At 30.8% G+C, this 72,089-nt stretch overlaps 5 protein-coding genes across 5 annotated transcripts; 2 read left to right on the top strand and 3 right to left on the bottom strand.

Annotated features, from left to right (window-relative positions):
* Window positions 1-465: 465 nt before the first annotated feature.
* LOC118204073 (uncharacterized) lies at window positions 466-6,017 on the top strand. Its single transcript, XM_035376394.2, has 4 exons — window positions 466-589; window positions 1,332-1,436; window positions 1,971-2,565; window positions 5,002-6,017. The coding sequence occupies exons 1-4, from the start codon at window positions 575-577 to the stop codon at window positions 5,166-5,168; spliced, it is 882 nt and encodes a 293-aa protein (XP_035232285.1). The 5' UTR covers window positions 466-574; the 3' UTR covers window positions 5,169-6,017.
* A 19,887-nt stretch (window positions 6,018-25,904) lies between these two features.
* LOC118204079 (uncharacterized) lies at window positions 25,905-30,035 on the bottom strand. The gene is made up of 2 exons (XM_035376402.2): window positions 29,885-30,035; window positions 25,905-26,308 (listed from the first exon to the last, which is right to left on the bottom strand). Exons 1-2 carry the CDS (start codon window positions 29,888-29,890, stop codon window positions 26,012-26,014), a joined length of 303 nt encoding a protein of 100 aa, XP_035232293.1. The 5' UTR covers window positions 29,891-30,035; the 3' UTR covers window positions 25,905-26,011.
* A 7,736-nt stretch (window positions 30,036-37,771) lies between these two features.
* Window positions 37,772-45,658, top strand: LOC118204074 (uncharacterized). The gene is made up of 3 exons (XM_035376395.2): window positions 37,772-37,927; window positions 41,039-41,155; window positions 44,042-45,658. Exons 1-3 carry the CDS (start codon window positions 37,922-37,924, stop codon window positions 44,492-44,494), a joined length of 576 nt encoding a protein of 191 aa, XP_035232286.1. The 5' UTR covers window positions 37,772-37,921; the 3' UTR covers window positions 44,495-45,658.
* Window positions 45,659-54,551: 8,893 nt separating this feature from the next.
* On the bottom strand, window positions 54,552-59,633 carry LOC118204077 (uncharacterized). Its single transcript, XM_035376400.2, has 3 exons — window positions 59,476-59,633; window positions 57,693-57,815; window positions 54,552-55,102 (listed from the first exon to the last, which is right to left on the bottom strand). Exons 1-3 carry the CDS (start codon window positions 59,479-59,481, stop codon window positions 54,614-54,616), a joined length of 618 nt encoding a protein of 205 aa, XP_035232291.2. The 5' UTR covers window positions 59,482-59,633; the 3' UTR covers window positions 54,552-54,613.
* Window positions 59,634-63,834: 4,201 nt separating this feature from the next.
* Window positions 63,835-68,974, bottom strand: LOC146998245 (cuticle protein 14-like). Its single transcript, XM_085812481.1, has 3 exons — window positions 68,914-68,974; window positions 66,872-66,975; window positions 63,835-65,318 (listed from the first exon to the last, which is right to left on the bottom strand). Exons 1-3 carry the CDS (start codon window positions 68,972-68,974, stop codon window positions 64,938-64,940), a joined length of 546 nt encoding a protein of 181 aa, XP_085668607.1. The 3' UTR covers window positions 63,835-64,937.
* Between the last annotated feature and the right edge of the window lie 3,115 nt (window positions 68,975-72,089).

The following is a 72,089-nucleotide window of genomic DNA, read 5'->3' as shown; positions in this document are numbered from 1 at the left end:
AGCTAATGTTTTGACTCAGTTTTTTAACTAGGACGTTGCATCATATGAATAATTTATTAGTAAAATATCTCTAAACACAAAGCCTAATTATGAAGAGTTTTCATTAAATACACTTCCGAAAAAGTTGTAAAATTCGAATACTTTTCCGTTCTGAACTCTTTCCCTGCTTTTCATTAAGAGTTTAAATTTAAAATTCAGCTTTCCTTGAAAAATGAATCTATTCCTTATCTTTTGGTTTGCGTTATACGTTAAAGAATCTCTCAAATGTCCTTCAGTATATCGATAATTTACCACTGTTCTATAATTCGGAAAAAGAAATCTAAACTTCTCTTAAGGTGTGGTCTTATAATGCTAGTTCAAGGTTCATTATCATATGTCTGTCTTGGGAAAGATGGATCTGGTAACTGTGCTTTTCGCTACTGGAAAACAGGATAGGATAACTGTTAATAACAGGATAGGATAACTGAATTTCAGATATTCATGAAAAGGTTCATATTCTTTTAGGATTTTGTATAAAAGCGCAGAATTAACAGATTTTCGGCACAGCAGCTGTTTCCCCTTCGGAAATCCAAAGATGAATATTTCTGTGGTGAGTAACAGCAAATCAAAGTCTTTACATCTACAATACATTCGGTTATTAATTTAAACGTTTAGCGACATTTTCTGTGATAGGATAAAATTCTCCACCTTGCATTATACCGATTCTTGGATAGAATGTTTTAAATATCAAAATTTTTTTCTAATTTTAAGCTAAAAGTTAATCTTAATTAAAAGCTAGTATTTTGATTTAAAATCATTAGCACATTTTTTCATATGAAATGTTCCTAGATTTCTGTTTGTAACTGTGCTTTTAGCTTATGATGAAATAATGAAAGTTTTGTGTTTGTATTTTCATATTAATTTTTAGACTAAACAATTATTTTAATTGTTTAATTTTTAAAGTCTAAAGACTTCTTAAATTACAAATGTATTTACAATATAAGTATTTGTACTATTGTAGCATTCGTATGTAAGCATACATGACGTACACAATAAATATGTTAAACTATTTTTAATATTAATTCGGTTTTCCTTGTAAATTATTTTAAAACAATATCTTTTAATTAATGCCATAAAATTTTGATTGCTATTATTAAGAAAATTAAATAAAATGTCGTAGTATTCGCTTAAGAATTCTTAACTGTAGGGGATTTAATGTTTTTAAAATTTTTAAAAATCTTGTTTTAAAATAAGCGGATATATAATTTTTTAGGAATTTTTAAACAAATTTTAGGCTGAAAATGAAATTTTTATGTAACATCTTAAATATTTTTAATATTTTTATACTGCAGGTATTCTTTATCGTTTCGAGCTTTGTTTTGGCTCATGGAACAGGCGTCAGGTATGAATCGAACCTCCTTGATTCTAAGAAAACCCACGGTTCTGTAGAATTCCAGGTGAGTCATTTTTCTCCTCTCCTTTATCTAACAGTTTACCTTAAAATTATTTTTTTAGCTTTAATGAATTTAATTACATATTTTTCTTTTTTTATTACCACTCTTTTCAAGTGCAGATTTATAAATTCCTTCAAAAAGTTCATTTTCTAGCACTTTTATTCAGCTTAAATTTTTATTTGTGAAGGGGATCAATTGCAACTTAAAGCTTCCTTTTAGAAAAAAATACTTATACCTTCCTTTTTTAAAATAATATTCCTACATTTGAAATTTTAATTTAAATTTATTTTCCTTTACTTATTTATGTACAGATATTTGCTCGTTTATTTTCTGCTTGTTTAGGTACGGTTTAGTATGATCTACTGTCTTAAAACCGGCTTAATACTTAAGATAATAATTTTTTATTTCGTAAACCTTATTGTGAAAAATTTCAGTCTTAAATTATAATAATAATACTTTTCAATCTTAATATTATGTGTTTTCTCTTTGCATCAAATCTATGATTTGAGGTAAACAGTTAAAAATTGATTCTTGCAGGCTACAAGTCCTACCGATCTGGAAGTCTCTACAGGCCGTTCAGTGCAAGAAGATTTGCAGAGAAACCAACATAAATTCCAAGCAACTCGTATGGATAACATCGCTTCTCGTGATGAAAGTCAAATAATGCAGCATAGTCAGGCCCAGTCTCCAATGTATCAGCCCCAAGATCACTTTGCAACTGTCTCTCCAGCTCCGCAGGATCAAGATTTTAGCAGAGATCAGGGTTTTCTTCATTCACAGAGCAGAATACCACAGGGCACAGCATCACAAATGGGCATCCAAGCAAAAGAGCATTTTGACGAATTTATACCCGAACAGCAGTTCTATACCAATGGCCAACAGCAAAGCGAGCAGCAGCAGTTTTACCGGGATAATCTTGGTGTGGGTATTGAACAACGTATGAACAGTGAAAGAGCTTTCCAAGCTATTGCCAGTCAGAAAGGACAACAAAAGAGTGAGAAGCATGTTGTTGGAGTTCAAACAAGATTCGTCCCAGCCCAGCCTCTACAGCTTTCTGCATTCAATAACAGGGAACATCCCATAGTGCTTCCGCAAGTTAATCATGCCCATTCATCATCTGTTGTCGTTTCTGGTAAGTGACAATTTTAAAATAAAATACCTAATATATTTCCAAGATTATAAGACTCTTACCATTCTACACCAACTGTTGGAGAAAACATTTGCTTATTAGATTTTAAAGAACCATCTGTTTTCTGCTGGGAAGAATTCGATAAAAGTTGAAAAAGTAATTTATGAAATTTAAAATCATGATGTGAAAATAAAAATATGATGCCAAATAATGCAAATGATTGCTAATTATACGATTTAAAATACTTTAGTAAAATTGGGACTGAAAAAATTTTCAATGATTGGTAATCGATTTTTCATTTATATAATAAAGCATTTTTCCGAGCCACGAGTCAAAGAAATCTTTGGTTAATTAAAAGATATTTAGAACAATTGTAATATTTTTTTTACCAAATTATGCAATTAATTATGTTACTGGGTGGCATTTATTTATATTTTCATATTAAAAAATGAGGTAATACTATTTTGAGCGGCTTTACAAAAAAGTCTTACTTTCATACGCTGTTTGCTGCAGAGCTGAGATACAGCAAAAGTGTGGTTCATGAACACAAAATTTATAGAGTTAGTATGATGAAGAAACTAATACCACAACTTTAAATTTTCACAGAATAATGTGGGGGGAAAAGCATGCATTTCCATTTAAAAATTCTTATGCCATGAAATAAAGATTTCCATTCAAGTTTTATTTTTATTTTATTTTATTTATTTATTTTTTTTTGCAAGTTTTAGGTTATTACTATATGCAATTTTCGATTTCTTATATTTAGTTTTCTCAAATGAACTTGATTAAAATAGGGAAATTTAATAATTAGTCACTGCAACACTATTTCCATTTCTTACATTTTCTGAGCGTAGAATATGTCCTGTGTCTGATATTATTATTTAAATTAGGCTGTGGAGAATTTAAACTGTTATGTAATTATTTATGAATTAATTAGTTTTTATTAAAACTCCAATATTTTTAATTACCATATATTTCATATTCCTGAAATATAATACGTAAGAGCAATGCAGGAAGCATTAGTAACTTAAGAGATGTTAACGGAATTTTAACGTTATGAACTCAAATAAAATAATTTTTATAACACTGAAATTAATCGCCGAGACTTTAAAATCATCATAAGTATAGTTTAAGTCTTGAAAATAACTGTTGTAAGAATCCCTGTGTTCAGAAACGATCCACAGGAGATATATCCTGAATGAGCATAAAGCGTCTTAACCGCCACTAGTGTTAGGGGAAAAAAGTAGTTATAATTTTCAAAAAAATTAAAGGTAGAATTTTAAAGCTATTATCAGGATAAGTTAATGATATCAATGGTTATATCGTCAAATTTTGTAATCCTTGACGAGTTTACAAAAATACTGATTGTCAAGGGACATTACAATCATTACTGACTTTCAAATGAATAAAGGTAGGAGAAGTATTGTTTTCCCAGAAGAAAGCCTGTTTAAAATGTAATTACACTTTTATGTACGAAGAACAATGGGCCGACATAGTGCGCCAAACAAATAATTCATCACATTTTAAAAGAATAATTTAAGAGTACCTTTGTCATTAATTTAGTTTGTTATGGCAAAGCTCACGAGGGCTATTTGCCTAAGAGAAGGTATGCCTTCGTGGAGGACTTTCTAAAGGAAACTGGCTCGTATGCATGTTGCACACGGGGAAAACCCCGAAAACTCCCATGCAGCCAAGCTGTTTGCCTGGATTCGAACCCAGGTCGGAACTATCAATGTTTAGCGATTTTACCGCTCGGTCGCTGGTGGGTTCCTTTGTTATAAGGGATCATTTTATTCTTGATTTGAAATAAATGTAGAGAGGATGGAAATGAAGAAAGTAATTTTAATTTTTTTGCTCTATTTAGTTACGTCTAATACATGGAATAAAATTAGGAGAAATATTTTCCCTAGTTAATCTAATTTTTGACCTCTTTTATTAAAATAGTTCATGAAAATGGACTTGAATATTAAATGAGAGGCTTATTTCTGCCGTGAATAAAAAGTAGAGTAAAGATACTAAAAAATATCCCTATAAAATAATGCTGCACTCAGTCTACAGTAAACTTGATTTTATACGATTTTAAAATTAGTTTGTTTTGTACATTAATACTACCTCAAACATATGCATATTGAAGCACATAGAATTAATAATTAGCTTGCTTCTCATACAAGGAATCAGAATACGAGCTACGAAAAATCATGTCTACCTGTTCTGAATAATTACATTTTAAAAAACTAAACAAGGAAAAAAAATTCAATTTATATCAGATGTAATAAAAGGAATCGGAAATTGAATTTGGAATCATAAATATTAAATTTTGAAATATTTTCTGTACCTCTTCTTTACAATAGCAATTTCTCTCCTTTTTTTCCCTATGAATTATAACAGACATAAACTGTAGTAATATTTATTTTATTTTATTTATCTTGTTATTTTTAGGTGTGAAGAATCTTCCTGTTCTTCCCGCTATGGTTTACAACGCTGTCCCTGCTCCTTCCACACACGCTATTACGTACGGTCGTGATTCCTGGTACCATGGCGGAGCCTCTGTAAGACACCATTTACAAACACCATACGTGAGATACGTGTACAGCCACATTTTGTAGTAAACTTCCTAAATTTTTAATCGAAAATACTCCAAAAAGAAACAATGTACTATCGCACTGTAATGTAAGGTTCAGGAATATTTGGTGTTTTTCGCTTTTATTTTGCTTTTGTTGCGTCAGCTAAAATGCATGAAACACAATTTAAAAAACGCTGGTTTCTCTAGCTTTAAAACGTTCAAATACAGCATGTGAAAGGACTTCATTTTAACTACGTTGCTTAGTTTAATCATTGCTATGTTTGTAACTTGTTGGTGCGTCCATTATTCAGGGAATTATGTGTGTGTTTTCTTTTTCAACTTGGGAACATTGGCATTCCAGTATTTGGTTACTTATTGGTCACTGTGTAATTTGAAATTTGTCAAAATATGCAGGTAATATACATTTCCATTTATTCATAAATTTCCTTAGTAAGAATAATAAAGATGTACTTTATTTACAATTTTTTTAAAGTTTTTAAAAATTAAAGCAATGTAATTTTATCTATAACTACACATATTTCTGTTTTACCTTTATTGTTAAAGAAAGATATATTAATGGAATATATCTGAATCTATACTAATGGAATATATCTGAAAAATGATGATATATTAATGGAATATATCTGAAATATCACCCATGAAAGATACATTAATGAAATATATTCATGTACTTAATATATATCATGATTCATGTACTTAATCTAAATTTTATATTTAACAGAACTGCATTTTTTTGTAATACTATTGCATATGATTCAAAAAATGGAATTATTTAATTTTAATGTAAGTATTATAACGTTTAAATTTAAATTTGCTTTTGTGTAAATTGTATTTTCGGTTTGTCAAATAAAAGTATTTGGAATACCAAAAATTCTGCTGTGGTGATTTGTGTTTAAATATTCTGAGATAAAAATACGTTTAAATATATTTGTATGTAAATAGATTAAATATATTATATCTCTTCAAAGAGACATGATATAGATTTTAGATGCATTTTAGTTGAGTATCATTGAAACCAAACTGTAAATAATTTAATTAAAATATTCTGAACAAAATTTCATACAAAAATATTAAAAAATTTCCTTCGAACGACTTCTTTAATAACTTTGAAATTGAAAAAAACATGCTGTAGGATCTACAGTCAAATGTGCGAATTTTGTTATTCACAGTGGTTCAAATACACTGACTACCAATAAGTATTTGGACACCTGTGATAGAAAAGAAAAACTAACTTTATTCAAAATCAATAGTTGGTAGAGCCTCCACGAGAGGTAATTACAGTGTAGACCCTCCGGGGCATACTTTCCACAAGTCTTTGTATGACAGCTAGTAGTATTTTCTTCCAATCGGCTTGGAGAAGACATAGAAGTTCCTTCACCGATTTTGCACGGGTAGTGCACCCCTGAATTCGGCGATGCAACTCGTCCAGAGGTTCTCGATAGGGTTCAGGTCTGGACTCTGGGCAGGCCAGTCCATTCGATGAACTCCATTGGCATCAAACCAAGCCTTGGTTAACGTCGAAACATGACAACTGGCATTGTCGTCCTGAAAGTAACAGGGGTCCCACCCGTAAAACTGCCACAGCGTAGGAAGCACATTGTCATCCGAAATAGTGCAGTAGGCATCGGAGTTGAGCTTGCCATGAATGGGGACCAAGGGTCCCAGCCCATACCAGGAGAAACACCCCAGACCATAATTCCACCTCCTCCGAACTTGACTGTTGGCACAATGCATTCTGGCAGGAGACGTTCTCCAGGTAGACCCTGCCATCCGAACAGTAAAGGGTGAACCTTGATTCGTCACTCCAAAGAACCCGTTTCCACTGATCTACGGTCCAATTTCGATGTGCTTTGCACCACATTAACCGAGCAGCGCGGTTGGACTTTGCGATCAAAGGCTTATGGGCAGCAGCACGACCATGAAATCCAAGCAGATGTGCTTCCTTACGGATGGTACTCATTGAAACAATACTCCCGAATGCCTGTTGAAACTCCTCGCGGATGAGGGCCATCGGTTGGGGGGCGGTTCTTCCGAATTTCTCTGGACAGAACTCGTCGGTCTCTATCTCCCAGTTTCGTTGGTCCGCCAACTTGGGGCACATTCCGACAATCACCGCTCACCTTCCACTTCTTAATCACATAGACCACTGTCGATTTTGGGTACTTCAGATCACTAGATATGTCCCTTAAGGATCGGCCACATTTGTGATACCCGATAATTATACCTTTCTCGAAATCATAGAGCTCCGAACTGCGAGGCATCTTGCATGCGACTAAAGCCGATGCTGTTTCCTACACGATATATACCGGCGGAGTCCGTGACGTACCTGAGGACCGCAGATATCGTCATTTGCATAGGTGTCCAAATACTTATTGGTAGTCAGTGTAGTTAAAAGCAAAATTTTACGTTAAAATTCCATCTGTCTCGTAATACATTTAGTTTAATTACCAAGACATAAATATCCAAATGTAGTAGAAAAGAAACAAAAGACACTAGAAAAATGATTTTCTTATACATTTGACTACTTACTTTGTTCTGAAGTGAAATTAAATACTATTTTCTTATTACATAATTTATTTTTATCAAAGTAAGAAACAGACATAAATCTTCCAAAGATATAATTCTTATGCCATGAGTTTAAAATATTGATGGAAGATTCTTCTTTAGTTCGTTGGTGATAATTTTGAAGTAAAGGGAAGCCATGTAACATTTTCATTAGTACCTTGTGCCAAAATGATAATATTAATAACAGTAAATCTCTTCGCTGTAGAAATAGTTAAAAAATAATACGCGGAGTTGAGATTCTAAATTACATTTACAAATTAAGAGGGATGATAGTACTCATCCAGATGAGCAATAATTACCATAGAACATAGGGTCGCATTCCACTCTGAGAGGCAGAAAAGAGGAATATTAGGATTCCAATCTGAAATTACAACAGTGTTGGGAAAGCGAATGAACGAAATCAAATGTTGCACAATCAGTTCAGTGACAAACTCACAGAGAGTGCACAAAATGGATAAAACCGAAAGCTTGGTGTTCGAGTGTTAATTCGAGCTCAGACGTTTTTCGAAAATACTCAAATGCACATATTTGGTTGGCAAGATCTCAGCCTTGCAAACGACTGCAACAAGTTAATTATGTAATTAAGGGCTGAATATTATCAACTAACTACAACGTCCGCTGCATGCCGAGATTAGCATAAAAAGCTCATGCTGCATTCCGGCTGTCAGAACTTCGTGTCCATATAAGGGCGCTTCAAGTAGAATGAGCGCAGCAGAGTTGGGTCCAGGAAGACAGGAGAGAAGATGGCTAAGAGAAAAACAATTGCTACCTCGATACTTGATATCAAGGTAGTTTTTCCTCCTAATAGATAATTTCCCCTAATAATCTAGATAATTAATTTGTTGCGATCATTTGCGAGGTTGAGACCTTGCCAACCAAAGATAAGCATTTGAGTGTTAGCCATCAAAGTCTCAGCTTTAATTAACACTCGAAAATTAAGTTTTCGGCTTTATCTGTTTTGTGCACTCTCTGTGAGTTTATCACTAAACTGATTGTACAACATTTGGTCTCGTTCATTCGCTCTCCCAACACTGTTGTAAGTTCAGATTGGAATCCTAATATTCCTCTTTTCTGCCTCTCAGAGTGGAATGCGACTCTATGTTCTATGGTAATTATTGCTCATCTGGATGAATACTGTCATCCCTCTTAATTTGTAAAGGTAATTTAGAATCACCCTGTACACAGTTTTTCCATTAACCTAATTACAGGTTTAGAACTACAAGATTTGAAAAAAGAATAACAAAATAGCTAGAAAAAAAAAAACTGCAAATTTTACCTATTTATTTATATTTAATTCATATGCATAAAATTGTTTAATTTTATTAGTCCAAAGAGGCTTTGTACCTGAAGGACTATTGTTTTCGTATTGCGATTTTGCATTGAATCACTATAAATGTCCGTTTCACTTTTCAAACTGTTGCCACCAAATGTTAGAGCCCTGCATTATATTTGAAGAAATTAAAAATGAAAAATCTGCATGTATATTTCTCGTATTATGATAAATCAACGGTACATAGAGCCATCGAATTTTGGATGACGTAATCCTCCTACGAATATGGGCATGTGGAATCGCAAATTTGAAATTTGGAATTTGTTTTATTATCGATTTCATATTTTGTAAAACTTTAACAAACTCAACGATTTGAAAGCGAGCAATGGCAACAATCTACGGGGGGGGGGGGTAAACAAACCTTTTTATTTCCAGCCTGCGGAAATTATACCGGAAATTCTAAAGATAGTCTCATTTTAAAATTATTTTGCGATGTTGTTCTTGAAGTGAATTTTATGGTTTAAGTGCGAAGAACATGATATTTAATAAATAAAGGTAACACACATAACGTTAAAAAACGCCCCTTTGGACGTAATTTAAAATCTGAAAGTTTTTTTTTTTTTTTTTTTTTTGTGTGTGTGTGTGTGTGTGTGTTTTGTTCTTTCTATTTTCAGCTGTATTAGGATTTTTTTATATAAATTACATTTTTTTATGTATTTTTAAAATTATTTATTAGAAAAAAGTCAAGAACTCTTCCATGATGTGAAGATGTCAAAATGATATGAGTTCTAATGTTTTCACATGAAACACTCGCAGAAAGAAAGTAAAAACTTGAGGTGGCACGATTTTCGTCGATTATTCCAGAAAGCCTGAAGTTGAAAAGGCTGAAATGGGGCATCTTTTTTCAGGCTTTCTGACTAATATTGCTTTATTGACCTTCATATCTTAATTTGTTCATTTCTAATTATGTTTAATTTCGCATTATTTTCAGTGTATTCTTTTTTTGTTTTGAATAAATTAAAATTTAATTAAATAAACGAATTTAATCACAACAGAAAAACCAATAGAAGAAACAAGTAATGATTAACTCTTATTTATATAAAAGCATTTTTCTGTTAACTATAATATGGGTTATTCACCTTATCAGGTTCCTTGTTCCGCCTTACTTTCTTTGGGAACATGCAAAGAGACTCGGAACAGGGAGCTTACTAAAGCTGTGTCCAATAAATGTGGGAAGTAGACAAGATACACAGGAAGGGTATATGAAACCCTTTATTTTTCACTCTTTACAATAATTTCCGTACTTCGGAATACAGAGACCAACTACTTGTGGTCTGAACGTAAGAATATAAAAATATTAACTAAACTCTAACTTAACTTTGGAATAATAAACAAGGGCCTACGTGGAAGATTGGCCGTATATTAACAGGAAGCCGTATGTAGTACAGAGAACTGTTAACACTGCAATACGTTTAAAATTATTAAGAGGATTAAACCTCTGGCCTGGAAGGCAACCAGCAACCGAGTAAAACTGCTAAGGCAAGCGGCCTGCTTCGACTAACTCTTCAGTACCACAGTACACTCCCCTAACCACTGAGAGGCTTTTTTTTATTATACCAGGTGTGACACAAAAAAACGAGACTAAGTGTGTAGCTTGAAAACAAAGTAGAGTTGGCAATAATTGTTTTGGTGACGTCATGCTACACACCTCTATCCATACGGCCAGTTTCGACTTAACCGACTACGTCAGTGGGGCATACCGCGTCACTGAGTGAACACGTGCATACCAAGTCACTGAGTTCTGCCAGAAAAAATATCCTCTCTCTTGCTTGGCAAAAAGCCACAACTTAAGTACTTGGCGTTCGCCAGACAAATTTGCATAAATAAGTTAAAGCTTTTAATTCTGGCCGGAAGTAGAAAATAAGAAGTGATAGTAAAGATTTAAAATAAAAATAAACGTTAGTAAAACTTAAGATCCTTACAACCTTTCCGGTGTTATTTTTAACTCTCGTAGGATTAACTGTAACTTTTTATCAACCATAGCTGTCGTCACCGATATTACCTGATTAATCGGGAATGGATTCTGCTTCAATATTTGTAAGAAAAAAAATCATACTCTGAGAATTATTTCAAAGTCATTATTTTAGTCAAACATTTTAAAAGTTTTTTTCCCCTAAATCAGTATCTCATGTAATGAAACTAGATTTTTCTAAAGATATTTAGTTAGTAAAATAAAGAAGGACTTCTGAAATTTTTATACAGAGCCTGCACCATACTTTCAATTTCTCATATTTTTTCTAGAAGTGACTAAAACTATAGTAAAAAGCGTTTGCTTTATTTTGTACATGCCTTCTCCTGGATTCAGGCTTGAGCTCTTCAGTACCACAGTACACTCCCCTAACCACTATACAGTCTGAGAGGCTTTTTTTTATTATACCAGGTGTGACACAAAAAAACGAGACTAAGTGTGTAGCTTGAAAACAAAGTAGAGTTGGCAATAATTGTTTTGGTGACGTCATGCTACACACCTCTATCCATACGGCCAGTTTCGACTTAACCGACTACGTCAGTGGGGCATACCGCGTCACTGAGTGAACACGTGCATACCAAGTCACTGAGTTCTGCCAGAAAAAATATCTAATGTAAAAACCGAACAGCGAATCAACATCAAGTTTTTTGTGAAAATTAAGAAATCAGCCACGGAGGAAACATTTCAAATGTTAACCGAGCAGTGCTTAAATTGCACCGGAGCCCACCGGAGCCCGGCTCCGGTGCTTCTCAATTTTGAAGATAAATTACAATTTTAGTCGGAGTGCACCGGAGCCCTAAATAAGATGAGCTCCGGTACTTCTTTTCATAAAACTGAACCAGAATTTAAAGGGGAAAAATTTAGAATTCCTAACGTTTTAGTTTAACAATAAGCAGACTTTGCAGTACTCTATTTCCCTTGAAATACGAACTCATGAGAACATGAGACATTCAAGTAAAGTCCCCTCACTCACATGCGGAAACCTTTCCCTTTAAGAAAAGCAATAAATTTGGGGGAGTTTGTTTAGGAACGTCTAAATTTCTCGCCATGCCATTGTATCTAGTGTATTGTTATCGATGCTTACAGTTAGTTATCCTCGCAGGAAGGAAAATTTGTGTTCTTAAATGTGGCGTTAAGTGACAGCGAGTACAATAACAGTGAAATACTGAAATAAACTGCTCTAGCACGTCCTATATACATCGTCTTCCCACAGTATCCACTCATGGAGGTAGGAAGTAAGGAACTCATGGAGGTAGGACTTTCTTACCTCCGTGTATCCACTAATGGGGGAGGGAAGCGTAACCAGCAACTTTACATTTAAGAGTCCGATTCAGGACTCATTTACCCCTGACACCCATCTGCTTGATGGCTATAATTATATCAACAGAGAGCCGCGGTCAAAGAGAACGTTCTCTCTCACCAAGATTCCCCTCATTTTTTGTTTCCACCCACTCATACCCTCATTCTGTTTCGCCCTGGAATTTTCATAAGTATATTTAATTTTTGTGATGATAAAAGAACTTTCCCCTACGATCAGAACTTAAATTGGGCCGGAACCCACCGGATCTCGGCTCCGGTGCTTCTTAGTTTTTGTAATAAATCATAATTCTAGCCGGAACGCTCCGGAGCCCTGAATAAGAAGGCTGGGGCATTTCTTTTATGTAATTGAATAATAATTTCAGTAGAAATTTTAACTCAAAAATTTTATTTTAACAATAAAATTATATTAAAAATCGCGTATTAAATTTCAAGTTATCTCTTTACATTTTATTTAATTTTAATTAGTTAATTACTTCAATCTTATATTATTCAATAGATAATAATTAATTATCTAATCATTATCAATTAAATTATAATTAATTAATTATGTAATAATTATTGATTAAATAACAATTTATAGACATAAATTAAATATCTATTAATTAATTATTTATTTACTCTTGTTCCTCTCAGCTGACGGTCTTCTATAGGGCTCCGGCACTTCTAATCTTAGAAATTAAGCCCTGTAACCGAGGCTTATGGAGATGAAACTTTGTCTCATGCACGTGTGTTTGAATGGCATAAACGGTTTTTAGAGGGAAGGAACAGTGTGGAAGATGATGAACGTATCTTCCCTTCGGCGCCCAGCACGTTCATCAAGATTGAATGGGTTTTCCAGTGGTCAAACTGTTAATCAACACTACTACATTGAAGTACTAAAAAGACTTCGCGAAAAAAATAGGAAAAAAGGCCACAGTTGTGGAATGATGGACTCGCTCACACGGCCCTAGCTATCAAACAGTTTCTGACCAGTAAAAATATTACTGTGATGGGGCATCCTCCTTATTCACCTGATTTGACTCCATGTGACTTTTTTAATTTTCTAAAGTTAAATTTTACTTAAAGGGAACCCATTTTACGTCTGCTGAAGAGGTTCAGGCAAAAACTGAAAATCTCCTGAACGGCCTTCCAAAAACTTTGAATGCCTGTAATGCTAAGTTTATTGATCACGGTAGAGATACCAGAGTTTTTGATCAAGACCTAGCGGAGAGATATTTCATCATTTTCATCACTGAACATATTTATTTACGTATTAACATTATAACAGTTATATAATAATAACAGTAACAATTACTGCTTTTATTACTAAAAATAATTGTAATAGTTCTCAAATTTATTACTATTAGAAGTTCACTCAATGATTTTCCCGTAAAAGAGATACCTGCTCTTGTTTTCGAAGCGACTGGTATTTTAAGAGAATCCTATTAACTGAAACAGGATGGATAACGTATCAGCACTACCATAAGCAAAAATTATGTATTGAAATGTAAATACCTTTCAATAAATGACCTATTTATATGGTAGTTCAAGACTTGCTTCTAAATGTCTGCCCAAGAAACCTGGATGTATCAAGTAACTTTGCTTCAGAATTGGACAATAAAACAAATCCATTGTTTTCAGGTTTCAATTTTTTTTATTATTTTAGAATAGATTTTGTTTCCTCCAAGTAGTTTCTTCACATATAAATTGAGAAATAATGGTGTATTTTATTCAATAACTATCGGGCGTTATTAAATGAATGAGGGGATGTGTTTTTGAATGATAAATTAAATATGCAAGTCTTATCTTAAAGAAAATTGTAATTTCGAATTTATATTCCTAAACTAAATACATTTTTAGATAATAAAAATATTTTGAAAATCTGGTGATTAAGCTATGAATTACCGAATTTAACATTATCGAATTTTGAACTAAAAGTGCTTTATTGAAATTTTTTGCCTTTACTTTTGAAATGTGCGATTTGCAAATAAAACTTTGTGGCTCGTTCGATTATAACGAAAAAATGACAACAGCTGGTACTGTGTTTTTAAAGAACAGCAGTATCAAAGATATTTAAATATTGTGGAACATTTTACAGCTAACGTTAGCAAGCGAACGAGATAGCAGAATATTTGGAAATCCGTATACTATTCTTTTAAACATTTCTTCAAAATTTGCGCAAGATGATAGTTGCATTAATCTACTGATTCAATCATAGTTCCGAAAAACTTTGCTTTTACAAAAGAAAACAGATAGTTTACAGTGACCTCTCTGCTTACTCTGTTGAAGAAATATTCTACTTACTCTAGTGGTTTCGTTGTCTATTCCGAAAGAATAAACCCTATTATGACGAAAACCAGCACTAACTTGCACAAAACTTCGACCAGATGTATAACGTCTTCTCCACACATGAGTACGTCCATTTACTCAAAACCATAGCTTGATTTATCTAATAAACATATATAACAGCACTGAACTACAGTCCAATAAGGAGGTTTTCTTGCCGAGCTGCGGCATATTATTCCATGCCGTGATGTAAGCAATTAAAGTTTTGATCGACATTTACCAGACAACATTGGAAATTAGTGTACGTTACACAGTACATTTATTGATTGTTTGAGAAATACAAGTACTGAATTAGGATGCTATTAAATGCATCGTTTACGAGCGCAAACAAAGTGTTTTGTCACCAAACACAACCAGACAATGTTACTACATTTGTCGTTCGGCTGTAAACGTCACCATAGCAAGTGGTGCAGTCATAAACAAAACGTAACACCGGTTTTGTTTATTGAATATTGTAAAACACACAAGGACTACCTGTTTAATGGAAGAGATGCCTTCGTGGATACCTCTTTGAGGCAAACTATCTCCTATTTATGTTACACGTGAGTAAAACTACAAAAATTAATCATACAACAAACTTACTAACTTGGGTTCAAACCTAAGTCGATCTACTAGCATTAAGCTATCTTAACCGCTTAGCATTGAAGAGGCTAAAGGTAAATTGTATTTAACGTTTTGACTTTCCAGCGTGCTGTCGGTCATCAGTTTCCATTATGCGATTAATGGTTTGACATTTTTTTCCCCTCAGAAGCTTTAAGCACAATGAGCTGACATCTTTATTTCAGCAGCAAGAAGTTGCTTTACACTGGGAGGTATGGTGGTTTACTGTTATTTAATTAACAGTGAACCACCATATCTCCATTATTGTTTAACGTGCTCCGCCGTTAGGCACTACACGGCAAGAGAGGAATGCTCCGTCGAGGACTTATTAAAAGGAAACTAATTCGTATCAACGTTATGCACGTGGAAAGCCGCGAAAATGTCCATGCAGCCAAGCCCATTCGCAGGGCACTTCCCGGATCGACCTACCAGTGTTCAGTGGCTTTTACCGCTCGACCGCTGGCGGACCGAAGTATGGTGGTTTTCTACCGTGTTTAGTTGTTTTACGCTAAAAGGTGCGCTCTTTGCAGCCGTGTTTTTTTGTTTCAAGCTGGAAGGTATGGTGGTTTCCAACCGTATTTGGTTGCTTTAAAGCTGCAAGATATTATGGTTTGCAATCGTATTGACTGCTTTGCGCTGGAAAGTATGGTAGTCTATGCATGTTGTAGTATCTGTGTACTCTGGAAATGCAAATTTTATTATTTCTTCTTGAAATATTTACTCAAAATAACTGGGAATTTGCGTTCTCAGTTATGTAACTTAAAATAATTAATTGCATTAATACTAGAAAAACTATAAATGTAAGGAAATAAACAGTACAGAGTACAGAATGGTATCTTTGCAACATTGGGACCAAATAACTCATTATTTCAACTCTTACTTTTTAAAACGCCTTCTAACATCCCATCCATAATGAAAAATTCTTTAAGAATTAAATTTACCTCGAGGAACTACTGTAATTAAAATGAAAATAATTATTAGAATGTAAATCAGAACCGCCAGGCTTTGTTTGGAATTAACTTTAAGAATATTAAAAAATCCCCTCACATTTGTTCAGTCTTTCCCGTCGTTTGATTACGAAAGCATTTGTAGAATAACAGATTTATGATATTTCGCAGACTAATTTTTTTTGTTATTGGCCGTTGAATTAAAGAAAGCATTTTATGTTAATTGGCACCCTGCATTAAAAGAGAGCTGTTTTGTGTATAATTTAGCTTTTCATGAATTAATATGATAATGCCGGTTGTTTAAAAAAAAATCAGGCATAAAGATCGGTATTTTGCATTTTAATGTTTGTTGAAAACTGAATAAAATTTGAAGAAGTTCTAGATCCTGTTGTATTTTTTTTCCTTGAAAAGAGCTTTATTTTAAATTAAAAGCATAGAAAAAACTTATAAAAAAATTATACTACTATTTTTGTAAAACTTGTCATCCAGAATACAATTTTGATTTCCTTCGTTTAGGACCATAAAAACCCACATTTACAGCAGTCTTAGCTAATTAGTCTCGACTAAATTATCAACAGAAAAAATAATCAAAATAAAATTGAAAGCGGTTTTTCTTTAAAATTATTATCTGGTTATTGAAATCTGTACACTTGAGTTTCAGTAAAATACAGCAAAAACTTAACATTTCTACCTAACAGAGTATAGATTTCAGAAATAATAATAACGCATGCATTCGTTACTCATTATAGCTAGAATATTACGATACGATTAAAACCACAGTGAAGTGAATTAATTAATAAAAGTATTAATTCCCGACCTAGTAGATTATTATCATATTATGATAAAAGCAGATATTTCTACATCCCGTTTTATGAAAATATTAAAATTTCCTGCTGAGGAAAACTAAAATTATACATTTAGCAACAGTTTTTAAAAAATACATCATGAGAGTAATCTTTAGTGTAATATTAAAAGAGTGTAAAATGTAATAAATAAATAATTATTGTTTGGCTTCGTTTAGAAATTTAAATTTGAAAGCAAGTAGTATGTGCTGCCATCTGTTGGCTAAAAGTCGGTTCAGCCCTCCCTTTCCGAGTTCCTTATTCCAAATCTTCAAACAACTTAAGGGTTGAAACTAGATTACTTATCTGTCTACTCAAGCAAATCTCAGAACAGATCGATGTGGACGTGATCGTATAGAGGTTAGTACATTGCGTTGTGGCCGCAATAACCCAGGTTCGAATCCTGGTCACGGCAACGTATGTTTTGCCTTCGTTTTTCTGCTACATTGAAGAATAATATGGGAAATGATAAATATTTTTTTAGTAGTATATTTGACATTTTCCGTTTTTGGATAATACTTTCTAATGCACGTACTTTTGTAAATCTCCATTTAATTTAAGTTTTAAGAATTAATTTTAGTCAAATATGTCTCTGAATTTAAATTGTTGCGTAAAGTACTTTTTGTCTTATGTAGATTTGCAAGCAGCCGAATAGTCAAAGCAGTGGCGGAGCTAGGGTGGGGCAAGGGGGGACATCTGTCCCCGGGCACAGCATCCAAGGGGCGCAAAATTGATGTGATGAAATTGCGGAATGAAATGTTTTCTGTTCTTGGAACACAGAAAGGGGCACAAAATCTTCAGTTGTGTCCGGGCGCTGAAAACTTTAGCTACGCCTTTGAGTCAACGATAAATACTCTTGCACAAGTTAAACTTTTAAAGTTTTTCTCCATTGATGTATTTATTTTTATATTGTTCCAAAATATTCTGTTATATCTGCATTGGACTACGTTGAGAGCATTATTCAGTTTAAAAGCAATACCAGTTTTCGGTTTGTTCAAATAATTAATAAATATCCTACGAAATTTACAATAATTCTACTTTTAAATAATCTTTTTAAAAGCTTTGTACTATTTTGATATTTAATTTTTATTTTCATTAAGAAAAATATTAATCTAAATTGGCATGGGTTTGCTCTACATCCGGATACTTCTACTTACATACAATTATCTTTCAGATAGTAAAGTAGTTATAGTTTTCATCTTTAGACAAAATAGCAAGGAATCGCATGCAATCAATCCAAAATAATACATTTTTTGTGTTATTCAAAAAAGTACAAAAGGTGGAAAATTCAAAAAGCTAAGCCGAATAAGTCGATTTAGTTTCATATACGTTTTTATCTATATATTTTGTTATATTTCATTTTTATGCGTACAAAAATTATTTATTCTTCGATGATTAAAAAAATTAAAGGTGGGAATTATTATTATTATTATTATTATTATTATTACTTTTTCAAGCAAATAACTATTTTTTTAAATTTTATACTATTTTAATCATTTTAAATTTATTTTTATAGACCAATTTTTATGAGTACTTAAAAGTCGTACCAACTTTTATCGTGATACTAAAAATTCTAAAGAACCTGAATGATCTCATATCAGACTTGTTTGAATAACATTAACTTTAAGCATAGTCACAATACGCAATGATAGCTATTATTAGAAAAATTATATGTCGTTCACAATATCAGTAACGAATGACAGTTCATTTAAAACAGTAGCATGTTCATTTATCTCGAAGACAAATTTTTGCCTGATGATAACGTTTAAAATACATAAATACGCATATTTTTAAAATGTTTTAACAAATTAGCATTAAAAAAAAGTAGCTGACTACAGATGATTGCAAAGGTGAGTGAAATTATCCACATTCGATGAAAAGTCCTGTAATTGTTTTCTTCACTTTTCTTCGGTTAAATGCTTATTTCTCCTCGCCATCTCCTACCATGTTGAATTTAACCATTCTGTGCATAAAAGTAAATGTTTTTAGTTCATACAATTTTTATACACCGAAATATACACCAAAAAATCTGTATTTATCACCAATATACTTAATTTTTTTTATATATAACTTTTAACTAAACTAATTTCTGTCATTGCAAAATTTACTGGGGTTAGAGTGAGGTAGAAGTGAAATAAGAAATTAAATCCTAGGTTAAGTTCATAAAAATTTTACTTTAAAGCCATATACGAACAGAGAATTAAGCGTTACATAATGGTAACATGTGATCAGAAAATATCGACTCTTTTTATGCAAAGCATGTACATTTTACCTAAAAAATGCATTTTAGAGGATTGCAAAATATAATTTATTCGTGTTATGTACAAATAATTAAACATAGAATCTAGGTGTAAACACTTTTAAATAATGAATTTTTATTTACATTTAAAATATTTATTATTATTTCAAATAACGAATTTTATCCAGTGAAAATGCAATGAAGTGAACTGTGCAACTGTGCTTTAACATAATAATTCAATTTGTGTTTACGTATATATATGAGAAAAGTTTTCATCATTAACTCAAATAAAACCCATGTACTGAAATCGCTTTGATGTATGTGCCGATCTTAATCTTAAGCTGACCAGTATATATCCAAACAAAACAGCTGAGCAAGAATTGGCATGTTCATCTTTCATATTAATCCGCTTATCAACATTTATTTAGTTTTAATTTAACGTTTATTTACTAAGATAAAGACTATTTAACTCTAATAGCTTTGAATTATTAAAAACTAATATAAATTTTCTTCTGTTAACTTAATTACTTAATACCAATATAAAATTGGAGAAATTTTAATTAACTGTATTTTAAAAATGAAAGTGTATTGGTGGTAAAAAACACCAATATACTTTGGTGGCACTGCACATTTTTCATGTTTCCTGCTCCGAAATAAAATGCTTAATGACCTTTACTTAAAGGTGACTTAAGTAAAGGTCATTAAGCATTTTATTTATATTTATTTATTTATTTATTAAGTACTTATTTAAACAATAATTTGTCATCTCTAGTTGGCAATTGCGTTCCAGCCGCTCCAGGTGCGTTTTAAGTGAGAGCGAATATCAAGTTTATCTCCGTTTACGAAGTGTGCCTTCGTAGTGTAATCGGAATGTGACGTCTGGAGTTCGAATCCCGGCGAGGGCGTTGCGCAATTTACAAGCTTTCTGCTTCGGCAAATCTAATGACTCTACGCACCTATACATTTTATAAAGAAATCGTCTTCGAAAGAACATGGTATTACTGAAAAATGTTTTGAACTAAAAAGACTCGCATTTGGAAGAAAATAGGAAATATCATAGCGCATCCAACTTTGAATAAAATTACGGAGTGCTGGTAGTTTGATCCGGTTTCCTACTTGGGTAACGAGCCTAGCTACATGAGGATTTCGTAATTTTTTCCTTTGTATAACGTAATCACGTGTAACTTTCCCTACTAAAATCCTCCGTGAAGGCATTATTCTCATTAGGCTAATAAGTCTAGTATATTTTGCGTTAACCAATTACCCGACTGCCCTGTTTTTTCAAAGCTGTAGATATATGTATCAGTATCAAATGAATTGTAATGCAATGTTATATTTAAAATGTATAGATTCAAGCCATCCAACTATTTTGAGACTAGCTGCAGTTAAAAACCACTAAAAAAATAATTAATACAAATGTGTAAAATTTTTGAAAAAATGTCTTTTTAACGAATTCTAATTCCAAATATTGAAGAGATGTTGGATTTATATAAAAATAAACATAAGGTGTCTATTTAATTTTTTTTTAACAACGGAAGGATGATTGGGGAAAAAATTTCTTAAGCTTCTTCTGTTACGCAATCTTCTTCGGTATAGATCTTGGCAATGACTGTGATTGAGATCAGAAGAAAAAATATCACAGTTAAAAATATCTGAAAAGAAAGGTAAGGTTGTTAATTCAAAGCATGTTGCATAGACATATTCTTTTTTCTTTACCTCATTTATTTGAATGTAATTAAAACTAAGTATGCACAGACATTAGGTTATTTTGAAGCAGGAGACGTGAAAAATATGACTTGAAAATTTTATATATTCCTAATATACATTTCTGGCCCAGTTTGACGTCAGAGTTTTGAACCTAGTTTAGTTACAGTAATTTACTAAATGTCAGCATTAATTTGCTTAGAAAATCAGAGAAATCCAGAGTTGAACTTTATGTAGCTTTAAAGTTTTTATTGATATTTGTGAGTAATTTTCTTAACAGATTCTGTAAATGAGGGCGATATTAATAACGGGATAATATTCAATAGGAAATTTCATATTCTTTCTAGTATCTCTTACCTTGTAAAACAGAATATCTTCCGGATGTCTAGTTTATGTCTCAAAACACCTCTAATCGAGAATCTTGATTATCAGATATCCTGAAGAATTTTGTGACATACATAGTTTATGTTTTACTAATAGTTAGCTGTATGCTGATTTCTTTCCTTTAAGCCCTGCCTGAACCCATTATTCTCTCAGATCAGAGGTTATACAAACTGTACAATGAGGGGCGTAGTTTAAAAACTAGGCTGTATTCTTAACCGACACCTGAGTAGAACTCTTTTGCGTTTGTCACCTGCTGTAAGCGGCAGCGCTCAGAGGAGAAACTTAGAGTGACCAACGTTAGCTATGTTCCATAAGTAAAAAATTAGGACGCTAAGTAGGTTTTTCCATCCTACTCAAAGGTGATGTAACATCGAACAGCGGTTATTGAAATTTTAAATCAATCAATAAATAAATGCAGCTCTCAGCCATTTGCTGCATTTGCTATTCGACGACAAGTCGCAATATTTTGTTTTCACTATTAGTTGTATTACGACAAGTAATTGATAATCGAAGCTCTATGTTAGATTCTACTGTTGAGTTTTATATTGTGTTTCAAAGTAACCATTTAGACAGGCGATAATTTAGCCAAACTTTTAGAGTTAACTTCTTAAGATCATCCGTTAGGATGGATAATAAATATTAAACGACCTATAGAAATTATAATCTAATATCCTGAGAATGTCTTGTTTAAGTCTCTGTGTGCCAGGATCTGTGAAGATGTTGATTCTGAGATGGTTTAAGGGCTTCATCATTTAATATCTCTAGGATATTCGGACTACTTTTTCTTCAAGAGCTCTATCGTATGATATTGGGGATATTTATTTTCAGTTTTAGACATTTTGATTTTTCGAATTTGCTTGAGGGATTCTTGGGTATATACTGGAACGTGACATCAAGCATTATAAGATTTTCAAAGACATACTGAGGATTTAGAGTTTTAAGTTCTAAAAACATTCAGTGCACTGCTCAGGAGACTGCTAGATTCAGTGCACTGCTAGAGGCATTAAACACTCGGGAGAACACTCAAGAAGTGTGGGAAATATTCTGATGTATTCTCAGGACATGCGCCGATCCCATGAGTAACTCCAGAATATCATAAGAATTTTTTGGGACTGTGTTGATAATGCGAAGCAGATTTATTTTCTAATGAGTTAAGTTCTTTCACTTCAAAAATCTTTCTTGAAATGATTTTTACAGACATAATTCAATATTACATCAGTTAAAAGCGTTACATAAATTTAAGTTGATAATATAAGGCTCAGTTCTTCTGTAATATCAAAACATTTCTCAAAGGTTTCATTCATTTGTAAGGATCCTAAGTTTTACTAACGTTTATTTTATTTTAAATCTTTACTATCACTTCTTATTTTCTACTTCCGGCCAGAATTAAAAGCTTTAACTTATTTATGCAAATTTGTCTTGCGAACGCCAAGTACTTAAGCTGTGGCTTTTTGCCAAGCAAGAGAGAAGAAGGAGTTACTAGAAGCAGGCCGCTTGCCATAGTAGTTTTACTCGGTTGCTGGTTGCCTTCAAGGCCAGAGGTTTAATCCTCTTGATAATTTTAAACTCTTGATAATTCTTATCGTAGTGTTAGCAGTTCTCTATACTACATACGGCTTTTTGTTAATATACGGCCAATCTTGGAGTTAGGCACTTGTTTGATTAATCCAAAGTTAGTTTAGTTAGAGTTTAGTTAATATTTTTATATTCTTACGTTCAGACCACAAGTGGTTGGTCTCTGTATTCCGAAGTCCGGAAATCATTGTAAAATCATTGTAAAGAGAGAAAAATAAAGGGTTTCGTATACCCTTCCTGTGTGTATTGTCTACTTCCCAAATTTATTGAACATAGCTTTAGTAAGCTCCCTGTTCCGAGTCAGGACAGTTAATGTTCCCTAAGCAAGTAAGGAGGAACACAGAACCTGATACATTGATACTCAAAAATATATTACATTTCGTGCTAATATTTAAGTCTCAATTAAAAATGTTCTTTCATATCAGTTTCTTGCACATTCCTTTCTTAAGGAAACGCGATTAAGGATGACAGAGTGTTGCATAATTTGAGAATCAAACATCACCGTGAATGAGCTAAGTTTTGAGTTTATTTCATTTAAACAATATATATAGGACTAGTAAGATAGACTCTACTTCTGACCTTCTGATCTACATTGGAATTCTGCTTAACTTGGAAATATTTTATTTGAAAAGAAAACTGGTTTTCGTAACCTGGATGTCACAAGTTCTAGTATCGATTTGTAACCGAGGGACCGTATACTTTTACCTAATTTTATTTAACATGGTTTCTATCTTGATTTGGGTCAAATCTTGGAATTAATTTTTGACCCTCATTTACCGACCGGATATTCTCAAATACGTATTTGCGATGACAATAGATAGTACAGTATTCCACAGGAAATACTTTCAAAGTTCGACACAAACTTTTTTTCAAAATTTAATGTTAAATTGTCTTTATAAATCTTTGTATAACGGTCAAACTAATAATCGCAAACTGTTGATCTTTACACTTTCGGATAGAAAGAAAACAGTTCTCTAAATGAATGTTTCTTCGAATTTATAAAGCGATTTGCTGAATTTTGATAGGTTATCAAAAAATTTCGATTTGTTTATCTGCCATGTAGTTGCAAACAACGTCGCATTAAAAAAAAAGATTTCGCAGGTGAATGATTTTAAGTGATGATAAAACTGGGTTCTTAAATCAATATGAAATTCACGTGAGGTGAATACAATCTTTTAAATTAGGAGAGCTATTTTCTTCTACTTTTCTAAATTTTACATATAATGATTTTCTTTCCTTTCGCCGCTCTATAGACTGTGAGGATAAATTACAATATGAAAAAAAGGGGGGACAAGTCTGAAAGCTTTCAGATTTTATATTACGCCCAAAGGAGCTTTTTTTAACGTTTTGTGTGTTACCTTTATTTATTAAATATCATGTTCTTCACACTCAAGCCATACAGTCTCGCGCGCTGTTGTCCACATCTAAAACTCTTACTCATACAAAATAAAATATTAGCTTATTTGGTCTTAAAGTAAAGTTAGACCTTCCTGAAAGTCTTAGGTAAATAAAATCCAGGTTCTGTAAATAGATTTTATGCACTTTTGAAACTTTTTCTTGTAATTAACTTACTTGCATTAGAAACACTAATTCTGATATGTCTACTGTCTTTGGAAATAAGAAAAATAAATTTGTAAACTGATATGATCTGTCATTGCTTATGATTTTGCTATACTATAAAAATACTGACAATTTTAAGACTTCAAATGTTAAAGTGGTGGTTGGTCATCGTTAATGATGCTCAAATCATTAAGTATGAGCATTTTAACCTGTCATGTAAGAAGTAATAGTTCATACATAAAAATGACACAAGTTAAAAAAATATTTAGTACGTTTCTTTAAGAACTAAAGTAAAATTAAACTTTATATTCTATTTATTTAATTTATTTATGGTAATTTTTACTCATCTGTTTTAGATTATTTCTATAACAATACCTGTGAAATTCTGGGAACCTATCAGATCATTTATTGAAATTTATGATGCTTCAGATTCCTTTATATATACGTGCAATTATTTTGCTTTACTGTTCCTCTGTAGAAGACATAATGAAGGAATAAATGGGAGAAATTCAGTAGCAAATTCCATTTCTTCAGTGCAACCTTTATATAGTATATAAGCTGAAAGGAATTATTTAATTCTGTGATTCTGAAGCTTCTAGGCATAGTCTTGAAAGCTAATTTAATTCTTGTTCTTTAACGTTTCAGGTTTAACGAGATGTAAGTTGAAACTGATTAAAACCATTCAAAAATTGCTTCATGCATTCCAAATTTAAGATCAAAATATGAACAAAAATTATTTTTAAATATTGTTATATTCAAACTCCATTTAATTTTCTAACCTGTAGTATTTTAATTCTTATTCTACTAATTTCTGAAACGTTTAATGAACTTTTCCATGTGCTTTGCTAATTAAGTTATTAGAAATTTTAGTTTCCAGATATTTCAGCTGTTGTATATTTGACTGCAGTTGTCTTATTGTTATTGATTATAGTTTTAATACCATTATGAGAAATCACAAATATTTAAGTGCACTATTAAAATTTCTTAGAATACTTGCTGAAATAATTTAATGAATTTTTAAATTTAGAAGAGTTTAATAGAAAATAATATTATTTTAAGCAAAAGTAATAAACTGACCAATGAAAATATTTTTGTACTGTGAATGTGTTCTTGTTTCCTTTATGATATTTGAAATTATGAATTTATATTACATTTGTAAAACATAAAATTTCTCTAATAAACATTCTTACAAATGAATATACAGCAGTAAAATAATTTATACAGCAATTTTGAATGCTGGTTAACTTATTCTCCTGTTGTTTCACTAACATTGTTTAACGGCAAGGAATTTCGTATTATTATTTTAAAATATATTATTCAACTGTGATTTCTAATACACAACATTACTTCCAGAATTTAATAAATAAATATTTTAATTTAATAAAGACAAACACGTAATAATGCTTAGGCACTTTATTTCAATTAGCAGGCTTTTCAATAGTCTGCTAAAATTTCATTCTCTCGGTATATTTAACAATATATTAGAGTCCTTTTATTTGTTTAGGTTAGCCCTGAACAGCCTGGAATCCTCCAAAGGGAGCATTTGGGTACCTTCCGAAGTTAAAGGGTTGAGGCTGGAATTGCTGGTACTGTGGTTGAGCTTGAAATTGAGGTTGAGCTTGATAACTTGGTTGGTATGCAGGTTGGGCTGGAGCACCGACAGCAGGTTGAGAGGCAGAGATGGCTTGTGGTGCCTGAGGTGCTGAACCACCTCCTAAACCGGAAGCTCTAGCTCTTAGAGCTCTGAACTGAGGGTTGGCCTGAACGGCGGCGACAAAGAGGACGCAGATAACAGCGAGTACCTGAAAGAAAATAGTTGGTTTAGATGCTAAAAGGAAATTATCTGTTGAATTTAGATATAAATGCTTTTATAAACAAAATGTATAATTTTCATTGTTTTTTAATTGAAAACTTTATGATTTTTAACTGTAACACAATAAATATAAAAGTTTGTGCTCATAATGAATGCGCTTTTATAAAGTGTCTAAAGAAAAGCACGCAATTCTCAGTTTGGGCCTTTTCTTTAACTAACAATGGATTAACTGACTTATTTACGTATAAGTAAATAATGGTAACAAAATTAAAACATCTACTAAGGTCTAGGGAAGCATACAGCAAGTTAAGACAAGCCACTACATCATTTAGTAAAATTTATACTTGAAGAAATGCTAGTTACTTTCATTTAAAACTTCATGAAATATTGATTCCTTATATGGAAATTTTTAAATAGTTTAAAGCACTTTAATTTTTATTCATTTATAGTATATATTTTACTATCACTCATTATTTTTTAAAAATTTCATATTTAATTTTTAGAACATAATTGTGTAAGCAAATGCAATCTGTTCTCTGTCCTATATTTAGAACGATTTGGGAGCCTAATGATATTAATAGAGTTAATTTAAAATTTTACACTCAGACAATTTAATGATTCTGGGCTGTTCTATTCAAATTCTATTTAATTTGTTAGCTGTTTTATTTTCATGTATATTCTTTTTAATTTCTAAAAAGAATTGAATGAATCAGAAAAGAAAGGTTCAAAATTGAAAAATTTGATGCCAATGGAAACATGTTTATATCCAAGCCATTATTTTCTATGTGTATGATGCAAATACGATTTGCTTAATCGCTTCTTGCAAAATTTGCTTTGACGAAGACGGATACCTCTAGCACATTTCGTCGAAAGGAATAAATTACAGATACATTTCTTCAATTAAAATAATGCACTTAGTTAGCACTTAAAAGTGCTACAAAAAAAATAATGTTCTTCCGAAAATTTAATTTTTCCCTATACATATCTGCAACTTTAGATAAGTTAATTGATAATTGAACAATTATTTAATAACTAAGAAGTAGAGTAATAAACATAATGAACAAGTTTATTTGAAACTATAAATAAAATAGAGTACAACTTGAATTCAATAATTCTTAATCGAACAACATTAAATTAGACGCAGGCATGTTGAACATCTCTTAGTGATATTTCTTAAGGAAACTATTTTATGTATTTAGTTTATCACTCTTGAGCACATAAGAGCTAAATTAAAGGATCTGACTGGTTAAGTCTAAGTAAGGGTTAAATCAGTAAAGGATCTGACTGGTTAAATAAAGGTAATGACTGGTTAAAGGTCTGATCTGGTAAAAGAAAAATATTAAACGGCCATTGACATTTAAGAATCTCAATTCCTGAAAAATCTACTAAGCGCTTTTCAGATACGCACAATCTTTTGCGTTTTAATGCTGCTACGCGTATTAGACAAATACAAAGCAAATAATTATTGCGCCACTTATGATAAGTAAATTACCTCAGTTAATACTTTGTTTGAAAAAGAGTAGCAACGCCTCAGTTTATGACGAGACTCTGATTAGAACAGTAGTTTTAAAATTTTTTTAAAGAAATGAGTTTGTAGTGAAGCGGTTTGTTGCAAGTAATTGAAATAAAATGTTTATGCCTAAAAGAAACTTCTCGTCTGTCAATTTCAAGCGAGCCGTATCATTTGTCTGATTTAATGAGTATCTTTAGTCTAAAGTAATCAACAATAATCGTTATTTTTCCTATCTATGGGTTTTGTACCATATAATGATAAGCGCTCACTCTTCAATTAGGCATTAAAAGAACGAACGAATCAAGAAATATTTTCACTAAATAAGCATTTTTTTTATTAAAATAAATAAGTTTGAAGCAAAATGTTATATCACACAATATTTTGAAGTAATTATTACAATAGAATCTTCATGTTTAATAGAAAATAATAATAACAAGCAATAAAATTAATATTACAAAATGTAAGCGTATTTTGAAAAGTAGAACTCAGTTAGCAAAATCAAAGTAGAAAAAACATGATGTAATTATTTTTCTATTTATTAATTAATTTTAATAAAAATTTATACAAAAAACTTATTTTTAAACCAAAGTTACCCCATAAATATAGAGATAATTTATAGGTTTAACCTTAAGGCAACACTAAAAATTTTAGAGCAATAAAATTGCTGTGCAAAATATGCGTAATTTAGTTAAATGAATTATAGTATTATACTGCTGTTTGATGACAACCAGAAAGCAATTTTTAGTATTATTTTAGATGCATTGAGTTGCATAACTTCTCGAATATAAAAAGTGATATTTATTAAGTGCACATTACGCTGATGATTTAGCTTTTAAATATTTCTTTGAATCTTCTTATAACTTTAGAGCAGCTGTTATGTATATTTAGCTGCTATATAGGTAGATAAAGACATTACTTTGAAATTGTTCTTAACCCAACTTTAAAAAGTAAGTTAAAGCTCATTTTAGTTATTGTCATGTCTCCTATGTATCACTTAGAAAATTAAATTCAAGACTTTTTTGATAATATTATGAACTAGATAAGGAAATTTTAGCTGTTAAGTGCATTTGCCTAAATATTTTTCCCTGAATTATGTTTTTCGTAAATGTATTAAAGCTTATGTATTAAATTCTGCTTGGCTTTAGATTATATATTATGCGAAATTTTATTTTTCTATCTTAACATATATATTTCTTGGATGGAAAAATGTAGGCCAATTTTATAAAATAAATAGTTGTAATATGCAGAAGATTTCCATCCGACTAAATAAGGTGCTAATTATCATCTAGTTAATTTATCATCATACTGTAAGATATCGTTTGCAAATATAGAGACATTAAATATTCGAGTCTTGATCTAGAAAATCTTTAAAGCTCTTATTCAACATGTTTAACAAATACGAAATGAATTTCATTTTTTATTTTTCAAAGTTTCATGCTCTAAAAAAGTGGCAAATTTTTGCCTCCCTTTAAAATCTGCTATACCTTTTAAGAAAATTGGGAATTTCAAAACTTTGGCACCATTTAATTATAATTATTATTCTTGCTATTTGGTAAGGAATAAGTTTTGAATCTTATCAGAAAAAAAGGAAACTGAAATTCAGTCGAATAAAAACACCCTTTGAATTTGAGATAAAATTTCCCACTCTGAATAACTTTTATCTCAATAATAGATAAAATTGTGGCGTGCTGACCACTACGCCACAAAGGCATGCTAAGAAGGGGAGAGAAATATAACATGATAAACATTTATATGGACGAAATTTTGTGATGAATTAAAGGCTTCCAAATAACTTATCAAAAACTGTAAACGTGATTGCATAAGCACAGTTTCATAAATAATTTATATTTTATATACTTTTCCATTATTAAAAGCTACCTCACATATTTAGAATCTTTTAATGAAATTAAGTATAAGTAGTGGATCCAAAGCTGTTCATGAATACAAAATTTCAAAGAAATCATTGAAAGCTCAATAACTGAGATACTCTTACATAAGTTTCAACAACCTCTGTAACCTCCAGATAAAAATTAAGAATTGGTTAGCACTTACCTTCATGTTGAAGAGGGATTGGTAATCTTCCGTTTGAGGATGATAAAGCAAAGAGAACTGGAATGTGTTGACTCCTTGAAAACTCTGAGTATTTATACATCTTCCAAGCACCTTTTACAGTCCAGTTTTGTACCATGTTACACAATTGGCTTAGAGTTGCTCTAGATATGTAACTTCGTAATCTGTATGGATGAGCATTGCGATTAGTGTCTTTTTTAATGAGTGGTCATTATTTTAATGCTAGATCGGATTAAGAGATTTACAATTGTGGTGAAATTTCGAAAGCACTAAAAAAACAAATTCTTTCCTAGAATTTCTGATTAAAAAGTTAAAATGAAAAAAACATGTGTTAACGCTGAGAAAAGATACCACAATCATTTATTTACGATTTTAGTTTTTCGCTGTTTATAAAGGACTATAATTTACTTAAATTTAAATTATATTTAACTCTTTTCTATTTGATTTTCTTCGCATATATCTCAAATAAAAATTAATTAATTTTGTTAAATCCAATGATTGTAGTTCTCTTGATGCAAGAAGAAAACTGTAAATACATTTTTTATGGAAAAAACATAATTTTTTTAAATTCCGGTATGGATAATTAGTTACTTATTGATGCTTTCAATTAATTTTTTCGTCTAATTAATTCATTTGTTTAATTTTTCATTTATTAATTGATTAATTGATCTATTATGCAATCGCAAAATTTGATATTGTTTCAAATTTTAAGTAAAAGAGCATAAAATTTTGAAATATGCATCGCATAAAAGGCTGATTATGATATAGAGACGAGTATTGGCTGATGGAAAATAAGAAATAAGTATTAATACTTAAAGTGTGTTGTGTGTTGTGTTGTGACTTATCTCACGTGTCTGCCAGTAACATCAGAACAAGCCCATGAAATTTATCCTGGCAAGGAGAGAAAGATTGCGCCTGTCGTTGGCAAGAGCAAGATTGAGCCTGTCGTTGGCAAGAGCAAGATTCAGCCTGTCGTTGGCAAGAGCAAGGTTGCGTCTGTCGTTGGCAAGAGCAAGATTGCGTCTGTCGTTGGCAAGAGCCTTTGAGCACCATACAGGTGACAGTAAGACTTCGGTTAGTTCCGCCCCCAATTTTGATGTAAAGAACCCCGAGGGAGGTACGGACCCGAGGTTCTTCCCCCCCTCTTTCCCTATCACCAACCTTTCAAGAGGAGTTTCGCCTCGACATATATTTAGAGTGCTCCCATGTTGCAAAGACACTATATATTTACAAACACCCATGCCTTCTCTGGGATTCTAACCCGGGCCCTTCGCTACAGCAGTAGGCTCCTCATACAGAGTATAATACCGATACTTTTCAGTTGCCTGTATTTTCAAAACTTACCTCAAAGTAAAATATGACTTTATTGATAAGGTTTAACTATGTATAAGCTCGCTAACAGGTGGAGAAAAAGGGATCAGTGATGCGACTGATCTGTAATAAACCATGAAGACATAGACAAAAAACGATATACTTGATACAAGGAAAAAGCGTTCGGGAAAAAATTGCATCAATATCTAATGCAAGCTTTAATTTAAAGTAAATTGCAAACTAATTGAGAAAATGAATATTTATAGGGTATAAAGGAAAAATAAAAGACAGTTCTAGTATCAAGCAGACAAATAAGTGCGGAGATTATAGGGGGGGAAGAAGATTAAAATTATAAGAGATCCTTGAAAATAGTTTGAGGTACATAAATGAGAAACTTGCCAGTGAAACTCTGTTAATAGTATCATCTTTACACAAAAAGTTGAAAAAGGGAGCAAGTAGACTCGGCATGCGTACAGAAAGCTACCTTGGTGTCTTGAGGTTGCTTTGAAATTAAGCAGGAAGATAGGATACAAATAATTTACTTACTTGCTTCATGAACTGAACAAAAAATGGACTTAAAATTCTGTTTGCTTATTGCATTTCTTATAGGAAGCAAAAACACAGCAGATGCGAAATGTGATACGAAGTAATGAACATGTATGCGTAATTATATGTGTATGTAATATGCAAGCTGGTTTAAAAAAGCTTACAAAAATGTAAAGGCAGGTATAGAGGACGGAAAAAAGCAGATTTTATAATGTAATGTGTGCCGGAAATGACTTGCGTAAGTGCTGACACGTAAGGAATGTAAGAACAGGTGAATAAGAAAGACAGGTAAATCAAAAAGAAACAAGCAATTTAAGGATTCGTGTTTTTACAACAACAGCTCTAAAATGGGACCGTGAACAATAATACAAAATTCACAACGACGTTTTGTGAGCTGGCATACATTAGCAAAGATTTCAGACGTTTTATGCAACTTTGCCGGTCCACTAGATCTTCAGTGGATTCAATATCATTTCTGTGGGTATCCGAGCACGTTCGGAGCACTTTTTTTCAAAATGCAGTATAGGTATACTATAAACACATTTTCTCATTTATTATCTACAGAGATTAGTTATGGAATATCAAAATTTAATATATTCTATTATTATGCTGCAAAAAATATTAAATTTACGCGAAATTTTAAGCAAATTTTAAAACAATTTGAAACATTCTATATGAAAAAATATTAAAGTTATATTAAAAAAGTCATATAATAATAAATTACATGCTTTTATCTAGGGAATGACATAGGATTTTAAAGATATCTCAAATAGTAAAAAATTTCAGAATTCTGAAATATTTTTATGAGATTTTCGATAAATTCACGGTCTTATTATTTAAATAACAGGCCACAATTTCAAAAATATTTAATATATAAATATTCTGGTATGTCATTCCCTAGAAAACTATATATTGATTAAGCATACAAAGTTTCATAAAAATTAAATAATAATAATTTGATTTATCGTGCACCAAGTCAGCCAGTTTTTAGAAAAAATAGATTTTGAGAAAAATGCATTTAAAGTTTAAAATGCTTTATATTTATTATTAAATTTTGACCCAGATACCTAAAACTCCCCATATCTATAGCTTATACCTTCCGTTTGTTCAACTTTATCTGTTTTTCTGTTTATATTCAGCCTATTTGTTTTTTTGTGCCAATTTTTACTCTGGGTAGTGAGTGATATTTAGATTTCCTTAATCGCTCCATGTCGAGCTTACTAAATCTCTCAACTACATATTCACCATGTACCTATATAATTTAAATTATTCATACCCATATAATTTAAAATATCTAGTAAGCCTAAAAGCACTCTGTTAAAGTGTATAACAGCTATATATGCCCCCAATTTAAGAGTTTGTAATTCCACAATGGCAACCAACGGTATAAATTTCCAAAAAATGTCATTAAAATTTTGTTTGCATTTTGTGTCTTTTTTTAGAAGCACTTTTAAAAGAGATTCTCATATAGTTTTATATACACTCTGAAGAATATTAATTACATTATTTGGCCAGTCCTTTGGATTTGTTTGTGTACACTCTTCTAACTGATACAGCTCGCTAATATTTACAAAAAATGTCTGGTCCATCTGGGCACTGACCATGTATAAGTAGTTTTGCACTAGAGAAAGTGTGAGAAAATGGACCAATTACAGCAAATATTGTTCCTGATTCTAACATTCATTGTTCCTGATTCTAACTCCATTTTAAAGTTTGTCAATAAATACATCAATAGTGAACGCCGCTGACCCCTCCATCAAGATATTTTTGTTTTCCCTTCAATTTTCTAGCTTTCTAACGGGGCTAATGAATATGACTTCCGCATTCATATTTAGTGACACTACTTAAGTATAAATATTTACGTCACAAATCACTTTCAAAAATATCTCCTGATGATCAGAAACATTTTATTTTTAGTTCACTCGATGGAAATTGCTTTATTAATATTATTCTCCATTTCCTTCGCAACACGTTTCATAAACTTGTTCCTTACGCATTTTCGTGTACAAACATACGACTTCGATTTTTTATGACCCTTTATTATACTTTAAAGTAGAATATTTTTAAAAATAATCAAAGACTAAGATAAATCTAATTGCAGTATGCAATGTGTCGAATCAAATCAAACTCATATGCTAGGGAGGACATAACGCTTTCCACAGGTAATTAATAAAAATATTGCATTTTATTGGAAATAATTTCATGTTGCTGAACAGACTACAGATAAGATTCTATAAATTCCCTCTCTTTAAAAGTCTTTACATTACATTTCAAAGACAACAAATTATTTATATCCATTTCTAGCTCTTTTCAACCCTTTGAATGACACTTTCGGTGATTTATGAAATCATTAATATCTTGGTTTCTAATTAACGTATAAACAAAAGTATACCAGTTTTGGAAAGCTAAATAAACAGTCTGTCCAATGAACGAATAAAAGAAAATTGCCATTTTTTTTGCCAAAATTGGCCTTTTCAACGTGTTCGGATACCTTAACGTGTTTTTAAAAGAAATCCATGTGTGACAAATCTGGTAATGGTGAAGGCCAAGAAACAGGTCCAGGCTGTTCAATACCGTGGGGACCTTAAGTAGCGTTGATGCAATTTTTGATGTTATTGCCGAAGTGAGGTGGCGCTTCATTGTGCTTGAACCACATTCTCGTGCGAACACATGGAGAATCTTTGAAAAAGAGTTCCAAAAAATGGCATGTAGAAAATTTTATGTACAGTTCTGCTAAGTAGCTTGCCAACCAAAACTTTAATGAAGAATCTTTCGTAGTAGGCATGTGATTTGCTATCATGTAGGTTATCATGCGCCAAAGAGGAAATGTGGATGTTAAAAATTATATCTCGAACATGCAAGCGTATCCTTATCAGAGAATAACACGCAAGAACACATATCAAATTTTGCTGCAGCCTGTTGTAAGGTAGGTATGGGAAGATTTAATGCATAAAGGATAAACATCAGGTTTCAAAACCTGCTACTCTCAGCAAATGATATGGGTGTATATCTTCCACACTTAAAGTCTACAAAACGGTTGGCTGTTTCACACCCTATGTACGTCCAGCAACCCTCAGGCTTGTATCAATATGATCTTCAATTGTACGTGTTACAACTTCTTCCATTGCAGGAGTTTTGCGATGACTTTCACTCATCAGGTCACACTTGCAAACATGGAACTGTACGTTCTAGCACAGCTCCCAGTTAATATGCTTGAACAAATGTAAATTCGAGGACCGTTCTCTGCTCCACTTCCATGCACAGCTTCATATATAAAATGCATGTCTTCCAATTCCAAATTTCTTTAGTGAAGTACTTAGGAATGACGATTTACGTTAACTAACCAATTTCACCTGTGGATCTCAGTATGTCGCCCACTACCTTAATACACTGTTTTTGCACACATTTAACATTTTAAAATCTACTTATTTCGGTCCCTTTTACCTTCTTGACATTTTTTGTAAATATTTTAGTAAATAAATTTTGTAAATAAATTAGGTAACAGAACGCGAAGGTACGCGGCACAGCGTTAGTGCAACATTATTCATTTTTCTGAGGATATTTTTGGAATTTTTATTTTTCCTCATTCAAACAAAAATAAATGATAATAAAAAACTGAAAGTTTTCAAATTTTATATTAAGCCCAAATGTGCTTTTTCATCATTTACAGACACATACACGTTTCGAGAGCAATTGAGTTAATGCCACAAAAATAGAAAATCTCGCGTGCTGAAAACAAAAAGGTTTTATTCCCTTTATCACTTCCATATATTTTCTGAGTAGGTTTTATGGAAATAAATGCAAGTATTGTGCAAGTCTATCGTGCTTCTGTTGCTAGTAGAAAGAAATATTGTGTTACTAATACGCATGTATCTATATTTATATATATAGAGAGAAAGAGAGTGTTGCCACTGCTCGCTTTGAAATCGTTGAGTATTTTAATAAAAAAATTCATCAAAGCTTTACAAACTATAAAATAGACAATAAAACAAATTCGGAATTCCAAATCTGTGCTTCCAGGTGCTCATATTCGGACGGAGGGCTACTTTATTCAAAATTTGATGGCTCTAGGTACTGTTGTTTTTTTCACTATGCGAGAAACATACATACGTTCACGAAGAGTTTCTTTATTATTTAATTTCTTTAAATATAACACAGGGTTATAATATTTGGCGGCAATTGTCTGAAAAGTTTGAAAAGTGATTCAGATTTAGCCATTTGGGCTATAAAAAGAGATTGGGTGATAATAATGATGCAGCGTTCTTGTCATTATTTATTATTAGCCCAGAGAAGCGTTAGTTCAGATGAACTAGTATTCTCAAAAAGGTATTTTGCTTTGAAACATTATAGAAGTCAGAATCACTTTTCAGATTGTTGTCACCAAATAGGATCGCCCTGTATCATATTTAAAGGAGTTAAATAATGAAGAATTTGCACGAATGTATGCGTGTTTTTCGCACTGAAAAAAAGGTAACGGTCTCGCATTGAAACAAGGGTGTGAAAACACAACGGTAGTAAAAAACAATACAGTAGTCCTCCACCCTAATATAATACCTGGAAGCCCGAATTTTGAATTTGTTTTATTGTGTATTTCATATTTTATAAAACTTTAACGAATTTTTGATTAACAAACTCGACGATTTCAAAGCGAGTAATGCAACAATTTACAGTGAAAAAAACCTCTTTTATCTCCAGCGTGCAAGGCTGTCTATCGGAAATTCTACAGATAGGCTGTTTTCAAATATTTTTAACCCAAGGGAACATTAGCCCAAATGCTCTCGAAACATATATGTGTATGTAAATGAAAAACGATCCTTTGGGCGTAATATAAAATCTGAAAGCTTTCAGAAGTATAATAATAATAATAATAATAATAATAATCATTTCACTTCCGTATATTTTCTGAGTAGGTCATAAGTTTTATGGAAATAAAATCCTTGTGCAAGACTTCCAAGATTCTTTTATCTAGTAGAAAGAAATTTTATGTTTCTAATGTATATATGTACTATTATATATATATATATAGAGAGAGAGAGAGATAAATAGTATTAACGAACTCCAAGAGCAAATGAAATAATATCCCAAATTATTTAACACAAAATGTACTATAACAATATAATCCAAATCTTTAGGGACGCTAAAATATTACAACTTTAACTTTCAGCGCTTTGATTCAAGATATATTCCTGATATAACGTCGGCATTTTAATAAATCAGTCCTCAATTGCGATGATTCTAAACATTAACTTTGTTTGCACTCCAACGCTAGCACAGTTCTAAAGCAGTTTTATGGATTAGCTTTCAGACAATCCTAATATTCTCAAAATGGGGTCCAAAAATTATTTTTTTATTGCATTCATTCCCAATTTAATAAAAGCGTGCAGACTTCAAAAATGTTTCTTGAAACTGGAAATTCATTTGTGGGAGTATCACTGAAACGATTACAAACCTCTTGAGAAAAAATCGATTTATCACAACACCATATAACTCATAAAAAGGGGCTTCATAAAATGGCGAGTCGCTTATGTTTTGCTTGTAATTAATGAAAGGTTTCATGTGGTATCTATAGTCATTTAGTTTTAGAAAATCATGATGATTTATTTTCCACTGAAAACTATGTAAAGCAGTTCCGTTGTTAATGACGTAACATCTAAATAATTAATTAATGCAACGCGAGAAATTCTTCTAAGATTTTATGCGAAACTTTTGCGAAACCATTTATTCATTCGCAAAACTATGAAAAGTACATTAATTTCACTTTTCCGAATTTTTTTGGTAAAATATTTCCTTCTCTATCGATAAAAACTTCCATTCAATAGCTATCCTCCAAGCAGAAAAAATATTTATCCAGATAACACGTTTTTGATTTCACTAGCCACAGCAATTCCTGTTCAACCTCAAATTTATAGGATGTCACCCACAAAGAGATATGTTATAACACATCGCCTGAAAATCCTGCCGACCATCAAACTGGTACAAATCCTTTCTACAAAGTAGTGCTAATCTTAATTTATGTCTATTTCACACCAAGCTGCAAGGGTAAAGATATAGGCTTTCTTTAAACATTGGCAGATCTGGTTTGTCCTAAATATTTCCTCGTGATATAACGCGTTAGAGTAGTTCAGTTCTTTCAACTAACAATCGACCGGAACCGGATACAAGATGAAGGTATGTTAAAATTTATCAGAATTTCTATATCATCTGTTTATTCAATAAATATTTCATTAATATACATTACAGCACTTAGCATGTAGAAGCATGTAGACTTAAAAAACATAATGTAGAAGTATGCAGACTATGCAAAAGTATGTAGATACGTTGAAGCATGTAGATTTTAAAATCAATTGGAATACAACATTACTTAGATATTGCTTCAGAAATACATTCTCTACATACCTAAAGAAAACAAGAAATCAGCAATATTCTTTCAAGAATGTTTTTACCTTGAAGAAACGATACATTTTTTTGAATTATATGCTCCCTTTTTTAAAATTAACGCCTACAGTTGAACTCTCCTTTGTTTAAAAAAAAGGCTTTTCTATTCGAGGATATTTTAAATGTTTGACAGAATTGCTTGCATCTCTAAGTAAATCAATAAATAAAATAAACGATATTATGTCAAGAAAGCTGAGAAACTATAAGATAACAAGTAATGTAGTTTTTTTAAAGTCAGTTCCTACTTAGGTCTATAAAGAAAAATTTTAAAAATACAAAAAATAATTTTTAAGATATGAAAAAACTGTATTAACATCAAGTGTCATCCATTACAAGTTTAAAAAATGTATTTGAACTCGAATGGATGAAAAAAAAGTATTTTATTAACGATGGAAAATTTGAACAAGCCATAGGGAGAGTGAGTCAATAGTAAGGAATTTAAAAAGTAAATTTAAATTCGTAATAGCTAAGAAAATAGCAGTTTGAAGCGAAATGGTGAAAGCAACTACAGTAAAGTAATATTATTCTTATTTTATGTTTCAAAAGAAAAATTTCGTAGTATAATACAATAATCAGAAAAAAATGGGCAATTTAACGTAAAATTTAAAATTTTAAAAAGAGTGAAATGAAAACAATGATGAACATTCGCTGTATTTGAAGTTTTAGAAATAAAAACGAATAATGTTTAATTCAGCTATTCTAATAACAACAAAATTTTGAAATTTTATTACTGATAAGTGTGATGCGCAGAGTCTGAAACAGTTTTGTGTTCAAAACGTTTAAATGGAAAGCTTCAAATGTTCGTAAGTTATGCTAACGATTTTCACTTGGTGTGGTTCAGGAATTTGATAATATGAACTTTAAAAGTTTTTTGGAATAATGATAAAAAAAAGAAACAATGGTATTTAGTCATGCGTCAGTGTTACCCTGAATGATATTAACAAGGGTGTGTAAGAAAAGGAGGAATATTTTTTTTTTACCTATAGCTGACAAAATTAGCTGTAAAGAAAACTAACACTCTCAGAAATTCAAAACTAAGCACTTGTTTATTTATTTAAGCAAGCAAAATCAACAGGCGGCATGATAATTTTGTCTTTTTTATTCCAACGAATTTAATACTACTGAAGAAGTTATTTCTTTGAAGAGAATAGTGACTATTCGTTTGTATCACAAAATTAATAGATCTAATCACCGCAAGTAAGCAATATTTCTTTATTTTGTAATCCCCTTTTTTATTACTTCTTGATGAAAGACAGAAGTATGTATAACAAAGAATGCAGGAGAAGCATATTTTCCAGAATAATTAAATGCGCTATAAAATTTGATAATTATATTAAATGCTATTCTTCAACTGTATTTTACCTATAAATAATATTTAACATTTGAAATCATGATCAATTTTTATTTTTAAAAATAACATAATGATACAAATTCAGTTCTTGAATGAATAAATCTGAGTATCTGATGTAATAAACCTTCCGATCTTTTAATAACTATGACTAGTAATTTTTTAAAGTAACATAATTGGAACATATTTCAAAGATTTGAATACGTAAAGTTCAATTTCAGTATCCCCTTTTCTTAAATATAAAATCTCGCATTTAAAAACTCAAGACGAGGTTCAAAATTCCAGCATCTTTTAGAATTATGCATAAAAAAGTCTTGAAAACCATTAAATAATCAGGTAGAAAAAGAGGTTTGTATAAAAAATTTCCCTTTTGCAAAAAATTACAAATTTTTAAGGAGAATTTCGGATTGGAAAACCAAAATACGTTAAGCATATTCTAATGTGTTTATGATAGCATTATTGTGTTAGAATTAGTAAAAAAAAATTCTGAAAGTTTAAATAGAATGTAAAGATAACGACATTTTAAATATTGAAAAATATTTATATTGAAAAATTATCGAAATAATTTATATCATAATATATAATACATACGAATTATACAATGATACCTTTCATAATTTAAAATAATAATATTTTTTATATATTTAATTGAGTGCAAGTTCTTTTTCTTTGCATTTCCAAAAGATATTTAGAATGTACATTCCTAAAGTATATTCCAAAAGATATTTGTAAGTATTATAATTTGTATAAATTACAACGTTCTTTGGGGTAAACACTTTCCAAAATTTATTTTTTGTGCAGATCGGTTTTTAAAGGATTAAAAACACAACCAAATTCGAGTTAATCTGGTACGTTCGAAACTATAGGGATGCTGAATTTCGGACTAAAATTCTATATGCTGAAAATTGATTTTTTACCTCCCCGTTATGTGAGTAATGAAAGAAATTGTAGATTGTAATTCTGCAAACATTTAATAAATACAACTTATTAATAAACGTATTCATACATTAATTATATTTAATCAGTTTTTGCTAAAATATTAATTTTTATAAATGCCTTTCACACCCTGCTATTATATTACAGATCTATTTGCATAAGTATGTTATACCTGCTGATGCCTCTTCTAGCATCTTTCTCTTCTTTCTATTCTAGTTCTAATGCTTTCCTTCACATTAATGTAATTTTAAACGCATTTGCTTCTAAATGCGATATTTAGCAAGCTGTTCATTAATTTCTTTCTCATTGTACTAGAATACTTTATGCATTTCAAAATTGAATAAATTTCATAACGTGTACTTAACATTATATATGCTTAAATGGTATTCAAAATATACATTTTAAATATTTTTGCGTGGTTTATCTTTCTTTCTTAACTCCTCTCAGTGCAATACTTTAAAAGAAGATTTTTCAGCTTTTCAGCTTCAAAGTCTCATTAATCAGGCTTACACGAGTACATATTTATCCTTGTAATATAAGACGTTTGTTTATTACTCTAGCCTACATTATGTCTTCTGTGCTGCTTGCTTTTGATTGTGGAATCGATGGCTCAAGAAATGACGATACCGGTGGGCATTAATGGCCAAGATACGTTGACTCGAATAAATATTCAAGACGTAAGTAATATATGAGTTTCTGAAATGTTTTTCAAACCATACTTATAGACCGACAACTTTGAGAATTTTCTGATCTGCGCAAACTTCAGAATGGAGTCTGCTGAGTGGGAGAAAAGCTGAGCTACGTTTTCAAATAATAGTAATAAAAATGTACGAACAATAAAAGTACTGTTAGCTTACGTAATCTGATAAAGCTGCATATGTTACAGCAAAATGCATCCCCACGGCTAGCTATTTGTACAAGGCAAGCTGCGCAGTAAAGATGACATCAAATGTGCAAAATGTTTAAAATAGATGGCTATAGGTAGACTTTCCTTTAAATGTTAACCATAATTATGCTCTTACATTTACAAAATTTCTCGAAATAAAATAGAGAATTTTATGAAAACGTTTTCAGCATCTAGGATAAGCGAGCTTCATAAATACAAAATTTTCTTATTTATATGGGGTATCCTTTAAGAAAAGTCTTTTATATTTTGATAAGAACATCTTGAAAAATCGGTAAGGAACTAATAGGTCTGGGAAATGATGTTGAAAAGTTTGTTATATAGTAACGAGTAATACGAGTGCTATTCGCCCTGATGCGAAATGATTAATTGCCAAAACAAGCTAGTTTTGTTTTGCGGATTTTATTAAATCTATTGGAAATCTCTTAATAATAGGTATTGAAAAATTATTTAATACACTCTCTAATATTTTCATGAAATTGCACGGCAAGTTATGAAATTTTAGGATTTAACTTATTAATATGAAATGAATATTTTACATATTTAAACTTCTGCTCTATGATGATCATATGAAAAATTAGTTTTATATTTGTAAAATATTTCTCTCCTCACTGTTCAAACCGTTTCTGCACAATGCTTTATTTTGAGAAGCTATTTAATTGGAAATACATATATTTAAGGAAATATAATTTGTAGTTAGGGAAAAAAAAGAATTTTTAAAAAATATTAAACAGAGAAATATTTCCCTCTAAATCGCGCTAGTAGGTTCCATAAAATAATAATATAAATAATTGGCTACATGTAACTAAAATTTAATTTTGCAAAATTCAACATTAGGTGGAAAATTTAATTTAGATTGCGTCTAAGACGAACAGAATAAATTTAATGAGTCATTTTGTAGCTTTTATTTACAACTGAAATCTTAAAAAATACGTATGCATCTAATATACTTTCACTGATTTATTTAAACTGCATTGCCATTTTTGAAACATATTATCTATACAGTCTGATGTCATTCGTTTAAGGTTATCAAAACTGCTGTGGACAAAAGCGTAAGCGACGCATATTGAATAAACGTATGTGCCATAGTGCCTTTCTAAACAACATTTTATTGATGTTTATATTCAGATTCTTCAAATGGCAAGGAAATTTCTCTTTAGCTCGTTTGTAAATTGTTACATACATCCCAATAAATTGGACATTTATTGCGATGTAGGTTTAAAAGTACTGAGCAATAACATAACTCTTCTGACGAAATGTAGCCATTATTTATTAAATGAATTCATAGCATTAAAAGTGCTTTTTTAATTTCAGACGCTATATACGGTATGCAAGAAATACATACATTGTGCAATGAAGCTGGAAGAAATCACATACTAAGAGGAAAAATGTAGTAAAATACATTAGAATCCATGGGTAGTTGCGTTTGATGACACTCTAATCAACCTGAAATTTGGAGAAGGAGTATTTTTTCAGCTTTTATGAAACATGTTAGAATAAATTTTCGAACGTAAATCTTTCTACGTTCTACAAGGTGTCTCACTCAAAAGGGGTCCTGGGAAAAGTATGGTGTAAATCTTATAACAAAAGGAAATAAATTCAAATTTCTGCATAACATGCCTTTATATTTGAGAAATGAGAGTGTATTGCAGGAGGTGCTGGAAGTGAGCTCCCTCCACTGTATATACAATTCAACACAATGCTGCATTTTCGTGTATGCAGCTGCCAGAGTATACGTGGTAGAATGATGAAGCATGGTTCCACTTGTCAGGATACGTGAACTAATAAAACGCATGTTGGAGTATTGGCAACGGGCATGCAGCCGTGGAGGAAACCCTTCATTCACAGAAGATGGGCATGTTTTGTGCATTACCACAGCGGTGCATCATCGAGCCAATTTTTTTTACACTACTGTCACTAGTGAAGTGTACCAGACCCTGGTTCATGAATTTGTGAACCAGTTGGATGATGAGGAGCTAACACTTGGCTGGTACCAGCAAGATAGGGCAACATGCCACACATTTATAGCGAATATGAACGCGGTGGAATCACTTTTCAGACTTGATTTTCCTTGAGTTTTTCTAGAGGGTCGCCTTAAAGATAACGCGTACAAGCACAAACCACGTAGGTCAACGATTTGCGTAAGAACGTCCATTGTGAAATCCAAGCAATGACACCCAATACTCTGGCAGCAACACATGCGAACATGCAGTGCCATGTTGAATTTGTGTGTACAAGTAGGGGGAGATCAATTCACCACCTGTTCTAATGAACTTTCATTTTTCAAACATAAAGCTATGTCATGTAAAAATTTGGTTTCATTTCCTTTTATTATAAGACTTTTATCACACTTTTCCCTGGACTCTTTTCGAATGGAACACACTGTATAATGCTAGAGTCGTAAGGTATTTGTAAAATATAAAGTTAGACAAAATTCATCGTTGTGTCAGTATTGGTGTATTGGAAAATTCTGTTTCTAGATACTTCTGCTCTTGAAGAAGAGGATCTTTTGTCCGAATCCCTTGAATAAAATAAAGTTTTCCATAAAATCAAAACCTTTTGCCTTATATTAATCTTCTAGATTGATATATACTTGATAATCTGTTATGTGCTCATTTCAAAAAAACTTTAATTATTGATTTAAATTTTGCTATTGCAGACAGAAGGTAACTACGATGTAGGGTACAATGAAAACCAGTTAACCGGAGGTGCTTCGTTTTACCGCGAGAAAGGCTTCGCCAATGGGACCAGACAAGGCTCCTACGGATACACCACTCGAAATGGTTTGATTCGTATAGTGACGTATGTCGCAGATAAAGATGGTTACCGTGCCGAAGTCCTGACTAATGAACCTGGAATAGAAGCTGTAAACCCATCGAACGTTACAGTCACAAAAGAAAAAGAGCCAGACTCAGAAGCTTTGGCTAGAGGACTTACAGGCTCCGAATCTACAGCTCAGAGTTCAGTAATTTACTCGTCGGCTTCCAATGTGATGAGAAATTACATTCCAGCTTCTCAGTCCCAAGCGCAGCCAGTTTATCCAGGTCTAATTCAGAACGTTGCTCAAGTTCTATTTTCTTCCCCGTATGGGAACTATCAGTATATCATCTAATGTTACTCATAATTAAAGCAAAGAATATGAGAGAAATTTTAAAATTGAGCACAGCATTTAAGCAAACTTTAAAGCAAACTAAAAATTTAAGCAAACTAAAAAGGAGAGGTTACTTTTATAAAATAACTCTCCTTCAAAGAAAGCAGAATAATCCTTTCTAAAAATGAAAATTTAATTTTCTTTTGCCATTAAAATTCTGGAAACTTATTCATTTAGTTTTTTAATTTTTTTCTTTTAATTAAAAAATGATAAAATTACTACGAGCATTATGTAGATATCATGGATTTTACGGAATCTTCATTTACGTACGCATCTATTCATTTTTTATATATTTCTGTTGATATTAAATAATATACCAGTGCAAAACTGAGATATAAAAAAAAACTTATTATTCTAATGCTTATATTAGCTGTAAAATACAGGAAACTACCTCTTTTTTTCTTTTATTTGATTATCCTCATGCCCCTGTTTCAACAGTCAGTAGAATAATATTTTTAGCACATTTTCGAGTACACGCGAGACAATAATCAACTCACGCATATTAATGAGATAATATATTCACGAGATAATAGCCAACCCACGCACGTACATATCACAAAAGTGTTTGCATACACATGTAGTAACTCACCTTATATTTAATCGTTATTTTTCTGATTAATATCCATCCTTCAAGTGATTTTTTTGGGGGGATCATAACGAATCATCATGGGGCTATGGAGTTTATTGAATGTTTATTTTCCTTATTATTCATGAACACAGCACTATGTATGAGCCGTAAAGGTAGCCAAACAAACAGTTTCCTCAAATGCGCAAAGTCACAATAATTTGACAACTTTTCATGGAAATGCGGATAATTAAAAAGTACCAATACCTTTCTACCGTTCTTATGAAATTTAACTAGTATTATATTTTTTAATCTTTCGACGCTTTTCTTACAATAATTTGCAGAAATCTATAAAATGTATCTGTTGTTAATAATATTCAAAATAGAATATTTATTGAAAATGTATTCAAAATTTCCTTTTTGTACAAGATTGCAGTAGCGAAGTATGTTTCTGTCTTATGAATTAAATGTTTTATATTATTATTCTATTAAAATATGGTAAGCTACATAATATTGTAATTTATACGGATACGCAATAAACCATAAGGGCTTTCTCTGTATTTTCTTTTTTATAGTTTTTATCAGTGCATTTTCGCAGACAAAATAACTATTCACAGTATTAAAAGCAGCGTAGAGATCAAATTTTTGAAACAGTTACTATGCTCTTGTTTTTGAGAAATTATCCCAAGCAGCCCCTAATCATGCAATGTTTAATTAATTTTTATTTGACACGAACATAAAAAATAATTTATCGGATTTTGAAAACAATCCAGAGTGAAATAACTTCTGATTTATTTGTACTGAAAAAATCTGAATATGAAATTTTAAAATTATTTCCTGAAACAAATTAAGGGAAACTTCCTTTATTATTATGTAGTATATAAATACAAGGCAATAGTAAAAGAGAATACAAGCACATGAAAGAACTGTTGTTAATAAAATGAATTAAAATATGTTTAATCAATTTTTAAAATAGGAAGAAATATATCTACGATCATCATTGTTTAATCGGTTTTTAAAATAGGAACAAATATATCTATCTAATCTTATCTAGAAATATATAAACGGCGTATAGCTTTCAAGTTAAATGGTTTGGTTTATTATTGAAATGGAACAGTGTTGAAGTAGCTGGATGCCCTTTTAAAAGACGTTTTAATGAAAAATGGCAATTCTAAATATGAGACAAAAAATTACGAAAACCACACCGCATCCAATTAACGTCCTCCTTACGTGAAAAATGATTTTGGATTTAAATTATCAGAATATGGACATTTCAGACGCTCGACTGCTGACGGGTACGATTTCGATATCAAAGGTTCAATATGAAATAACTAAGCTATTAAAGATACATTAATTTAAGTCAATCCAACCTTTTCTGGGCCCCCCGCCCCCTTCACAAGAAAAAAAATTCCAATGGCCCCTTTTTCATAATAGCTAAATTTACCAAATATTAAAATGTGTTGCATGTCATCTATACCAATTTTATCTTTCTATCTGTCTATTAAGAATCACAAATTAGAAATTAATTAAAATGATGATCAAATGTAGTAAAAAGTTTTTTTATTGTAAATTTAAAAATAAACACAAAAACGAGAATAAAAATAATGATGAGATGAATGAGGCTGGTAGAGTTTTAAGAATTTGTTAATGCCGAGTTTCAGTTTCTTTAACATCAATCACAAACTGCCTTGTTCAGTGATGTACAGTCTATTCCTTTTATTAACAGTGAATTAGCTACTACAGTAAACATAAAATTAACCAAATACGATGAAGAGAAAGCAATTAAAAATATCTGCGCTGTTGCCCACAATTCAGAGTAGAGAGACGGTATTTATGTTTGAAGCCAGAACGTTTAGCATCCATTTCTGAATTTGACTTTTAGGTTTTTGTTAGTTGTGAGTTCTACTAGCTAAGTTTAAAGATTCTGCCTTTATCTACATTTGCAAACGGATCTAAAAGGCAAACTTCGTACATTTATGTGTAAAATATCCTGATTTCGTTCTGTAAAATCAGAAGAACGTTCTAAGTGTTGGCAGTAAGTAAGTAAATTTAGCTGTTTTGCAAAGACTGTTTATAATTTAAGGAAGTGACTGTATTCACCAGTACCTAGCTTTCGATGGAACAAAATAAGTTTTCCCATAAAAGCAGATATGACCTGTTTTCGTTACATTACATTCAACTCATCACCTTGCAATTGTAAATTGACTTTATTAAATAGTATTTTAAACATATCTGTCAAATACGCGATGCCATTTGTTGGTGCAATCAGGTTTTCGCTCAGAGTTTCGTCTCTGTTTTTATGGAACTCCAGTGCTGAGTCAAACACATTGAAAAAAACGATTCAGATAAATATCTTTTGATAGCCAACGAACTTTTGAGTGCAGCAGCAAGCGATTGTAATCTTCCTCCTTTTCCTTACAAAGCTGGTCAAATAACCTGTCATGCAATGAATTGCTTCCTATCAAATTAACTTCTCTAATAACGTAATGAAGCGACGTATGCAGGCGTTCATTCAGATTTTATACAACAAAATGCTCAGCAGGAAAATATAATGCGCAATTAAGTGTATTTAGTACTATGGTTCTTAAATGCGCCATGAAACCCTTATGATGCCCCGTCATTACTGGAACACCATCAGTAGCAGCTGATAAAATATTACAAACATAAATTTCTTTCTTTCGAAAAAACTTGCTCATAATATCAAATATTTATTCTCCCTTTGTATCGGTGTCGAAATGTTTTGGCAAGTAATTAATTCTTTTGACAAGTCAAATTCTCTTGAAATGTTTTTCTTCTTTAAGAATCGAACGTGTGATAAGAGTAGTGCTTCATTATCTGTTACAGTTCCTTCATCGAGCTGAACGGAAAACTTGAAAATATTCGAATAATGTTATTTAAATGACTTATTCAATTCATTTATTCCTCATTGTACCGAATAATTACTCAGAGGAATTTTTCTGATGCTTTCTGATGATGTCTTATGATGAAGTATATTTTCATTGCCTCTTTAACTGCCGGCAAGATTAATTCCTCGCCAGTTGTGTGTTTTTTCCGCTTTGGACATTAATAATGAAATACTATTTGCTGCTCGTACTCCATCATCTTCTTGTTTAAAAGATGGCATAAAACGTCTTTATACAGTTGGCTGTTTTAAATATTTCTTTTTCAGTCCTTGGAAAGAGAATAAATTTTTGTCCTATTTATCAGCATGCATTTTATTCAGATGCTTTTGTAGTCTGGATAGATTCATGTTTAAATTAAGATTAACCATAATTAGCAAATCTTGATTTTGACTTTAGGTCTGCAAAAAAATATCCCAAGAGCTTCTTCCATTAGTGAACTGGATTTTTTGGAGCTTTTACGTTCATAAAGAATTTTCTTATTTAGTCAATGACTTTAATTCCAATCTAGTCCTTCGTAACGCTTTTAAAATTGTATTAATTTAAATTTTTAAAATCTTCATTATTATTTCTGTTGGCAAATGGCTCTATCTTCTTGTTTTCTTTACTCCTCTTGGCTACAAATACAACCATGACTTTCCCTTTATTGCAGATTTGCAGATTTCTTTGTTTTTGGTGAAGATGGACCTGTACCTGTTCGCCCTCAGAATCGATGATCTTGACTAAAATATCAAATACAACTAACTTTGCTAATTTTTATGCGTTACTTTGCTAATTTTTATGAGTTACTATTTTTTTTTTTTTTTTTTTTTTTTTGTATTTGCTTAAAACGGATATCGTAGCTTATATGTTTACACTGAGCGCATTTGGACTGCAGGCTGATTGATACCTGTCCCAAATGATGATGATTGATACCTGTTTTTCACAATATTGCGTTTTAATCTGCAGGTATCTTTGATAAAGATTAAGTATACTTTACACAACTTAAATAATAGGCAGAATGCCTATTGCTTAGTTCATTATGTTGGAATGCTATATACATAGATACATATAGATACTGTTAATGTTCAAATGTAGAAAAGAAAATTTTATTGAAAGTAGGAAACAGGTAGTAGAACTGTCTGTAGCATTATTACCAGTGAACCCTCTGTTTGTAATATTTTACTCTTAGAACGTAAAGACAGAGATAACAGTGTGTCAATAACATTAAGAAGCAATATGGATGATGCAAAGAATAAAGCTGAGAAATTAGGTTCACCCTAACGAATCAAATATACATATATATGTAAGAAAAAGAATATGTAAAAGATTAAATGAGCAATCTAAATTAATTTCCCTTCTCTATTCTAAAAATAGTAACCCCTCTCTACACTGCGTCATTTCGAGAAAAATCTGTGTTATGAATCGTACATAATTCTCTTATAATTCTGATGATATAAACGGAACTAAAACTCTTAACAGCCAATAATAATTTTACAGCAATATTAACCATCCAATCAGAATGCTTTGAGAACCAAAACTAACTCAGTCTGACTTGAGATTTCATCCTGAACATTACGCACTTGCTTTCCACACTTTGGCCTAGCTATACTGCTGTCTGTCCTCTGCTTTCTTGCTACAAAGTTATCAAAATGTAAGCCTTTCGGAAGAGGCACATTTAATGTGCCGACTTGTGTGTAACCGTAATAATGTTGCTGAAATTAAAACTGAATATTTAATCTTCCATCGCCTTTCCTACTCTTGAAATTATTACATATATCTGTGTGTGTGTGAATTGGTAAATTTTAATACAAAATTGATAGTTCGAATTACGGACGAAAATAAAAAAATATCTTTAGACTTACACTTTTTTTAAATTCTGGGTAATTTTTACAGCATAATATTTTTAGTACAGTGATTAAAACAGAAACGGAAAAAATTCCCAGCAGCTTTCCAAAAGACTTCTGGTTAAGTTTTATTATATTTTAAACTTATTAATAATTATTATTAATAGGTTGTAAAATATAATAAATATTAATTAAAATATAATACTAGTAATTTTACCACCTAATTACAGATTCAGATTGTATAAAATTGTGTAACACCTGTTAACATCTTCAATGTGTAACCTGTGTACTTAAAGTTGCTAACTTATTCAACAATGATAATTCAAATTGCAATTTTCTTTACTTTACATTTCACAAGCTGGAAGGAAATAAGTCATATTTATCATCTAATCTCTGCCTAAGCAGTTATTTAATTAAAATAACACTTTTTTAATGCTTAAGAATTAATTTCATAATTTTCATTTTATAGCAGAATGCCACAGATTTCTGTAGAAAGTCAGTCAGTCCTTAAACACGTTTATGTTTTACATTAAAAAGCAGTTCTGATCTAATAATCTTAAATTATTAACGTAAATTACTAATTTAACTGGAATCACAACGTGTGATCTTAGCCATTTTTTAGCAAAATCGTCATTTACATTATCCTTATACTAATGAATAATTTTCTGGGAACCTTTTCCTAAAGTCTGATTGTTAATTAAAAATCTTCATATTCTTAAGTAATTAGCCATATTTTTTACACATATAAATCCTTATGAAATAGCGATGGAATTCCTCCGTTCAACAACAGATGGCAGCACCATAATTATATGTCTAAAATGTGAGACTTAAAAGGATTTGTATTTCTGATTAGAAAATGGCATCACATGAATAATTATTGTCAGAAATTTGAAATAAATATTATAAAACGTATGAATAAAAAGGGTATTTTGGGCATCGTTTTATTTAAGCTATCATTTTAATTTCATAAAAAGGGTATTTTGGGCACTTTGTTGGATTATTTTTCATACCTCGAAAGATGTGTATTGTTAATTAACATGCAAATGCGAAACTTGGTGCATTAAATTCATAAAACACAAAATCATGTCTCGAAATAGTGGAAAAGAAGAATGGAAAAAATCTAGAAACATCCCTTGACAATTGTTATCACTGTGCTATCACTAACACGATGACTCTATAATTCATCTTCCAAGCGCTCTAATGCATAATCAGCTCTCAGTATTACCATTCACCAAGACAGAATATCTTTAATTAGCCTCTCAAAGTTATGACTACTTTACTGGTTGAGAAACTCAGTGATTTAAATACAAGATGCGCCTTTTTTAGTAATTTAAAGTTATATTTTTAGCAATGCATTAAATTGATATAAATTAAAATGAATTTAATTTATAATATACCGAATAATTTTTACGAACATTTGCTGATGCTATGTAACTATATATTATGAAATAATTTTTTTAAATAAAGTTTTTCATTAAAATGTTTTCTTCATAATTTTTAGCTCCTTGAAATTTTTAATGACAAATTCTTCTTTGAGGTGACAGTCTTCACACTGTTATTTTCTTTTATTTCTTCTCCTAATCATTTGATTGAATTTGAAAAATGATCGGCAGCACAAAATCAGTTTTCATGAACCGTTCACTAATGTTGCCCAGAAAATGGCATAGAACTATTCATTTCTGAAAAAGTATTAGAAGCCTAGAAAAACTTTTATCGTAATAACCTCAGATACATCAGTGTTTCAGTGAAAATTTTAAATTCTGCTATCTGTTAACGTTACCTATTTTATTTCACTCAAACTACACTTTTGAAATTGAGTTTGCAGTCCATTGCTATGTATAAGTATTTCATATACTTCAATAAAATTCAATTCAATAAAATATTGAATACTGTTTCGTGAATCTTCCTCTTTTTCAAAAGATATATTCTGAGTTGAGAAAATAAAATAGAAACCTTTAAAGTTACTTACGTTGAAAGACTATTAATCCTGGTTTTTTAGTAGGAAAATTTAAAAAAATCTTTTTTTAATTAGTGGAAAGGAATCCACAATAACTTCTAAGCTTAAATTATTAAATCGTGCATTAAAATACGCATGATATTTAAGACAAATTATGGATTCTAATTACTTTTCATTGAAACAAAGAGAATTATATATAGCTATATATAATTCTCTTTGTTTCAATGAAAAGTAATTAGGTTCAATCTTCGTGGTGTCATCATTGGGGTCAAAGCCGGTAACATCTTCTTTCAGCTTAAGCTGCACCCTATAAGTTCTGCAGTTTAAAAACCAGCATTCCTCTCTTAAAAAAGAAGTTTTCTATCAGCAGTTGTGCTTCAGCTCCAGTGTCAAGTATTGATTAGTTTTCCAATATGTCAGTGCATGTATGCCATGTTGATGAGGGCTCTTATTCAGCTCAAGCGAATTGGGCTAAAATAATCCAGTGCCATATATTTTATTACACATTATTGACTTCCTATTATTTTTATTAACTAAGGAGTGTTTGGTCTTTACATCATCATTAATTATATCGACGCTGGAGCGACTTTCGGTATATTTCATTCAAGACAGATTTAAAACTCGTTTCATAGCCTTGAAGAGTCCAGGAGCTTAAGTTGGAAAACAATAATTTTTATACATAATCACCCTCAGAAGATCAGGAAAATAAAATCCTGAAAGATGTGGCATCTAATTAGAATAAAACCTGAGCATCTTTAACTATAAGAGAAATTTCTTGTTTCTATCAATTTATCTTACCATCAGATGCTGCTATTTGAGAACTCACCGTAGAAAGGATCGCAGATTTTAGAAGCTTTACACTCTACTGTACTGCAACTGAAATTAATCTTAGATTTTTTTAAATGTAAGGACTATTCATATAACATCCACTCTAATTATTATGCTAAGACAGTTGTAGAAGTTATGGTTGTAATATCTGAATCAGGCAGCCAGGCTTTGCGGAGGATTTAAGTTGGGAACATTTTTACTTTAAAATGGAAACTTAAGTAAAATGTAATTGGTCCAATAATCTTGTCTGCATAGTTCCTATTCATCGCTCGATAGTTCTGAGTAACTCTTTTGCTGGCATTGAGTTGTAATTTAATTTTAAATAAGGCTTACATATTTGCAGTCAGTCGGCATTTGTAAGACCTAAGGAAAACTATCCTAATTAGGAAAGTACATGGAATTTTCCAAGATAACTGATACCAGAGACTTATTAACCTACTCAGATAAAAAAGAATTCGGAACGGTTTCAGGTTTTAACAGTCCTCTCAAAAATGATTGTTAAGGCTTTTTTTGCTCTCGCTGAATCCGTCTGTTAACCCATTTTTTTAAGCTTTATTATTAAGCATCGATTTCTTCGCACTTGCGCCATATAATTCAAAAGCAAAATCTCACAAACTTTAAAAGCAGCTTAGCAGAATATATTTAGAATTTCTGATGCAGTATTAAGTGCTAGCATACATTTGTTTGCATTTTTCAGCCTTTTCTTAGTTTATAGTATCAACGTTCAGTTCTCTTAGTAAGATGACTTAAACATTTTTTTGTCTTTTTATCATTAACGTTTCATGTGCTAACTTCATTTATTAAATAGCAAGTTCTTCGCACTTACGCTGCATAAAATTCAATTCAACAGTAAAATCACAAAATATTTAATAACAGTATATCTTTAGAATTTCCGATGTACAGTTTCACGTGCTGGAGATAAAAATATTTCATTCCGTACAGTGTTGCCATTGCTGGCTTTCCAATCGTTGAGTTAGTTAATAAGAAGTTCATTAAAGTTTAACAAAATGTGAAATAAGTGAATAATTAAAAAGATATATAAAGTCATTCTATGAAAGCATTTAATGTTTTCAATTAGATAGATATGAACTAATGCCTTTAGATAATTTAAATCGATACGATTCAAAAGTTAAAAACTAATATTACACTGCATCTATTGTTTTCAAATAGCTTAGTTCCTTAATCTGCAACGCATAGATTCAATTTGAAAGATAAATATCTTACATTTGCCGAATGGCAACAGATTAGATTGAAAAGTAAAAAGACTCATTATTATTTGACACAAAATCGCATTTCGAGATTAGTAACCCTTTTGGGTTAGAAAAGGTTAGAAAGCACGGAGTAAATAATTTTAAAAATTGGATAAACTGTGATAATTTAAAATACGTACGTATAATCAATTAATCTAGAGTGAAAATAAGAATAAGCTTAAAAAATATTAAAAATCATTTGTTGTTATAAGAATATTCAGAAATAGGAAAAGTGAGAATAATCTGAAGCAGAATAACTAGCAATACTATTTTTAGTTTTTTTCACATTTTAGATAAAAGGGAAACACTTTTTCTAAAAGTGACAGTAAGATCTATTAATGAATCCCTTGAGGTTCAATTAAAATTCAATTGTTATAATATTGAAACATTCTCAGATTCTCTGACATTTATTCAAGTTTGAAAGTTTTATTTCTTTTCTGCAATTTCATTCGCAACTGGATAATATTTATTTAGATGGGAACAATTTATAAACTGAATTCGAATTTTAATGTCCCAAGAAATCGCATTATGCTTCAGCAATAATTTTCTATGTGGAACTTCAAACTAACAGCTTAAAGTTTTTGAATTTCGCGACACTGTTTCTGAATTCTAAATACTAAATTTAACAGAAATTATATTTATTTACCATGATTAAAAACCCTTTTTTTTTGCACGAAATAAACTTCAGAATCTTTTACAACTTATATGAAAAATTTTATTCAATGTAATTTACAATATTTCTTAAGATCACATTTTAATAGGAATATGAGTAGGCGCCATTTTGTCCTGACACCATCACTCTGACTGAGCCAGCTTGTTGGATATTGCTGTTGACTGGAGCCATGGCGTAAGGTATAGGTGCTGATGCAGCACTTTGCAATGGCTGACTTAATGGGGCCTGTAGAACTGGAGGTTTATACTGTGGGTCGATTCCAGGAATGTTTCCTTCGGCATCAGGTACAGCAGCTGCTTCAGGACCTGGGTAGGTCATCAAGGTTGGTGTGTCCTCTTTGAAGACGATAACAGAGGCAGGCTCTTTTTCGTCAACTCCAGGTTCTGTGGACTTCAGTTCAGCCCGGAATCCGTTCTCATCGGCGACGTAGTTTACAATGCGAATGAGACCCTCGTTGTTCGTGTAACCGTAGGTCCCGATCTTCCTACCGAAGGCGTCTCCCCTCTCGCGCCTGAAGGTGCCACCTTCATTATGCCCTTCGTTGTAGCCGAAGTCATAGTTCCCTTGGTTCTGAAAACAGATGCATGCATTAGATACATATCCTACAGGGAGCAACATTGATTTCCAAAATTTAAACATTGTTCCCAAAATGTGAATACTTTTGTAAAATGCTTCTATACTGATTACATCATTATTCATTCGGAATCCTTCAACTATATATACATTATCGACAACTCCAGTCTAAAACTCTCTATACTAAAAAGCGAGAGTTCTAAGTACTGCAAACCTAAATGGTTGAAGCAGCTATTTGTTCAGTTGAAAAACGAATACATTGCTCGGCGCTTTTAAGACATTTTTTTGACAAGACAATGCTTTTAAAGACATTTTTTGAGTATAGCAAACGGGGAAAGTATTAAAAGAAATCATGTGATTCTATCATAACATTATTTAATGAATTGTTATCAGATAACTTTCATTAACTTTCGAACGCTATTAAAGTTTCGTTAACCTTGCATGTGAGTGTATATAAATTCCATCATTTGTTTCAAAAGTGAGTTCAAAAGTTAGTTCACATCTAAATTATTAAAACACTATTCTGTATTTTTAGTTAAATTTTCCTTATTTTTTATTTTACTTTTTTATGACTTAAAGTACTATATTTGAATCAATAACTGAAAATTGAGATTTTTATACCAAATACTGTCGCATTCCTGAGTTTCTATACTTAACATCTACCTGGATCTTCTACGCCACATATTTATGTATCTATTTGAAGCTTCATTAATCGTAAGAACATATCATCTAATTCCTTTTTAAATTCTTATCAACTGATTCGGCTTAACGAAACTATAAAATCTCTACATAGCTTTGTTTCTTCTTTTCACTCTTGAAAAATTTTGAATCCAATAAAAAATATTCCTTTAAATATTTGTATAAATTGTGGATATTTTTCTAGTATTTCTGACTGTCTTCCTTTTTTTTTTTTTTTTTTTTTTTTGTTCAATAAAGAATACACTTCGATGAAAGAAGACTACTGGATAAAAACATAATTTAATAAAAGGAGACTTCTTTTACTGAATAAAGAATATATTACTGGATAATTATTTGATTGCCATCATAAATGTTCTTACGCACTATAGATATTCCATAGCTATTGCTTTTAATTTAGTTAGGTACTTACTACTTTTATTTCAATTCTAGTCTCTAGTATTATTTATTTGATATTTCTTAATTAAAGTTATAAAAAAAATTAATATTGCTTTAATGACAATTTAAAAATCGTTGAGTAGAATGAACATTGCTTATTTGATGTCATTTTATTATTTTCATAGTCATTCGAGTCTTTGTAAAATGTTGAGAAAAATGATCTTCTGTGAAGTTATGTCCTTAAAAGTAAAATATTAAAATTTAAAAACCTCTCCTTTTTTTTTAATCTGTCTTAAAAAGTTCGAAGGATTTTAGCGAAAAGCGAAAATTCTTCTCATAACTATTCAAATTTGCTTTCGTAAATATAAAGGATAAATAAATTGTTTCGTAATTTAAAGACTTATTACTGCAACAGAATATCTTATGTGCAGATGTTTTTCCTCTTATTTAGTTTGGTGGGGCATGTTTTGTACGTATTCCATTTATACGAGTATTAATATTCTTAATATTGAAGGCTAATTCTAAGCATCTTGAATAGCTTACAATGTCATTATGTTTTATACTTCTAATTTTATTCTGAAAGCATACCTAATTTTTTTTTTCCAAATACTCGAAACGTACCGTTCATAAATACAAATGGTTTGAGATATGTGTAATGAATTTCTTTTTTAATGGATATTTTATTATTAATGGTCTTAATTTTATTATTTCTATTGAAACAATATACTTCTACTTTAATGATTAAGATGATTAAATGAATTTTTATTTTTCACAATGAATTAAAGGCATTTCTTCCATTATTTAGTCTCGATAACATCTCGATAACATAACAAACTGTGAGGCATAAATGAAGTCTGAGTAAGTTTGAGGGAAGTGTACTTATGATATGAGGCTTAAATCATAAATGCATTTAATGTAAGCTTCAAACTAATACAAAACTGAGCCTTAAATTGGAGATTAATTTAAAAATGTTCTACATATTTTGAAAGACGATATGACACGAGTCTTTCTCCTTTAAGGCAGAAATTATATTCCTTCTTAAGAAGTAAAATCAAATCAAATCAAATGATCCCTCGAAAGATGCACAGCACTACATAGTAAAACATTATACATTCATTCATTGGCTTTAAAAATCAAAGCCAATGAATGAATGAATAATGTTTTACTATGTAGTTTACTGTATTTTAAGAAGTTTAGATCTCTCCATTTTACTTATAGTAATTTATCAAAATTCGTGGCAAAATTGTAGATTATTTAGGTAGCCACGTATAATTACTATTAATACAATAACGGCCAACTGAGCTGAAATTATGAGAAGTTACTTAGCTTTAAAATAATTTATGCTAAAATTTCTCAACTAATTAAGTTTGGCACGGCTTAGTAAAAAGCATTTAAAATTCAATGCGTTCTCTAGCTACGTATCAGAGGTATATTTGTTATATATAATTATTAGATATAGGTTAAAATCTTTATTACCCTCAATCTATCTTGTTTAAGAGTCAAAAGCACTTACGTCGTTTCTATAGTGCTGAGTAATCGACGAAGTTCCATCATCTCCAAGTCTCGTTGAAGCCACAGGTGTGTCGAACTGGAATTGGGCATAGCAGGAGACCACCAGCAAAAAGAGCACAAGTATCTGGTGGGGAGGGAGGAGGGAAAAAAAAACATTTAATTTATTATAACTTTGTGAAATTTAAATTACAGGATTTCAGTTTACAAGCTATATTGTAATCAGAATAGGTCTGCTATTTGAATACTTACAAACACTACTTTTACAAATACAGAACATACAGAAACATTTCATGGGTATATTAGGATGTTTAATTAAACCTACTAATCTAAAGCTGCATCTGCAAGATTGCGTAAATCGATTTAAAAACTGTGATAAATAAAGGGGGTTGTAAGTGCACAACTGAAAAAAGTTCAGTTTTACAACTCAAGGAGAAACTTGCTTCCAAGACAAAAAGCACAATGCGTATGCACTTCCGAATGCACAATGCACTTCCGAATAGGAGTTTAATGAAGTTTATTAATACGGGAGTCTTTAGTAAAACAAAAGCACAAGCATCTAGTACAAATCTGAAATTCTGAGATTTGAGGTATATAAAATTGAGTTTTGACGTAGCTACTAATTTAACACACACAGGTCAGTAAAGAAGAAGTTAGAATATTGTTGTAAGGTTGGATTTTTAAAATTTGTTTTTCATTCCAATTTTCATTTACAATTTCATTCCAAGTTTTTTTTTCATTCCATTACATTTAAAGTCATCTTAACTTCCAATGATACTTTTGCATTACTTTAACCTGCATTAGACTTATATATTGAAGTCAACTATTTTTCTAAAAAGCCGAAATTAAACAATAAAAAAAGGATAGATATGCATTTATGGATAAATAAAAGTATAATCACCGAAGAATAAATAAATCGACGAGGCAAAAGCCTTAGGTAAAAGAAAAAATAAAGAAAATTGATAAAGATATGAGTTAATGTTCAGAAGTATAAATTTTGATTTACATTGCTAGTAAAGCAACAGTGGTAAGTGCTTAAAATTATCGGAATACTAATATCAAACTTATTATCTGAAATCACGACTCGGGTTAATAAATTTTATGTAATTCAAATTATAGAATCATAAGTACAATCAGTTTTATATCGTGTTAGAACAACTAACACGAAGTAATTTAATAATAATGCATCATAAGCACAATATGATTTTGTACAGATAATGTCGTGAATAAGTTCTTTAAAGACTAAAACTGGTTTCCATATACTGACTTGATGTCAATAACAGTTTTCAAAAACTGAATATGGCTGGAAAGGAAGTTAACGAATTTTGGTAATAAGCGCTAAATTTCGAACTCAAATAGTTGAAAAAGAACCTAATGCTTACTATCATATTCATAAGTCTGCTAAAACTTCATAAAACAATAGAAAATAAATGACGTAATTTAACAGTAAATGGTAGAATAAGAATTTTACTAAGTGGCATCTACTATTTCAAGTATGGAATAAGTTAGTTTCTAATCGATTTTGCGGCTAGCGCCATAGACAAAGCATTTAGTTGAGAAAGAATAATGCATACAAAACGCATTATGCTGATATAATTATTTTTAATAAAAAATACATTATTACATTATTATTAAACAAAATATACTATTTCTTTACATTCAGAAATAAATTATGTATTCCAAATTCTTTACTAATAAGAATTAACATGCAGATTCAAATATTTTAAAATTAAGGATCAGTGTTTGAAGAAGCTTTGAAATCTCAGGAAATTTACTAATTCACTTACCTTCATAATTAGAGTATAGTTGAGTTGTTTAAAGTTAAAATTTGCTTCGAACTGAACGATCAGGATACCAGCAGGGTTTAAATACGGCGGTTTTATACTTTTTCTAGAAAGGAAATGCCGTAATAGTAAACCAGTTTCAAAGTAGGGTGCTAACGGCATCCGCCGTTAATCTTGATCCAGTACTTCTATCAGTTCTGACGTCCATCCCACGATTAGGAAACTCACATTTTTAAGAAGCGTACTTAATACCCCCCCACACTATTAGTGAAAGAATATTCCCTTGCCACATAGGTTAAGAGTAGCATCTCACTTTCACTTTTCGGATGGAGGTTAATCCATCTTGGAAGCTAATTATTCTTCTTTAATCTATATTTAACCTTAATTCTGTTAGGATCTCATGCACTCTGGACTCCAGAGTATGTTCAGTTCATACTTTTTTGTAAAACGAAATATAATACTTATCAGCTTTATGAATTGTTAATTAAAAGAAAAGGCTTGTATTTTAATACGTAAATATGGTATATTACGTACATTAAAGAACGAGATATTGTCTATGTTTATCGGAACAAACTTCTGAGTCACGACTTTTCCAAAGCATCTAAATTTTTTGCATGAAAAAAAAAATCTTCGAAACGTAACTTACGCTTTATTTAAAACATTTCCTTATTTAACTAACATTCACTCATAGGAAGAAGCGTATTAGTCAAACTGTGCTTCGATTTCGACCTTTTTAAAATGCAAGTTTTCGTATTTACTGGAAGTATTTTAAATTAGTTTCAGAACTATAACGCTAAATTCTTCTAAACAACTGTATCGTCTGAACGATTTGAAATAGCTTTGGTGACATATTTTAAAACGTAAAATTATAACTTCATTTATAGCATCCCGTTAGAAAGCAGTTAGATTATTTTAATATTAATTGAACCCAAAATTAAGGCTTTTTAAAACTCTTCTTTTGACTGCAGACGATATTTTCAGCTGAATTACTTCAAGAGACTTTTTTACTAAACTACAAAAAACGTTTTTTCGATGTTCTGCTTTGTATTTGCATAAGATATCTGAATAACTGAACTTAAACTTCCGTAATATTTACACAGAATCATATACGTATGGATTATATGTAACAAACGGATAACGTATTTAATTAATATTTCATTTAAATAATTTTAAATAGTTATGCGTTTAAAAACGTTTTATAGCTACTATTTCATAGGTATATCTAAGCTGAAAATGTAACTAAGCAGAATATTAATCAATAGGGATTATTTTCATACGAAGGTAAAGACGTGGTGTTTAAATTTAATTTGCGAGCAGGTTAAAATACGTTTCATTGAAAAACTGTGATTTGAAATGCTATGTTTTTGAAAAATTATTTGAAGATTTAGAGCAAAGGACTTATTGCTAGCAGTTCCAAAACCATTAAACAGAGAATAGAGCTAAAGATGTACCTTTTTAGAGAAGATATACTCCTTTCTATAAATTCTTAGCTATAAGAAGCTATTTATTACGTCTAGAATTTAAGTTTGAAATTTGTAGCTATTTGATTTGGTGTAGAGTAATTTATTTTTAAGTTACGTAATATTCAAACGCAGAAAAGCTTTGAATAAAGAGCTTACTATTATGATTCAATGTGCAGCTAGATATGATGAACTTGGAAGTCACTTACTATGAAGAATTCTATTGGAGAAAATTTAATTAAATGCATTAAAATAATCACTGGAAGTCAGCTATATTTATTAAATTTTAGGCTGTATGTATCAATATCGTAATTAGTCTAATAAATTTTTAAACTTAATGTAAAAGAATGCATAATACGGTTTCGTTTTAAGTGTTAAGTACTTAAATGCCATTGGATATTATTAAGTAAGTGTAATATCAGAGTTGCACATAAAATTGCAAGATATGCATAGGATTTAAAACTGTATAATTCAGTGAGTAGAAACTTCTTATTGGAGCTGCATTGCGGGAAATTTGTAAGCTTTCGATGTGGTACATAATCCATGGGAAGATGAATGTCTCCACAATATTATCGCTTGTTTTAGCGTAATAATTACAGTCTTAAAAATCTGAAAATTATTAAATTGAAATAACATCAAAAAAAATATTTCATTCCGGGATTGTTAAAGGGTTGTTAAATGATGATGAATAATAATTTATCATTTATACAATGTAAAATATTATGTAAATTGATTATATTACATATTTGATATATTATTACTACAGTCGACCATTAAAATTGTGATAAATTACTACTGTAGTGGCATTATATTATTATTATAGTTATGATAAATTATTTACGTTAAATATTATTACAGCTGTAATAAATTAGCGTAATATTATTATTATGGAAATTTGCTATTAGGCTAGAATTCTGAGATTGATTTAAATATATTTATATTGATTTATTTAGTTCTTTAATTATCATGATTACTTTAATGGTTTGTTACAATATTCTAATGAAATAAATTTTTATTTGCTTAAAATAAAACTGCCCACATGTTTTAAGAAAGTTGAAGTATCATTTATCTCTTTTTAAAGGACAATGAATGGATACCTGTGGAACGGAACGATAACCTGTGACTTTGTATCCTAAATAAACAAGGAAACATTTTAATTCTCTGAATTTAACGTTTCTTATAATCAGTGTAAAGGAAGCTTTTAAAGTTTATGGGACAAGCATAAACTAATGATAAAACATAAAAAAAGTCGCTGTAAAATTTTGTAAAACAATTTCATCAAATAATTAGAAAAAAAAAAAAAAAAAAAAGAATTTTTCGATAAATTTGTATGCATAACTGTATTATTATACAGTTATACAGTTATACTGTATTATTATACAGTTATGCATACAAATTTATCGAAAAATACAAGTACAAGGTAAGTTTACATCCGTTTATACATATTTAGGTATATTACTAATTTAATTTATAACTAAATAGGCAAATAATGAATTAAAAGCTATAATTTATGTAATTTAATGAAATTATAAAAATAATTAAGTAAAATTAGTAGATCCTATGAAATTAATTTGGTCTGAGTTGGAAAAGTATTTATGTATATGAAAAAAGTACACAAATTACAAATAGTAAATGTAATTAAGGAAAAATTCTTTTATCATTGTAAGATTAAAACGTTTTCAAGAGGTAGAAGAATATATATATAAGATATGAAATATGAAAGAAAAATAGTAACAAATTGCTAATTTAATTTGACAATAGCCCTTTTAATCCCTAAGTTTAATTTAGTTATGTCCCTTTCAAGGAATTTCTATTGCGTGACTTACATCTGCAATGATTCACAACGTTGTAGAGCTGTTCTGTTTTTAATGATGAGTATCCAATCATCATTAAAAACTGAAGCAAAGAAGCCGAGTTTATAAATTGAATGTTGGCAAATATACTTTACTTTCTCACCTGCACTGTCTTTTCCAGCATGTAATTATTCGTTTCGCTGCTGTCGTCTATTACTTAAAGATGTGAAACATTTATATAAGAACTGTGGGGCACTTATAGCACTCATAGCACTATGAAAATAAAGAATGGATGTTCTAAGAAATTAATGATGTTTGAATGGAGATATATATCAAGAATATTCCGGAATAAATTATGTGTTTAACTCGGTACTTTGTAAGTCCATCAAGCCATCTTCGCAACAATTTCAAGCTATCTTCTAACGTAAGTTATCTACAGATAAATTATTACATTTCTATACTATGTTAAGCAATGAAAAGGAAATATGACGGAACAAGTTGATAATTCTAGAAATATGGAGAAAATATGATTTAAATGAATTTCACATATTATCTGAAAGCTATATTTTCTCTTTCAAATGGCTATAATTCATTATAATGAATTTTGCCAGTCCATTTTGATTCTGATTTTTTCTTGTGTTCTTATATTTCTAACGTTAAATTGCGTTTTACTTCGCACTAATTAACCGAAACAAAAATAAGTTAATGCTTATAAATCTGAGTTTTCAAACTGCTATAAAAATGAATAAAAGTAATTAAATAGCTGTCATCGAACTGTCACAGTCCAATTGTTTAAAAATAGTTACAGATTATCCACGTTATAAATGGTTATAAAATATTTATAATTCTTATTCTACATATTACCTTCTTCCTCGAAATCTATAATAACATAACTTCTCGGTAAACAGAAAATACTAAACCAATTTGCTAAAATTTCACTGCAGGTACTAAAATTAGAACTTCGACTTACTGGGCTCTGTAAAAACTTAATAAAATTAGAACAGATTTCTCAGAACTAAATAATATTTACGTTAATTTTTAAAGGTATGATGCACAAATGAATGTAATGAATTTAATAAAACTTTATTTTAGTGTTTTCAGCAATTTTATTGAAGCAATACAATGCAATTAAAAATTCTCAAGGCAAAAAGCATTTCAAACACCAATTTCTAATATTTTAACAAAGTACAGACATATACTTCAAAAAACTACACAACTAATTCATATTCATTATTTTTAACACGCATGGCATAAATTATGTTACTGAATATTTAATCCAAGCACATTTGGAATTAATATATTTGTATTTTTTATTAAACATTTACATTTCATTTTGCTCAGTTTTAAACTTTAAAATAAACAGTATGAAAAATACATATTTTTTAATAGTAATCAGAAATTTATAATGAGTAATTTTAAAATATCTCTTTGCCGTATGAACCATAAGAATAAAGTGGCGATAAAATTGAAGACAAAATGAACCAATTAAAAAAAATTATGATCTAATCTTCACCATTACATACTATTTAAAAAATCGTAAACTGAAATGCGTATTATGAATGAAATGACAGCAAGCTTTAATGCTAATTTATTGAAATAAGCTTTGATTTTATTACTGTTAATTTACTGCTAACTCCCGCTTCAATTACATAGGAATGGTCTTTCGTAAAATAAAATTTTCTTTAAAATCAAAATTCTGAAAATCGCTTTTTGCACCTTAATCCAAAGATCGTGAATAATACCCAATATAAATCGAATTTAAAGTGTTGATTAGTGTACAATAATGCAGAATTAATTTAACATGACTTTTAAAATTCTTAGTAAAAATGCAAAATTAATTTTGCCAATTTGCTTTTAGCTACTTCATATTATCCCACCACCATATACGTATAATGCAAAAGCACAGTTTAATCCAAGAAAATGTACAACTGGGAAGCCGAATTTAGCTTATATAGATGCCCAGCAAAACCTTACTTCCGAATTAAGAGAAAATATATTCATAAAATAAGATACTGAAGTTTTTTACGTAGATAAAAAACCCTGTATTTGCTAATAAATTATGCAGAGTGTATAAGAATTTATGAAGCACATAGAATAAAGAAATTCAGATATATAAAAATATATAAATTGCTTATTAGACCTTTGATACAAAAGGGACTTATTTCTTGAGCAAACATTTAATTGTTCATCTTTGCATCAATATATCAACAAATTACAATAAGAGATGGCCGTGTGTATAGAAAGATTCTACAGGGATTGCATGAAATGTAGGATTGTGAACAAGAACAGCCGTGTGATGTTTGGTGACGGCGACAGGATGGGCAATGGCAGTTGGAAGTGGTGCCACCACAACTGGCTTGTTGACTGTCACATCAGCAGAGTCTTGGGTAGGATCGACTCCAGGTTCATTAGTGTGAACATCTGCTCTAAATCCAGCGCTGTCTGCCACATAGTTAACAACCCGAGCTCTCCCATCAGCATTGTGAAGACCATAAGAACCAATTTTGTTACCTAAAGAGTCTCCGAATTCTTTTCTGAAACTTCCTCCACTTGTATGATCTTCATTATAGCCAAATGCGTAATTACCTAAGCTCTAGGAGAAAAATTATCTTATTAATTTTAAAGAAAAACAAAAGTCATGAGTATTCTACATTATATGCAATTCAATTTTTGATTGACGTATTTACATTTCTTAACCTAAAATCTGAATAATATGTTAAAAAGAAATTTCAGGATAATTTTCTTGTTATTTAATTTTGACCGCATTTGGACGAGAACTCCGTTAAAATATTTTCTGAAGTACTTTGGATCACTTTATGCTGCTCTGTAATAAATTAGGAAGCAACGCGTATTTTGAAATATTATCTTTGAAATTTCAATTAGCTAGTATAAGAAAAAAAATAAAGAAAAAAAAATCTGAAATGTTTCAGATATTAAATAAGTCCAAAGCGGCGTTTTTCTTTAACGTTTTGTGTGTTACTTTTATTTATTAAATATCACGTTCTTTGCACTTAAACCATAAAATTCAGTTCAATAGCAATGTCGCAAAATAATTTTAAAATGAGCGTATCTTTAGGATTTCCGATACACAGTTCCGCGCGCTGGAGATAAAAAGGTTTCCCCCTTCCCCCGTAGATTGTTGCTATTGCTCGTTTTGAAATCCTTGAGTTTGTTAATCAAAAATTCGTTAAAGTTTTACAAAATATAAAATCGATAATAAACCAAATTCCAAATTTCGAATTTGGGCTTCCACATGTCCATATTCGCAGTAGAATTATGCCATTCAAAATTCGATGGCTCTGTGTACCGTTGTTTTATCACAATGCCAGAAATATAAATACATTTATGCAGATTTTCATTATTTAATTTTTTCAAATATAATACAGGGCGATAGTACTTGGTGGCAGCGATTTGAGGATTCTAACATTTGGTGGCAACAGTTTGAAAAGTGAAACGGACATTTATAGTGATTCAACACAAAATCGCAAAACGAAAACAATAGTCCTTCAGGGACAAAGTTCCTTTGGGCTGAAAAGGAAAAAAAAAAGGAAGGGGGAAAAAATTAAAAGTAGAAGGTTTCTTCAGTCTTTTCAGAAACAACATGGCAGCCTAATTTCGTTTATTAATTAAAACCATATTATTTATATCAAATGCATTTGGTTTCCTATCAAAGTATTTGCTCCCGCCATTTAAGAAATTATAATTTGTAAATAAACTTCCACGATTAAAAAAAATATGAATGTTTAAGGAGAAAACAGTAAAGAAAGTCAATCACAAATTTTCAGTTAAAAAAATCTGAAAAAGGAAAATAGCTGAAGATCATATGCAGAAGCCATTTTTAGTTAAAACTATATCGTTTACTTTGAAAATTAAAATACGTAACATAATTTAAATTAAGAAGCATTAAAATTCGTCTTACTTTTAAGACTTCTTATTTTCTATTGTTATAAGACTATATATTCTTTTTTCCGAGACTGCACAATCTATTTAACGTGCTTTCGTCACGTTTCATAAAATTAATAAAGCAATTGACATGGAATAATAAAAGTTGGAATTCATTCAGGAAGAAGCATTTCTTGGAATAATAAAAGTTGGCACATATGAGTGAAGTGCAGGATTAAAAGAAGTATTTGAGTAAGTACTCACATCTTGACTTTTGTACTGCGTACTGGCGCCTACCTCTGGCAAGGCATGAGTCTCTACCAATAAAGGAGCTGCTTGTGAGCTGATGACAATACTTAAATAAGAAGCTGTAGAATAAAAAAAGTATTCAGATTAAGATTTTTTAAAAGCCCATTCATTTGCAGTTAGGTCAATCAAGCATAGCTTGTAAAAAATTTCGAAATCAGTAGCAATATCCAATATCGCATTATTTATATTAAAATTATGCAATCCCAAATATTGTGCTGTTTAGTAGAGCTGTCTTTTAGTCCGAAACCAACTGCATGAGTTCTAAAATTTTATTTCTATAAAACTTGATTGTTTGAGTGTTACCTTCCCTTTTCCTTATTGGGTATAATATTAGTCGCCATCTCCAAGATGAACTTAGGCAGCATTTTAGGTGACGTGGATATTAGTTAATTGGCCGATTGTTCAGGCCATGATCCATTGTAATACCTGCTTTTTAATAAGGTATCCCATACTGTAGTAACAGCATTCCAATACAGAAGATAGACGTTATTATTTACAGCTGATAGTAATTCCATACATTAATAAAATGCTGCTTTAAATTAGAATTCCTTTATGGATAACACATTGCTCTCTTGTTTAAAAGTGTTTTGAAATAAACAATAAAACCTTTTGGAATTAATTTTTAATTCAATTTGGAGATAAAAATCTTTTAATATTATCAAAATTATTAATCTTTTTTTATATGCAAAAGTACTAAAAGCAAAGAATGTATTCTTTTGAAGTTTCATTTTTAGATTAGTTCAATTAAAACCATAGCATGGAAAAAAGACGAAATTAGCTAACATATACATAGTTAGTTCAATAATATTAGTGTAGTTTTTAAGGAAATACGGAAGAAAACATAGAAAGTGGGACTGTGAAGAGATGTCTGGTCTGATAACAGGTAAAATACAAGATTCAGAAAGAAGCAGCATTCATTTAATTCGCTAATATACAAATAAAATTATCCGAAGCAGGGCACAGCTGCCCAGCGGAAAACGAGATCATGACTTCAAGACATAAGGTACAGTTTTTTACAGTTTGATGTTAAAAAATGAATTCAAAGCGGAAATAAAGTAATTTAAGAAATAGTTTATTTTTAAGTTTTTCTTCAAACTCCTGTTTTTGAATGAAAATAAGGAAGACGTCATTTATGTCTCAGTACTTACGCTGAAAGTCTGAATATTGTGTTCCTGAGTAATCAGTGGGAAATACTAAGTCGTTTATACTCCATCAGCGGTCTGGTTGATGACATCAATGAATACTTGCATCTCACAAGAAGTCCATTTCTTGCTCCTGAATGAGTTAATTGCATAGAGATTTACCAAAATTTCAGCATATTTAATATAAACATGGACAAATGTTTCGCGGGAGGCCTCTTACTTTTGGGATATAACCTGGTTCTTCGGTAAAAAATACCTGCATTTATAAGAAGGCTCTTCAATGAATTAATTTGCAATAACAAATGTCTTGATAAGAAACTAAAAATTGGAAAATTATAAGATAACCCAGAATACTAAAATCAGAAAATAGACAATTGTAAAGTTACTCAACTCCTGGACTCTTTAACTGGTAGGAAAAATCATTATCATTACTTAATATCAGCTCCAAAATATTCTATGAATAAAAGAAATCAGTATACATAGAATTATTTTAAACACTTAACTACACAGAAAGACATTTAATTGAAAAATTTCTGTATTAAAATCAGGAGGATACATAAGTTACATGCTTTACACTGTTACATTAAGGCATTACATGTTTAATTCAGTTTTATGAAATGCAACAAAAATGCATAAATGAAATATTGTCTTAAATACAAAAATTGTTACATAGGATTAAATTTAAGAGTTCATGGAAGAAAGTTTTGTCTAAAAAATACTTTTCTCGTGATTATGCAAATAATTTACATCCGTAAAAATTGCACTTTATTGTTTAACTATTTAATAATACACTATATTTATGAAACCTGAAAAACAAAGACATAAACTTTAATATAAAATCTTAAAGGGACTTACTTTCATATTTCTTTCCTTCTTTGTACCACGACTGCAAAGAAATACTGGTCTGACACAGCATGTTAGAATCGATCTTTTATATCAAATTCATCGTAATTTGTAAAGAAATTAATTTAGTGTCATTCAGATCGGTTCGATGTTTTCCTCACTTTCAAAGCATAGTGATTGATTTCTGTGCACTTAACGAAAATAATTAGTTGTTGCCAATCGTAAAGGGGATGTTCATATATTTAAAAAGGTGTTTCGTTAACTTAACGAAGAATTTGATAGTCTCAATACTAACATTTTATATAAATATTCGATTATTTCAATATTACTATTATTATTTTTTTTCAAATATAATTACTTTAGTAATGTATGCTTTATATTACTGAAGAGAAATATTTTCGTTTAATGCACTTAGTTGACTGAAATGCTTAAAAAAATTGCTCTCGAGAGATTGCAGGTAGGGAAAGAGGGGTGGAAGACCCTCGGACCCGTTCCCCCGGGGTGATCCATGGAGGTAGGAAGTAAGATGGAGTCGCCCTAAACAAGTTTCTCCGTACCCTGCTCTGAAGCACCCGCGATCCCTACGTGGTGACCAAAACATTGGGTCATTTACCATTGAGTTCTATGGGATTTGACGCGTTCGGGTGTAAATATTTTGTAATTACGTCACAAATATAAAAAAATTAAGTTAATTCGATTTTATTCGGTTAAGGTACAAAAATTAAGATCAAAGTTTATTGTATTATTAATATTAAAATTATGCATTATTTCTTTTCTATTTATAGAGCTTCTTCCTAAAATACTTCCTTAAATATGACATGATTTTTTGGCTTCTTTTAAATCGAAAAATGTAAGTCAATTTATAATTAATGCTCTATTCGGTTCATTTTAAATTAGAGAATTATTAGGAATTAGCGAAATACTTTAAATAAGTATTTCGCTAATTCCTAATAATTAAATAGGTATTAAATAGTATTTGACTTTCTCTAAACATTTCTGAAAGGGAATAAAATAAGTTTTTTTTTTTTTTTTTTAATTTTTTTTTTAAGTGTTATTTAAAACTTGTAACTGAGTTTTTATAAAATGTAAAGGGAACAATTCTTTTAATTATACTTATCAGATTTTTTTTTTTTTTTTTACATTTCATTTCAACAATACATATTCCAAAACTCTTTATTACATTCTTAAGTGCGCATCTCATAGCATTTGCTTTACAATACCTTTTAACAGATTGCTTTCCAATACGAACAATTCTTGCTTAAATAATTTTATAACGTATTTGTCAACAGGATTTCAATTTATGTTTACAATTCAATATTAAGGTTATTATATTTTGAGATAACATTGATAATCATTATAAATTAGATACATTTAATCATTAGATTTCTTCACAGTACTTTCACAGTTGTTTATAAGTGAATAAATTCTTCATTTCAAATACATTTATTAATAATTTAATGAATATTTAAGTATTTTGTCAAAGGCAGATACATGCTTTTTGCAAGCACATGCATAAATACCCATACATATCTCCTATTTATCATTTCCGGCATGTGCAAATCTTTCATTTCTGTGCATTCATTATATTTTTCGTGTAAAGTAATTTACACTAATTTAGCATACAGCCGAAAGTTTTACATAAAAAATATATATGAATATAATTTGAATGAAAATTATAAGTATTATTTTTAATACCCACTCAAAGGTCAGTTTTTCTTCAAAATTCCTCCACGATGGCATCTCTCTCTTTAGGCAGATAGCCCTTGCATGCGTTACTCTATTTAATAAAAACTTAATCTGACCTATGTGCCTAATTACAAATATTTTAACATACATAATTTTATATTTACATTTAGCCATCAAGTTTCAAACTTTTCAAATCTTCTAGAAAATAAATTTTGGCAGATCTCTTTTAGCAATTTTCTTAAAATCTATATTTTTGTAGTGCAACAGCTTAGAATTTTATAAAACAAATTCATAATCAAAATCGCTGTCGTTAGTTATCGAAAAATAACCAAGATGTGATTTTTGCGTAAATGTCAGTAAACTATACAAATTGCTATTATCCATCACACTATGAATGTTTCTTTCATGCGAGAGTGTCCCTTTTTCGATTTCTATGGAACTGTCGTGTGTCGAAATACTATCAGAATCTTGTCAAGCGAGCTTCTGAATGTAAACAAAGAACACCCCGTCTGGTGACCTAAGCTTCAAAGCAGTGCTTCACTTCTAGCGCGGAATGGCCCCTCCTCCCTTTCCTACCTCCATGGGGTGATCTCCATCAAAATTGGGGGCGGAACTGAGCAAAATCGCACTGTCACGTGTTAGGTGCTACCAACGACAGGCGTAAACTTGCGCTCCTTGCCACGAGGAATTTTGTGGTCTTGGGTTGACTATAGGTCAGACAAGCGAGTATTACAACAAATATAAGTCATCCACGTTTTTATTGATTAAAATGTTCTCGATTTGAGAAAAAAGATTTACTAATCCAAAATAAACTATGCACTATAATTTTCCTATGTTATTATTATAATTATTTATTATCTATCGAGTCTTTGCTGTCCCTTTAGCAGCGAGTTTAAAAAAGTAAAATTTATGTCTTAAAAAAGGTCTAAGAGCAAAATGTTTCATCTATAAAACTTAACTATTTAGTATTGAAAGAAGTGAGGCTTTGGGCATAACATGTATATAGAGGTTAAAGAAAATGAAATAAAAGGAAAATTCTAACTCTTCAGATGTTCTGTAAATTGCCTGAGAGGCTTGAAAGAAAGGGGAGAAAATACATGCTGCTGAATTTTTCAGAGCCATTCTCTTTGCAGTAAACAATAAACACTTCATGAATATTACAGATTATCTCGCTAAAGAAATCCTTTGGAAGAATAAAGGAAAGGTCTGGAAAGCTGGATGATATTTTAATTAATTTTTTTTTCTGTTCCTAAATAAGGTGTGAAAAAACGTCAAGAAAGAGCGTTGCTGAATGTAAAGAAAATTTTGTTGAATATAAAGGACATTATAGAATGGGTATATTCACAACTCGATACCACAGACCTAAACAATTGCACATTTCTTACTATTTCATTAAAATATTTCAGTATTATGAGACATTTTCTTATTTAGAGCTTGGTCTTTACTTCTTCTTTTACTGTCATGTCCAAACATCGCGCCTTTCCATGCAAGTAAAGAATTCT

Source organism: Stegodyphus dumicola, chromosome 3 (assembly GCF_044657685.1).
Source record: "Stegodyphus dumicola isolate Sdum_Otavi_A_Nest chromosome 3, ASM4465768v1".
Lineage (NCBI taxonomy): Eukaryota > Metazoa > Arthropoda > Arachnida > Araneae > Eresidae > Stegodyphus > Stegodyphus dumicola.
This window is presented reverse-complemented; position numbering and strand designations above follow the sequence as displayed.

What these genes read in the sequence shown, in the direction of transcription:
- LOC118204073 (XM_035376394.2), top strand. An exon ending in ACGGTTCTGTAGAATTCCAG is followed by an intron (nt 1,437 to 1,970) that starts GTGAGTCATTTT and finishes TGATTCTTGCAG; the next exon opens with GCTACAAGTCCTACCGATCT. An exon ending in ATCATCTGTTGTCGTTTCTG is followed by an intron (nt 2,566 to 5,001) that starts GTAAGTGACAAT and finishes TGTTATTTTTAG; the next exon opens with GTGTGAAGAATCTTCCTGTT.
- LOC118204074 (XM_035376395.2), top strand. An exon ending in CTCGAATAAATATTCAAGAC is followed by an intron (nt 41,156 to 44,041) that starts GTAAGTAATATA and finishes TTGCTATTGCAG; the next exon opens with ACAGAAGGTAACTACGATGT.
- LOC118204077 (XM_035376400.2), bottom strand. An exon ending in CTCAGCACTATAGAAACGAC is followed by an intron (nt 55,103 to 57,692) that starts GTAAGTGCTTTT and finishes ATCTGTTTTCAG; the next exon opens with AACCAAGGGAACTATGACTT.
- LOC146998245 (XM_085812481.1), bottom strand. Translation starts at nt 68,974, where the DNA reads ATGCTGTGTCAGACCAGTATTTCTTTGCAGTCGTGGTACAAAGAAGGA. An exon ending in AGAAGGAAAGAAATATGAAA is followed by an intron (nt 66,976 to 68,913) that starts GTAAGTCCCTTT and finishes TTTATTCTACAG; the next exon opens with CTTCTTATTTAAGTATTGTC. An exon ending in CGCAGTACAAAAGTCAAGAT is followed by an intron (nt 65,319 to 66,871) that starts GTGAGTACTTAC and finishes TTTTTCTCCTAG; the next exon opens with AGCTTAGGTAATTACGCATT.